Below are 72089 nucleotides of genomic sequence, written 5' to 3' on the forward strand. Positions count from 1 at the left end.
CGTTTCTCATGATGTACTCTGCACATGAGTTAAATAAGCAGGTGACAATATACAGCCTTGATGTACTCCTTTTCTTATTTGGAACCAGTCTGTTTTTCCATGTCCAGTTCTAACTGTTGCTTCCTGACCTGCAAACAGGTTTCTCAAGAGGCATGTCAGGTGGTCTGGTGTTCCCATCTCTTTCATGATTTTCCACAGTTTATTGTGATCCACACAGCCAAAGGCTTTGGCATAGTCAATAAAGCAGAAATAGATGTTTTTCTGGAACTCTCTTGCTTTTTTGATGATCCAGCAGATGTTGGCAATTTGATCTCTGGTTCCTCTGCCTTTTCTAAAACCAGCTTGAACATCTGGAAGTTCATGGTTCATGTATTGTTGAAGCCTGGCTTGGAGAATTTTAAGCATCACTTTACTAGCGTGTGAGATGAGTGCAATTGTGTGGTAGTTTGAGCATTCTTTGGGATTGCCTTTCTTTGGGATTAGAATGAAAACTGACCTTTTCCAGTCCTGTGGCCACTGCTGAGTTTTCCAAATTTGCTGGCATATTGAATGCAGCACTTTCACAGCATCATCTTTCAGGATTTGAAATAGCTCAACTGGAATTCCATCACCTCCACTAGCTTTGTTTGTAGTGATGCTTCCTAAGGCCCACTTGACTTCACATTCCAGGATGTCTGGCTCTAGGTGAGTGATCACAACATCGCTATTATCTGGGTCATGAAGATCCTTTTTGTACTGTTCTTCTGTGTATTCTTGCCACCTCTTCTTAATATCTTCTGCTTCTGTTAGATTCCTACCACTTCTGTCCTTTATTGAGCCCATGTTTGCATAAAATATTCCCTTGGTATCTCTAATTTTCTTGAAGAGATCTCTAGTCTTTCCCATTCTATTGTTTTCCTCTATTTCTTTGCATTGATCCCTGAGGAAGGCTTTCTTATCTCTCCTTGCTATTTTTTGGAACTCTGCATTTCTGCATTTGGAACTCTCCTTTTCTCCTTTGCTTTTCACTTCCCTTCTTTTCACAGCTATTTGTAAGGCCTCCTCAAATAGCCATTTTGCTTTTTTGCATTTCTTTTTCTTGAGGATGGTCTTGATTCCTGTCTCCTGTACAATGTCACGAACCTCCATCCATAGTTCATCAGGCACTCGTCTATCAGACCTAGTCCCTTAAATCTATTTCTCACTTCCACTGTATAGTCCTAAGGGATTTGATTTAGGTCATACCTGAATGGTCTAGTGGTTTTCTTCACTTTCTTCAATTTCAGTCTGAATTTGGCAATGAGTTCATGATATGATCCACAGTCAGCTCCCGGTCTTGGTTTTGCTGAATGTATAGAGCCTCTCCATCTTTGGCTGCAAAGAATATAATCAATCTGATTTCATTGTCGACCATCTGGTGATGTCCAAGTTACTAACCACATAATCTTATTTAACCTGCTGGTCTTGCTTTCTTCACCAATAATATGAAGATAATAAAAGTACTGACCTCATAAGGTTAGTGTGAGGATTAAATTATTTAGAAAAATATTTGCCCAACACAAACAAACCAACCAATAAAGCTAGCTGATTTTTATGATATCAATAAAACAAGAAAAATAAGCAAAAATGGGCAAAGAATATAAAACAGAAAGGGAAATGCAAAGGGCTAAACTACTATATAAAGATATTCTAAATGTATTAACAATAGAAATATGCAAATTAAGCAACTGCTACTTTACCACCATTCATGTGGCAAAAAATTAGAAAAACAGATAAAAACAAGTATTGGTATATCCTGTGTTGATAAAGGGAATTTTCATCAGGTGTTCGTGGGGAACGTAAACTGGTTCTCCCATGCCAGGAGGAATCAGACAGTCCTAGGTGATATTAAATATGTATATATCCAATGGCCCAACAGTCCAACCGCACACACATTCAGGCAGGCACACCTGAGGCTATTTACAGCAATAACGTTTGTGAGAGCAAAAAGCTGGAACCAAACGGGGTGTTCCTCTCTAGAGAAATGTTTAAGTTGTAAGGTGTACCCTTTATGGAATATTCCACAACAGAGAGAAACAATAAATTGTATCTTGCTTGTCTATTTGCTCAGGAAAAAATCCTAAATGTGAAATTGCTGGGATAAAAATATATACATCTTTTTAAAAAGATTTTCAGACACATTGGCAAAACTACAATTATTTGGCATGGAGTAAATGTTCCCAATTTCTGCAAAACCCCTCCATACCTGATTCTCATTTTTCTTCTCTACCTTTGCCAGTCAGATAAGTAAAAGGTAATGTTTCTTTGTTTTAATTTGCATTTTTTTACTCACAAGCAAAGTTAAACATGTCTCAAGGTTACTTGGTCATTTGAATTCTTTTGTGTATTTTTTATTATATGGTTAGCACAATTTTCTATTAGATTCTTCAACCTTCCACTGATACACGTGGTGGAAACTTTGTTCTTGACTCAGCTGATAACCCATGTCTTCACCTGCCACTTCCCATATTCCTTGCTGCCAGCCTATTGGGCCTTATCCAGGATGCAAAGGCAGATGATAACGTCCTTACTTCAGTTAGGAGTGGGTGGCCAACAGCAGCTGAAAAAAGAAAACCTTAGATATGGTTTTTGGAGAAGATTTCCTGTGCCCCCTAATGAAAAGAAATGCTTGTGATGAGACTTGTCATCTTCATTATTGTCACGTCTTCATCTTCAGCCATGATGAAGAAGAAAGTCTTGCCATTTAAAACGACGTGGATGAATCTGGAGGACATTATGCTCCGTGAAACAAGCCAGACACAGAAGACAGATGCTATATGGTATCAATCATATGTGGAACCTTAAAAAATTGAACTCATAAAAGCAGAGAGGACAATGATGGTTGTTGGAGGCTGGCGATGGGAAAAAGGAGAGATGATGGTCAAAACGGATTTTCCGTTATAAGATGAACAAATCCTGGGGGCCTAACGTGCAGCATGATGACTAAGTGAGTAATGCTGTATTGTATACTTGAACTCTGCTAAAAGAGTAGACCTTAAGTGTTTTCACCACACACACACAAAAAGAATTAAGTGAGCGTAACTGTAGAAGGTGATAGATGTGTTTTAATTAACTTGACTGTGGTGATCATTACGGAATGTGCGTGCTCAGTCGTGTCCGACTATGAGATCCTACGGACTACCACCTGTCAGATTTCTCTGTCCATGGAATTTTCCAGACAAGAATATTGGAGTGGGTTGCCATTTCCTACTCCAGGGGATCTTCCCAACCCAGGGATGGAACCTGTGTTTCCTTCATTGGCAGGCAGATTCTTTAGCACTGTGACACCTGGGAAGCCCATTCACAATGTATATGTGTATCAAAACATTGTTTTACAAGTTCAATATATATAACTTTCATTTGTCAATTATACTTCATAAAGCTGGCATAATTTTTTTTTTAATTTTAAACTTAAAAGTCTTAAATTCAATTTAAAAAAGGAGAGAAATGAAAACAGGGTAATAGATGAAGATTGATGGAAGTCAGGGTGGGTAACTTTAGCTATAGGAGTCTGGAAAGGTGATTCCATTTTTTTTTCTTTGCTTCTTTTTATTTATTTATTTTATTTCTAATTGGTAGATAAATGCTTTACACTATTGTGTGAACTCTGAACAGAGGCCTAAAAGTGTAAATAAAGAGTAAATATGTGGACTCTAACTCACCAACGGGGCTCCTCTGTCCATAGGATTCTCCAGGCAATAATACTGAAGTGGGCTGACATGCTTTTCACCAGGGGATTTCCAGTCCCAGTGATCAAACCTGCAACTCAACATCTCCTTCATTGGCAGGTAGGTTCTCTATTACCACCCCTAGCACCATCTGGGAAGCCCTAAAAAGAGTAGATATAAGATGATGAATCCTAGAATTTACCCTATGACATTATGCCTTTGGTCAACAATACTTTTTGAACACTTTCGAACTTGTTAAGAGGGTAGATCTTGTGTTAAGTGTTTTTACGACAGTAAAAAAATAATTTTTTTTAAAAAGAAATTCACAAAAGCAAGGCTAAAGCTAATAGACATACGTGAAAAACCTTCATCTTCTCTGATAGAGAAACACAAACTTAAACAACACAGTCTTCCTTGGTGGTCCAGTGGTTAAGACTCTGTGTTTCCAATGCAGGGGGTGCAGATTTGATTCCTGATCAGGAAACTGGTCCCACATGCCACTTGGTGTAGCTGGAAAATAAAAAAGAAAAGAAAAGAAATAATGAGAAACTACTTTTTAAAATGTATATTCATTTATTTTTATGTTATATACATGTACATCTGTATACAAATACTGTAAAACATTTATTGAAATAGAAACTAGAAACTGATCTACATATATATACACATATGTTTATATGTGTTTTTTTTAAACAAATTCTAGTCTCTTTTTTCACTTTATTTGTAGAAACTAATTTCATATCCATTATATTTGTAAAATTTTTAGAGTGTGATAACACTGAGTATTGGAACAATGGGAACAAATATTTCATGTGTGTCCCCAGTGCGGAGCATTTGGTTGAACCATTTTTTAGAACAGTTTGACAAAGTGTATTAAAGATGAAGTCTTCCCTGGTGACTCAGCAATAAGGAATTTGCATGCAATGCAAATTTATCCTGTTAAACAGGATTATTAACAGGAGATGTAGGGCCAATCCCTGGATCGAAAAGATCCCCTGGAGAAGGAAAAGTAACCCTCTCCAGTATTCTTGCCTGGGAAATCCCATGGACCTCTATAGCCTGGCGGGCTACAGTCCACGGTGTTGCAAAAGAGTTGGCCTTCCAACTAATAAAAATAAATGAAAAAAAAAAAAAAACCCAAAAAGAGTTGGCCATAACTTAACAGCTAAACAACAACAACAGTAAAATTTGAAGATGCTCATATCACACAACCTGACAACTCTAACCCATGGACAGAAAAAGACAGGAAACAAAGGAACAAAAATATTCTTGTAGTAAGGCTAGTATGTGAAAGAAATGGAAAACCAAACATCCATCAACAGGGGAATAAGAATAAATTGGTTATGTTCATACAATAAGATCCAGGACAGAGGTTTAAATAAATGAACTAGAAGTACACTTATCACCAGAATTAAGTCTCAAAGATATAACGTAGACTGAAAAGAAAGCAAGTTTCAGAAGGAGACAAAAGTGTGAGACCATTTGTATGAAATTTAAAATATGTAAAGCCAGACTTTAGAATACTAACGGAAACATTTTATGTAATAAAAAAAAAGTTAAAATCCTAAAAGAGAGGAACAAGCAATTAATGAAACTGGCTAGTTCCTGATGGAAAGGGAGAAGAGTCAAAGTTCAATCGATATTTACCATTTTGGCATTTTATTATTATTAAATTCATGTCCTGTTACTCTATGTTGTGGCTTCCCTGATAAGCTCAGTTGGTTAAGAATCCACCTGCAATGCAGGAGACACCGGTTCAATTCCTGGGTGGGGAAGATCCTCTGGAGAAGGGATAGGCTACCCACTCTAGTATCCTTGGGCTTCCCTTGTGGCTCAGCGGGTAAAGAATCCACCTGCAATGTGGGAGAAGGGAAAGGCTACCCTCTCCAGTATTCTGGCCTGGACTCCATGGGGTCACAAAGAGTTGGACACGACTGAGCGACTTTCACTGACACGTGTTCACTATATTATTCTGTTTTTGTACGTTTATTCTAAGTGTTTCACAAACTAGATTAATTGCAATCAGTAAGACCTATAACAAAATGATCAAAATGAAATCCTCAGCATCCCTATATTTCACACATGAAAATCTAACTAAGAGCGCCCTCTGCTGCTGTATGTGAGCTATGGCCAACAATTTACAGGAAAAATCAGCCCTGAAACCAGAAGGGTCTCCCTCACACTTCTTTCCACTCCAGCAAGAAGCAACTTGTGCACCAGAAGTATTAGGTTTGGGAACCAGAGAATACGGGAAAAAACAGAGTTTTTGGAGGTTATTCTCTAAGAGAGATTTTTCCCAAGCAAATGAGGTCAGCCAGTAACTTGAGGAAAGTTATCTGCAGGGCATACATCTGTTTAGGGACCTCTGTAAGGCAGTGTGTCTAAGGCAAGAGAATGCAGAGCAAGGGGTGGACCAGAAGGGGGACACTGACTGAATGAAGGTCAGGGCCAGGATCTGAGCAGCCAGTGATCTGAGAGAAATCTGATTCAATCTCTCTATTTGCAGTGAGGAGTTTGAGCTTTGAAGAGGAAGAGTGTCTCTTCCTGGGTCACTCCCCAGGGAAAGTGGAACCAGGCATATGGTGGGACTCTGTCCTCATGCATGAGCCCTAATCAACCTCCCTGATCCTGTCCCTGGAGGCTACACTCAAGCCCAATTCACGTGCACTCCTTCCCCCACCATCTTCACCATCACCCATCTCAGTGGCAGGAGGGGGTTGTAACAGAAGTGTTCTCCCAGGTTAGCTCAAAACTCAGAACCACCTAGAGTTTTGCACTAGAAGGACATTCTCCCCAGAGACAGGCAGCTGGACACGATGGCCTGCCAAAGATATTTGCCGTGGTGTACATTCCTATTGCTGCTATAACAAATCACTGCAAATTTAGAGGCTCACAACCACACAAATCTTATAGTCCTGGAGATCTGCTGCCTGAAATAGGGCTCCATTCAAGGCATCAGCAGGGCTGTATTCCTTCTGGAGGCGATGAGAAAATCCATTTCCTAGTCTTTTCTGACTTCAAGAGGCTGCCCACATTCCTTGGCTCGTGGCCCCACTTCTTTCAGCAAAGTCAGCAATCACATCAGTCTAACCTCTGCTTTATATCTCCTTCTCTGACTCTTCTGCCTCCTTGTTTCATTTATAAGGACCCTAATGATTACATTGGACCCACTCAGGTAACCCGGGGATGATCTCCCATCTCAACGTCAGTTGGTTAGCAAACTTAATTCCAGCTGCAACCTTAATTCTTACTCTTTACCATGTAATGTAATATACTCACAGTTTCTGGATCAAGATGTGGATATCTGGGAAGAAAGGGAGACTTATTCTGGCTGCCACACCCAGTCACAGCCAGTGCTGACTTGAAGAAAACCTGCACCCTTCAACTCATGTCTCCATGGCCCCTTAACCTTCCCTGATACTCCATCATCTCTCTCTTTCTCTCTCCCTCTGTCTCTCTTTCTTTTTTTTTTTTCAATTATTTTTATTAGTTGGAGGCTAATTACTTCGCAACATTGCAGTGAGTTTTGTCATACATTGACATGAATCAGCCATGGAGTTACATGTATTCCCCATCCCGATCCCCCCTCCCACCTCCCCCCCCCCCACCCGATTCCCCTGGGTCCTCCCAATGCACCAGGCCTGAGCACCTGTCTCATGCATCCCACCTGGGCTGGTGATCTGTTTCACCATAGATAATATACATACTGTTCTCTCGAAACATCCCACCCTCACCTTCTCTCAGAGTCCAAAAGTCTGTTCTGTACATCTGTGTCTCTTTTTCTGTTTTGCATATAGGGTTATCATTACCATCTTTCTAAATTCCATATATATGTGTTAGTATGCTGTAATGATCTTTATCTTTCTGGCTTACTTCACTCTGTATAATGGGCTCCAGTTTCATCCATCTCATTAGAACTGATTCAAATGAATTCTTTTTAATGGCTGAGTAATATTCCATGGTGTATATGTACCACAGCTTCCTTATCCATTCGTCTGCTGATGGGCATCTAGGTTGCTTCCATGTCCTGGCTATTATAAACAGTGCTTCAATGAACATTGGGGTGCACGTGTCTCTTTCAGATCTGGTTTCCTCAGTGTGTATGCCCAAGAGTGGTATTGCTGGGTCATATGGCAAAATAACAAATAAGCAAAAATAAAAAAAGCAAAAATAAACAAATGGAACCTAATGAAACTTAAAAGCTTTTGCACAACAAAGGAAACTATAAGTAAGGTGAAAAGACAGCCCTCAGATTGGGAGAAAATAATAGCAAATGAAGCAACAGACAAAGGATTGATCTCAAAAATATACAAGCAACTCCTGCAGCTCAATTCCAGAAAAATAAATGACCCAATCAAAAAATGGGCCAAAAAATTAAACAGACATTTCTCCAAAGAAGACATACAGATGGCTAACAAACACATGAAAAGATGCTCAACATCACTCATTATCAGAGAAATGCAAATCAAAACCACAATGAGGTACCATTACACGCCCGTCAGGATGGCTGCTATCCAAAAGTCTACAAGCAATAAATGCTGGAGAGGATGTGGAGAAAAGGGAACCCTCTTACACTGTTGGTGGGAATGCAAACTAGTACAGCCACTATGGAAAACAGTGTGGAGATTTCTTAAAAAACTGGAAATAGAACTCCCTCTGTCTCTTATACACACACACACACACACACACACACACACACACACACACGGTCTAATTTCAGAGAGACAAGAGTGCCAAGAGAGATGAATTAGCTCTGAGCCTGGGAAGCTTGGGGAAGCCACAGAGGAGATGGCCGTTATGCAGAACCTTGAGAATAGGTAGTGTTTTGATAACAGAAGAAAGAGGAAAGAGCACTTCAGGGAGAAGGGGTAGAATAAGTAAGGGCCAGGAGATGGGAACATCCTTGGAATGTCCAGAAATAACTGAACGTGTCCACTTCACATTCCCAAAGGTGGAAATGGAATCCGGTTATGAAAAGCCTAGAGTGCTGGCGTGAGTGGGTGCCCTGACTTCTAGCGTCTCTTTGTTTCCTCACTGCCACCTCTTATCCTGAAGCTGGCACAGGGCGGGTCTCAAGACAGGAGCTTCAGGAAGGGCTTCCTTCTCTGTCCCTTGTAGACAAGGCCCAGGACCCCCTGAGAACCCAAGAGCAGGAGTGATAACCGTGGTCTCTTTCTACCTGAGCAGGGTGTGGGTGGGCCAACTCTCCTGAGACCCTTCCCCTCTAACTGTGCCTCTCTCTGTGGTGGAGTTGGTCCCTTTCTTTGTCAGTTTACTTTTTCAGAACTGGCGGTGGGATGCTGCTTGGAGAAGGGCAGAAAGCAGGAAGGATCCAGGGTACATGGCCAGATTGGAGGATTTCTGGCCTCGGTTGCCACCTAGAATTTCAGGAATCATAAAAGGGATCAAAGAAGTTGCTTCATCCAGGTTTTTCCCCCAACACTACCATCCTATGGGGACCACCATGGTATCCTGGCCCTTTCACAAGCTTGCTCCACTCCTTCTCCTCTCAGGGCTCCCTGGGATATTGCCACCTCACTCCGCCTCTCCTTTCCCTGCTGACAAGCTCCAGACCAACCATTCCTCAGGCCTGTTCCTCCAGGAAGCTTTCCCAGATTATCCCCACACTCTCCAAAGTCTGAAGACTCCTCTGGGATCCCATTGACTTTTTAGGACTTAAAATTTTAGTTTGCAACACATTAATTAGCCAGCAACTTTGTTGTGGTCAAGTCCAAGAGAATGTTGGTTACGTGAAGAAAGTCAGTTAATCACTTTTCACGGATAAATCAGAATGATATTTCATGAGTGTGATGGAAGAGCCCGGCAGGCTACAGTCCATAGGGTCGCAAAGAGTCGGACACAACGGAAACAGCTTAGCACGCATGCATGCATGTGGCCAAAGAAGTTGAGATGAAACATTAGAAATGAGGGGGTCAAAGAACTGGGCGACTCCAGAAAAATTCAAATTGTCTGGGATGTTAGTAGGATGTGGGATAGGAAGCTACACTGGTCCAGGAACCAAAATCTTAAAAGGAAGATTCATTGCGGGGAGGTGAATGGATGAAGCAATGAGGAGCGGTAGCCAGAGGGTCTGAAAACTGCAGTGCCGACTCGGAACCAGCATGTCTGTGGGGCTGCGCCTCTGGTACCTCCCAGGGAAGAGGGGCTCCTGAGAACCTCGTGTTCTGTTTATGGTTTTCTATTTGGAGGACTTCCACTTTGGTATCTACTAATCCCCTCCTACTCTCTTTTGGTTTGTTTGGCTTTTACAGTTTGATCTCTAAATTAGATGTCTTGTTCCTTTACTTTCCATGTATCTCGTTTTGCAATAAAAGTTGCCAGGAGTGAAGAATTCTCTGAGAACCACATGGACTGCAACTCATACATTAGATGTGAATTGTTCCTGTTGTCAGTTTTCAAAGAGCCTGGGTTGAATGCCTAGTTTTCCTTTTGACCAAAAGATGTTGATATTTAGAAAACTGCTCTAAAAAAAAAAAAATATTTCCATGCAAATCAAAACCACAATGAAGTACCATCTCACGCTAGTCAAAATGGCTGCTATCAAAAAATCTACAAGCAATAAATGCTGGAGAGGGTGTGGAGAAAAGGGAACCCTCTTACACTGTTGGTGGGAATGCAAACTAGTACAGCCACTATGGAGAACAGTGTGGGGATTTCTTAAAAAACTGGAAATAGAACTGCCATATGACCCAGCAATACCACTCCTGAGCATATACACTGAGGGAACCAGATCTGAAAGAGACACATGCACCCCAATGTTCATTGAAGCACTGTTTATAATAGCCAGGACATGGAAGCAGCCTAGATACCCATCAGCAGACGAACGGATAAGGAAGCTGTGGTACATATACACCATGGAATATTACTCAGCCATTAAAAAGAATTCATTTGAATCAGTTCTAATGAGGTGGATGAAACTGGAGCCTATTATACAGAGTGAAGTAAGTCAGAAAGAAAACCACCAATACAGTATACTAACGCATATATATGGAATTTAGAAAGATGGTAACAGTGACCCTATATGCGAGACAGCAAGAGACACAGATGCAAAGAACAGTTTTTTGGACTCTATGGGAGAAGGTGAGGGTGGGATGATTTGAAAGAATAGCATCAAAACATGTATATGATCATATGTGAAACAGATCGCCAGTACAGGTTCGATGCATGAGGCAGGGTGCTCAATCAGGGCTGGTGCACTGGGATGACTCTGAGGGGTGGGATGGGGAGGGAGGTGACAGGGGGGTTCAGGATGGGGAACACATGTACACCCATGGCTGATTCATGGGAATGTATGGAAAAAACTACTACAATATTGTAAAGTAATTAGCCTCCAATTAAAATAATTAATTTTTTAAAAACCTCCAAATGGTTAAAAAAATGATTACAATTTAATTCTACTTAATACATGTTATTTTAGAAAATGGGTCTTGTGCATTTTCAACCTTAGGGTTTTATTGAGATTTTCTTGAGAGCTTAATATTGATCAATGTCCTATATTTAAGGCCCCATGGGAACTGAAAATAATAGTCATTCTTTGATCACTGTGAGCAAAGCCATAATAAAGCTTCTTTGTCCTAGTTCTCAAATCTTCTATGTTGTTGAGATTTATTTGAGAGAGGCATTTAAAATGTCTCCTACTATCATGGTTGTGTTTTTTCCTCATATTTTTGACAGATTTTGTTTTACTTGTCTCGGTGCAAAGTAGTATTGATATATAAAGGTTCATGACTATTCTAGCTTCTTGGTGAATGGTACCTTTATTTTCTACATAAAAGGCATTCTTTTTTCCACTTAATGATCTTGGCCTTGATTCCACTTTTTCTGATACTTACACAACTAAACTTTTTTTCTTTGGGTTAACATTTACCTCACATATATTTATCCTCCAGTTATTGTTTAACCTTGTGTCCATTTATTTACGATTCCTCTCTCATAGAAAGCATACAACTGTATTTTACTTTTTGACTCTGCTGTCTATTTTTATAGCATTTTCCTCTTGTTTATTGTATTTTTAAAAAATTTCCCCAGACTGACATTGACAAGTTCAGTTGAGTTTTAGGTTGCTCTTCCTATTTTTCTTCTAGTGGTTTCAAGGATCTCTATATAATTAGTATTTGATTCTACTGAGTAAAGCAGAAACTCTAAATGAAACTTAATAACACACATTCTTACATGTAAAAGAGATCTGGAGGGAGGCAGTCCAGAACTGAGATGGAGACTCCACCATCTCAGGAACATAGATTCTCACTCTCTTTCTGCTCCACTATTTGCCAAGTGCATTTTCCAGTCTCAACATCATAAAGTGGCTGCTGGAGCTCCCACCATTATGCCCACGTCCCCTGCAACAAGAAGGAAAAAGGGGGAAGGACCAAAAAAGGATGTCTCTCAGACTTTCCTGGTTGTCCAGTAGTTAAGACTTCACACTTAACAATAATTATTATTAAATTTAACCAAAAGTTATAATAGCAATGGCAACCCACTCCAGTATTCTCGCCTGGAAAATCCCATGGACAGAGGAGCCTGGTAGGCTGCAGTCCATGGGGTCGCTAAGAGTCAGACACGGCTGAGCGACTTCACTTTCACTTTCCACTTTCATGCATTGGAGAAGGAAATGGCAACCCACTCCAGTGTTCTTGCCTGGAGAATCCCAGGGACGGGGGAGCCTGGTGGGCTGCCGTCTATGGGGTCGCACAGAGTTGGAGACGACTGAAGCGACTTAGCAGCAGCAGCATCATGATAGCTTCCTTGCTTACCAACTATGAATACAAAACTACATTATCTTGTTTCCAGGATTTTTTCACCTGTTGAGAGTAAATTTTTTAGAAATGATATATGAGTGGCCCTGTTATTTTTACCTAATTTCTGTATGATATTTTTAAACTATAGAAATTCAATTTCTCAGTTCTTTCTCCTCGAAATCAAGTAGCCTCTGCTTTCTTGTCCATGGGCAATTAATCTTGTAGACAATAAATCTTATGCCATTCCAGCTGGCTTTCCTTTACATGGAATTTTTTCTGAAAACTTGTAAATTATTATCATTAGCCCTAAAATTCAGAATTCAGAAATTAATCTCTATTATTCCTACCTTCAGTAGGGGGTTTTGATTATAAGTATTAAGTAGCCACCAAGGACATACTATATAGCACAGGGAACTATACTCAATACCTGGTAATAACCTATAATGGAAGAGAATGTCAAATAAAAAGAGTATTTATATACATACATATATGCATACATAGGGCTTCCCTGGTGGCTCAGATGGTAAAGAATTTGCCTGCAGTTCAGGAGACCAAGGTGCAGTCCCCAGATCAGGAAGATCCCCTGGAGAAGAGCATGGCTACCCACTCCAGTATTCCTACCTGGAGAACTCCATGGACAGAGGAGCGATGGGTCACAAAGAGGCGGACAGTATTGAGTAACTAACACTTTCTTTCACATATATTTATGTGTGTATGGAGAAGGAAAAGGCAACCCACTCCAGAATTCTTGCCTGGAGAATCCCGTGGACAGAGGAGCCTGGTGGGCTACAGTCCATTGGGTCGCAAAGAGCCAGACACGACTGAGCAACTATGCACATATGTATGTTAACTGAATCACTTTGGTGTATCCAGAAACTACTAAAACATTGTAAATCAACTACATTTCAATTTAAAAAAATTTTAGAGTATTGAATGTGTCTTCTCAGGAGGGAGGTGGGAGGGGGGTTCAGGATGGGGAACACATGTACACCCATGTCAATGTATGGCAAAAACCACTACAGTACTGCAAAGTAATTAGCCTCCAATTAAAATGAATAAACTAAAAAAGATTAAAAATAAAATAAAATAAGCTTAAAAAATAGATGTATCTTCTCTTCTGAAGTTTTTCTACTCCTCCTTCATTAATGCCTCCTCCTCTTCATATGCTGACTTATTCTTTTCACCACCTCTTAAATATGTATGTGATCTCTTGGACCTATCCTTCATATCTCTTATCTTCATCTTCATAATTTCTATCTCCTTGTTTTGGTCTACACTATGGGAGCACACCTTGATTTCCCAGCCAGTAGTTTGTTTACAGCCATGCCTAACAGTATTTGGAACTTTCTTTTGGTAAGTGACTTCTTAATTTATAAGAACTTCTTTGTCTATGATCGATTTATGAATATGATATCATCTCAACATTTTCTGAAGAGAGTAATTAATAAGTTTTTTCATTTTTCTCTATTTCCTTCCTATCTAGTTATCTCATCAATTCTTCTTAGCCTTTCTGTTTATGATGTTAATTGTCCTCAGTTCAGTTTGTTCAGTCACTCAGTCAAATCCAACTCTTTGCAACCCCATGGACTGCAGCACACCAGGCTTCCCTGTCCATCACGAACTCCTGGAGCTTGCTCAAACTCATGTCCATTGAGTCGGTGATGCCATCCAACCATCTCATCCTCTGTCATCCCCTTCTCCTCCCGTCTTCAATCTTTCCCAGCATCAGGGTCTCTTTCAGTGAGTCAGTTCTTCGCATCAGGTGGCCAAAGTACCGGAGCTCAGCTTCAGTGTCAGTCCTTCCAATGACTATTCAGGCCTTATTTCCTTTAGGATGGACTGGTTCGATCTCCTTGTAGTCCAAGGGACTCTCAAGGGTCTTCTCCAACACCACAGTTCAAATGCATCAATTCTTCTGTGCTCAGCTTTCTTTATAGTCCACTCTCACATCCATACATTACTGCTGGAAAAACCATAGCCTTGTATAGACGGACCTTTGTTGCAAAGTAATGTCTCTGCCTTTTAATATGCTGTCTATGTTAGTCACAGCTTTTCTTCCAAGGAACAAGCGTCTTTTAATTTCATGGCTGCAGTCACCATTTGCAGTAATTTTTGAGCCCAAGAAAATAAAGTCCGTCACTGTTTCCATTGTTTCACCATCTATTTGCCATGAAGTGATAGGACCAGATGCCATGATCTTCGTTTTCTGAATGTTGAGTTTTAAGACAGTTTTTTCACTCTCCCCTTTCACTTTCAGCAAGAGTCTCTTCAGTTCCTCTTCACTTTCTGCCATAAGGGTGGTGTCACCTGCATACCTGAGGTTATTGATATTTCTCCCTACAATCCTGATTCCAGCTTGTGCTTCATCTAGCCCAGCATTTTGCATGATGTACTCTGCATATGAGTTAAATAAGCAGGGTGACAATATATAGCCTTGACATACTCTTTTTCCAATTTGGAACCAGTCTGTTTTTCCATCCAGTTCTAACTGTTGCTTCTTGACTCACATACAGATTTCTCAGGAAGCAGGTCAGGTGGTTTGGTATTCCCATTTCTTTAAGAAATTTCCAGTTTGTTGTGATCCACGCAGTCAAAGGCTTTCGTATAGTCAATGAAGCGGAAGTAGATGTTTTTCTGGAATTCTCTTGCTTTTTCTATGATCCAACAGATGTTGCCAATTTGATCTCTGGTTCCTCTGCATTTTCTAAGTCCAGCTTGAACATCTGAAAGTTCTCAGTTCACATACTGCTGAAACCTTGCTTGGAGAATTTTAAGTATTACTTTGCTAGCGTGAGTGCTAAAGATGAATATTCTTTGGCATTTGAATATTCTTTGGCATTGCCTTTCTTTGGGATTGGAATGAAAACTGACCCTTTCCAGTCCTGTGGACACTGCTGAGTTTTCCAAATTTGCTGGCATATTGAGTACAGCATTTTCACAGCATCATCTTTTAGGATTTGAATTTGATCAGCTGGAATTTCCTCACCTCCACTAGCTTTTTTGTAGTGATGCTTCCTAAGGCCCACTTGACTTCGGACTCCAGGATGTCTGGCTCTAGATGAGTGATCACACCATTGTGGTTATCTGGATCATGAACATCTTTTTTGTATAGTTCTTTTGTGTATTCTTGCCACCTCTTCTTAATATCTTGTGCTTCTGTTAGGTCCATACAACTTCTGTCCTTAATTGTGCTCATTTTTGCAAGAAATGTTCCCTTGGTATCTCTAATTTTCTTGAAGACATCTCTAGTCTTTCCTATTCTATTGTTTTCCTCTATTTCTTTGCATTGATCACCAAGGTAGGCTTTCTCATCTCTCCTTGCTATTCTTTGTAACTCTGCATTCAAATGGGTATATCTTTCCTTTTCTCATTTGCCTTTCGCTTCTCTTCTTTTCTCAGCTATTTGTAGGGCCTCCTCAGACAATCATTTTCCCTTTTTTGCATTTCTTTTTCTTGGGAATGGTCTTGATCACTGCCTCCTGTACAATGTCATGAACCTCCGTCCATAGTTCTTCAGGCACCCTGTCTATCAGATCTAATCCCTTGAATCTATTTATCACTTTCAAGGGATTTGATTTAGGTCATACATGAATGGTCCAATGGTTTTCCCTACTTTCTTCAATTTAAGTCTGAATTTGGCAATAAGGAGTTCATGATCTGAGCCACAGTCAGCTCCAGGTCTTGTTTTTGGTGACTGTATAGAGATTCTTTATCTTTGACTGCAAAGAATATAATCAGTTTGATTTCAGTATTGACCATCTGGCAATGTTTATGTGTAGAGTCTTCTCTTGTGTTGTTGGAAGAGGGTGTTTGCTGTGATCAGTGTGTTCTCTTGGCAAAACTCCGTTAGCCTTTGCCCTGCTTCATTTTGTACTCCAAGGCCAAACTTGCCTGTTACTCCAGGTATCTCTTGACTTCCTACTTTTGCATTCAAGTCCCCTACAATGAAAAGGAGACTTTTTTTGGTGTTGATTCTAGAAGGTCTTGTAGATCATTAGAGGACCATTCAACTTCAGCTTCTTCGCATTAGTGGTTGGGGCATAGACTTGGATTACTGTGGTATTGAATGATTTACCTTGGAAACGAACAGAGATCATTCTGTCTTTTTTGAGACTGCACCCAAGTACTGCATTTAGGACTTTTGTTGACTATGAGAGGTACTCCATTTCTTCTAAGGGATTCTTGCCCAAAGTAGTAGATGTAACGGTCATCTGAATTAAATTCGCCCCTTCTGGTCCATTTTAGTTCACTGATTCCTAAAATGTTGATGTTCACTCTTGCCATCTCCTGTGGACATCTGTAGTATCTTTTAAATTTGTATAGAATCATCAATGCTTTTTTTCTTTTTTTAGTTTATCTCGTTTTGATTCCTATGTAAGAAGGTTTTTTCCTACCCCCAAGATATTTTCCTAATCTCCTAAATGTTTATTTAACCTTTTTGTTTCTTTTTGGTTTTAGATTTTCAGGCTATATGGAATATATTTTATACATAAACAAGGTTAGAAACAACTTTCTTCTAGATGAAAAGTTAATTTTACTTATATATATGATATTATATATAAGAGATATTATTATATCCTTTATTACATGATTATTTCACCCACTGAATTCCAACTACCATTTTTCTATGTATTACTCTCTTATGCATCTGGCCTGGTAAAGTTACTCAGGGCTGGCGATTTTCTCCACAGAAGGCAGGATGGCTTTCTTTGCTGTGAGGAACTGAGACATTAGTAGTTCATGTTTTTCACTCACTGCTTCATGTTACTCAAATTATCATGAGAGGTAACCTGGGACAGAGGGCAGGTGGAGAACAAGAGGCCTCAGGGAATCCAGTGACTTTGGCACTTAGTCGCCATAACAACAGTGGTATTTTATAGATATCACAGTCACCTGGTTTCTTCTTGCCCTGTTAGAACTGAGACTTAAGGGAGTGTAGGGGGGCTTCCCTGATGCCCCAGCAGTAAAGACTCCTCCTGCAGTGCAGGCAGACACAGGAGACAGGGGTTCAAACCCTGGGTCAAGAGTTGGGAGACAGAGAGACAGACAGGTGAAGTGGTGAAGTTCTTCCCAACAACTTCATTTTTAATGAGCTCCATTACTGTATTTTTCTCATATAAAACTATGTGGTGGCTATAGCTGGAGCCTGGGTCCTCTGCAGGGAAACTATGGGGTGGGTCTTTGTAAGATGGTCAGTGAATTCCTGATAGGCAGACTCAATGAACACCATAATCTTTTGAGAGATCAGGGGTGAGATAACTGTTGGTCTTAGAAATGGCATCAAAAGTGGCCTTGGCGAAGTTGCCCAACGTGACAGGGCAGCCCCTGGCAGAGGTGCAGCGGTGATCAGTTCCAGCCATCACCAAGGAACTTCTTGGGCACAGGGGCTGAGATGATGCCAGTGTCCCTGGGGGCAGGGATGAGGTGCACCAGCACAGAATCACAGTGGCCAGTCACCTGGTCAATGTGGGACTTGCAGATCTTATTCCCCCAGTAGCCTCATGGCACAGGGACAATGAAGAGCTTGGCAAGAATGATGGCCCCACGAAAGGCAGTGGCTATCGTCTTAGAGCACTTGACACCAAAACCAATGTGACCATCGCAATCCCTGATGGAAACAAATGCCTTGAACCTGGTCCCTGGACAGCAAAAGCATCTGCTTTTGCACAGGCATAATCTTCAAAACTCATCCTTGAGGGATGCTCCCAGGAAAAAATCAATGATCTCAGATTCCTTGATGGGCAGAGAGACAAGATATATCTCCTCCAAGGATTTGATCTTCACATCCCTGACCATGCAGCCCAGTTTGGTGATGGGGAGCCACTTGTCCTTGGTCTTGCCTAGGCAAGACCGCACCCTCAGGCTCCACAGCCTCGGCCCTGGCCCAATCCCTGTCTCAGATACCGCAGCCAAAGCCTCCACTGAAGCCACTGAGGCCTCCCATTCCAGGGCCCTAGGGGCCTCTGGGCCCTCCCTCAGCGCCAGCGTCAGCCACCATTTGGTGTTTTTACAGAGAAGAAGCTTTCATGGCAACTTTGAGGGAGTCTCCCATTCCCTAAGGGCTTCTGAGTTGGCTCAATGATAAAGAATACCCCTGCCAAGCAGGAGACACAGGTTCGATCCCTGGACAGGTAGATCCCCTAGAGAAGGAAATGGCTACCTATTCCAGTATTCTCGCCTGGAGAATCCCATGGACAGAGGAGCCTGGTGGGCCACAGTCCACGGGGTCGCAAAGACCTGGGCATAACTTAATGACTGAGCACAGACATTCATTCCCTGGAGTCACAGAGAAAATTGATCTGAGGACCTCAGGAAGGGTCTGATTGGAAAACTTTCAAAGTTGCAACACCAACTGAACGTTCCACCCTCTAGTTCTCTCACACAGAAGTTAGACATAGGATCTTGCTGTGAGGGTATTGAGCAGACATAGTTAAGACCAAGAATTTTGAACCTTCAGATTCTCTTGAATCTCCTTGTCAAGTAAGGGCAGCTTACTGTTCACCAGTCTGGTCTTAACTCATGGATTTTTGAGGATTTTTTTCCTCTTGCAGAGGACTTCTTGACTTGTTGACTTCTTGACTTCTTGCAAACTCAGTAGTGCAGTTTTGGTTTTTTGTGTTTTTTTTTAAACTGATCTATGTAGGTTCTATGTTTTTTGTAGTGGAAGGAACTTTCAGAATATCTGCTCTATAGTCCTGTCCCTCATTCACCTCTAAGCTCACTCTAGGCCCCTACAAATACTCTGGAAAGGCTCTTGTCAAGACCGTAAGTCGCCTTTTGATTGATTAAACTTCACTTTGTCTTCCTTGACCCATCAAAGCATATGACACAGCTCATCATCACAGCCTCCTTGAGACACTGTGTCTCCGAGGCTTCCGGGCCACCTCACTCTTGGTTCTCCTACCTCCTCACGGGACAAGGTTGCCCTGTCTCCTTTGTCGATTCCTCCCATCTTTCTGATCTCATCCTCTTCTCTCTCTCTCTCTCTCTCTCTCTGCATGTTTATGATGATCTCATCCAATCTCTTAGCCTTAAATATTAGCCAGCCCAGAAATATTCTCTGAACTCCAGCCTTACTTATCAAACTGCGCACCTGAAAGCTCCATCAGAATGTCTAATGAGCCTTTCAAACTTAAAGTGGCCGGGATAGCACTCATGATTTCCGAAGCCATCCTTATCAACTGGGTACCCTCAGAGGTCTTCCTCAATTCAATCCATAGAAATTCCCATTCTTATAGTTGCTCAAAACTAGTATCATCCTGAACTGCTCTCTTGTGTGAGTGACAACTAATAATTTTCTGGCAAATTCTGTCAGATTTACCAAGAAAACACTATAGAATCTGAGCACCACCAACCATTTCCTTCAATACCACCTGGTACAAGCCAACATTCTCCCCTCCCCTGGATTATTGCAACATCTTTTTAACTGTGTGGTGGAGGAGACTAATGACCCCCCAATGTCGTCTTCGCCTTCTTCCTTGGTGGCAAAAACCTGGACAATACATGCAATAGGGAAACTATTTCCCAGCTGCCCTAGAAGCTAGGTGTGGCCACGTGGCTCAGTTCTGGTCACATAATCAGAAGTGTTGCACAGACTGCTGGGAAGACTTATGGAAGGAGAATGAGCTAGCCCTTCCTCATCTTCCCTCCTCCTGCTGCCTTCAGAGTGCTCCATGGCTGCAACTTCAGTGTTCCTTACAGAACATGAAATGTCTATGGAGGGTGGAAGCCAGGCACTCAGGACAGTGAAGCAAAAATATAGAAGAAACTGGAGTCCTTAATCACTTTGTGGGACTATCCTACTAGCCATAAACTGTGTGCCTCTGGATTTTTTTAATATAAAAAATAAGCCTATCTTGGGTTTTCTGTAACACAAAGCAATCATGGTTGATGAATGGGTCTCTCTGCTTCTACAGCCTATTCTCCACTCTGCAGCCAAAATGATCCTTTTCAGGTATAAGTTGGATCATGTAGAAAATAAATTTATGGTTACCAAATGGGAGAGTGGAGTGGCAGAGAAGCAGGAGGGGCTGTAAATTAGGAGTATGTGATTAACATATTCATGCTACTCTATACAAAATAGGTAAACCACAAGGACCTACTGTATACCACAGGAAACTATACTCAATATCTAATAATAACCTATAATGAAAAAGAATCTGAAAAAGAATATAATATGTATGTATTAATAGGTATAACTGAATCACTTTGGTGTACACATGAAACTAACACAACATTGTAAATAAACTATACTTCAATATTTTTTAAAAAATCAGATCATATCACTTCTGCACTCAAAATCCTCTTATGGCCTTCTTTGTCACTCAGAGTAAAACCAGAAGTCCTCACAGTGGTCAGTAAGACCCTAAATGACCTGCCCGCCCCCACTACTTCCCTGTATGCATCTCCCACTACTACCCTTCTTGCTCACTCGACTTCTGCCACCTGATTTCTTGCTGTTCCCCAACGTGCCAGGATGCTCTAGCCTCGCGGCCTCTGTCCACCCTCTCCGGCCACCTTCACTCGCTCACTTTCTGCAGCTCAGATGTCACTTACCCAAGAGGTCTTCCCTAACTACGCTGTACACGGCGTGGAGGTCTCCATTGCCAACCTGCATCACCGATATCATTGCCTCTCAGTATACTGTGTGTATTTGTTTGTATTCTGGGCATCCCTCCCCCTCTACAGGGATACAAACTCCACGACCACAAGCACCTTGTCTGTGTGACTGCTGCTCTATCCCTTTCAGGGCCCAACCTGGAAAATAAAAATATACCTGATGATTTTAAAGAGGGGATTTAAAGCGGGGAACCTACACAGCTGAGTAACAGCCTGAAAAACTAACCATAGAACAATGAAAGGGAGAGAAGAGTGAGGATTCAGGGGAGGGGAGGGTAGTGTCAGCGAATTTTGCCCCTGGGCTTCAGCCGTGGCTCCCGGGAGGAGGGGGGCAGCCTCAGGTGTCCCTCCGAGCACAGTGGAGTTGTTTAGGTCCTGAACCTGGAGGAGCCCTGCTGTATATGCCACATTCAGAGGCTCATTCCACATCACACACAAGGGGCCGGTGTGCCCAGACCCCGTTCTCTCTCACAGGCTCAGGCCTTCATTTCTTGATGCTCAGCCATCCCTTACTAACCCTCCTGGGGCTCCATTCTGACCCTCAACCTAAGCCAGCAAAAATGGCTTCATGGCCTCACTCTCTCGGCCGGTCCAGCCCCTGGCATCAGAGCAGGCAGGCATCTCCCTGAAACCTCAGACCATTTGCTCCTGGGGATAGAGGCTGGGTCACATCCCTCCGAAAAATAAGCCACCCCATCCAAACTTCAATTTCTCTTCCAGCCAGGTAAAACCCATTGCCTTTGGAAGGTTATCTGCTGACGCGCAGTCCTATCCTAATGCCCAGGGACCTTGGGAAGCCTTTCCAAGCTGCAGCCACCAGGGTCAACCATGGTCCTCACTCTATGAACCCAAAGGTGAAGAAGAAGGAGTTTCTCAGGACAGACATGTGTGTGCCGTGATGAATTTATTTCACGATGTCTTAAATGATGTAATTCATATTCTCAGAGGGGGAAAATATGTGTGTTATCTGATTCAAATTCAAAGTAATGAACCAGTTCAATCATCAGTATCATAAACAATAAATCATAGTCAGAGACATGCAAGGAGACTCCCTTTAAACTGGAATATTAGTGCTACTAAAAAATCAGTATGCAGAGAACAGCCTCTGCTAAGTCTGTCTGGGAAAGTATAGGACTTTTGATACTGGCATTCACCAAGGGATGGCAATCCTAATGAAACACTGCCATGATCAGGGGATATTGTATAAGGTGACTCAGAGAAAGCTCCTTTGCACACTTATTCCTCATCTGTTCTAAGGACAGACCTTTTCTTCTCTCTCTCTGAGTCTGTCACTCTGGAAGTCTCTTAACTTTCTCCCTCTCCAGCCTCTCCCTGTCCCTACTTGTCTCTCTCTTCCTATCTTGCTTCGCAAGTGTCTCTGTCTGTTTGTATCTCTGCCCATCCACCTACCAAACCCTGCACTTCCCTCTGCCCTGACTCATTCAAATGCCCCTTGCCATGAGCAGGTACTGCTGCTGCTAAGTCACTTCAGTCATGTCCGACTCTGTGCGACCCCTTGGAAGGCAGCCCACCAGGCTCTGCCATCCCTGGGATCCTCCAGGCAAGAACACTGGAGTGGGTTGCCATTTCCTTCTCCAATCTATGAAAGTGAAAAGCGAAAGTGAAGTCGCTCAGTTGTGTCCGACTCTTAGTGATCCCATGGACTGCAGCCCATCAGGCTCCTCCATCCATGGGAGTATTCAAGCAAGAGTACTGGAGTGGGGTGCCATTGCCTTCTCCCCAATGGGTACTACCAGTTCCAAAATCCTCACCCACAAACCTGAGAGTCTGACGTCAGGGCCTCAGCCGTAAGAGATAAAACCACCCTCAGTAACCTTGACAGGGTCAGACCAGGTGGCCAAAAGACCCGTCCTTCAGTGTCCTTTCTCCTTCTTCCTTCCCCTGACCCTAAATCCACTGATCCAGCTCCTGCTGCTGAGGGCACTGACTCTGCGCTTTGTCAAGCGTTCCCCAGGGTTCCTGCCAGCACCAGCTTGACATTTACTTTGGCACTGATGTTGCCCCACTTCATTCTCCCAAAGTCACAGTGAAAGTAGGCTGGGGAGGTGGGGTGGGGGCAGGGGCAGGAGTAGAGAGCAAACTTGTGCAAGAAGTTTGCAAGTCACCTGGGGACCCCATCTCCCCTTAATGGACAACCCAGAGGGCTCCAAGCCCTAAGCTTAGAACGCCTCTCAGGAGAATGGGATGGGGGGGGCGGGCAGCAGAGGGCTGGGAATCCACGCAAATGGACCTCCTGGCCCTCTCTGCAGGCTCCCCTGAGCTGTTTACATGCTTCCTTCAGGTCTCATCCTCTGTCCTGCTCCTTGAGGCACTCCTTTCCCCAAGACTAGCTCTGGGACGTTACAATTCAATTAAATTATTAAACTGAATTAAACGTACAACCGTGTGCAACAAGTTCACAAACAAAACAGACACACAATACACACATGCCACACACTCACTCACAGTGCACACACAGACACAACACTCCCAAACACGTAAGATGCACACACATTCTCAGACACATGCACACGTGTGCACACCAGCCGCCCCCCTGCAGTAAACCCACACACAGGCTGCAGCACCTCTCTCTCTGTCTGTCTTCCCTCATCCTGCCCTTGAGGACTCTGCAGTGTTTTGCTACTGCAAGCACTCTGCCCACGCCCGCTGTCAGACCATCACAGACCCTCATCGCTCCCTTCTGGCCTTCCCTCTCACATCACAGGCTAGAGTGTTCACTCCATTGAACTTTAATCAAGATGAGAGGGTGAGAACCCGGTCATACCTTTCTTGTAAACTCAAGAGCTCAGCATCTCCTCAAGGCCACTCAGCAAATAAGGGCAGAATGGGAATTCAAGTCCAGCCACTCTATCCTAGAAGCTGTGCTTTGCCACCTCATACACAGGGTCCTGACCTTCCGGTGGTAAACTAAAGCCACAGCTCATAGGCCATCCCGTCTACCTTCCTGCCTCCCTAATAGCTGACCTCCAGCTGCCCTGAAAGGACTGGCAGAAATCCGCCCCCACCTGGAGAACTCACACCCCTCCACCCAGGAGCTCTCCAATGTCACCGTCTCCTCCCCTTTGACGGCCAGGAGACCCCCTCCTCTCCACACAGGGTCAGCTCGGCAGCACTGGCCCCTGGGAGGCGCCGGCCAGAGAACAGGGAGGGGACTCATGGGGAGCCTGGGAGAGAGGGTGGCAGGGAGGCCCTGAGGCTCAACGTCAGAACCTTGTTGTGAACACACTTTGTCTACACTGCCTAGGGGGTCACCTCGCCCTGCAATGGGACCCTCCCTATTCTCCCCCGCCCTTCACTCGAGCATACACATGCACACACACACATACACACACTGGCACACTACCCCTAATGCCCCAGAGAGTAAGAAAACTTCACAACAAAAATAACTACAGCCTCAATTCCTGGACCAGGATGATCCCCTGGAGTAGGAAGTGGCAACCCACTCCAGCATTCTCATCTGGAAAACTCCAGGGACAGAGGAGCTGGAAGGGCTACAGTCATGGGGTTGCCAAGAGTTGGACACCGCTGAGAGACCGAGCACCCATCTTCTAGAAGAGTAAAACTTTCATCTAGGAGTAGATGGATTGTTGTTTGTGCTGTTTTGTTTTGTTGCTTAAAAATACATTCTGAGAACCTCTGACAGGCCTTTTATCAGAAAGTCGAGTTTCCCCTGGGCAACAAGACAGAAAGAACCAAACTCACCCCTGTGCAGAATGGTGCCTGTTACCTGCAGCACTGTCAGTTCAGTTCAGTCGCTCAGTCGTGTCCGACTCTGCGACCCCATGAATCGCAGCACACCAGGCCTCTCTGTCCATCACCAACTCCTGGAGTTTACTCAAACTCATGTCCATTGAGTCGGTGATGCCATCCAGCCATCTCATCCTCTGTCGTCCCCTTCTCCTCCTGCCCCCAATCCCTCCCAGCATCAGGGTCTTTTCCAATGAGTCAACTTTTTGCATGAGGTGGCCAAAGTACTGGAGTTTCAGCTTCAGCATCAGTCCTTCCAATGAACACCCAGGACTGATCTCCTTCAGGATGGACTGGTTGGATCTCCTTGCAGTCCAAGGGACTCTCAAGAGTCTTCTCCAACACTACAGTTCAAATGCATCAATTTTTCAGCACTCAGCTTTCTTCACAGTCCAGCTCTCACATCCATACATGACCACTGGAAAAACCATAGCCTTGACCAGATGGACCTTTGTTGACAAAGTAATGTCTCTGCTTTTTAATATGCTGTCTAGGTTGGTCATAACTTTCCTTCCAAGTAGTAAGCGTCTTTTAATTTCACGGCTGCAATCACCATCTGCAGTGATTTTGGAGCCCCCCAAAATAAAGTCAGCCACTGTTTCCACTGTTTCCCCATCTATTTGCCATGAAGTGATGGGACCAGATGCCATGATCTAGTTTTCTGAATGCTGAGCATTAAGCCAACTTTTTCACTCTCCTCTTTCACTTTCATCAAGAAGCTTTTTAGTTCCTCTTCACTTTCTGCCATAAGGGTGGTGTCATCTGCATATCTGAGGTTCTTGATCTTTCTCCTGGCAATCTTGATTTCAGCTTGTGCTTCTTCCAGCCCAGCGTTTCTCATGATGTACTCTGCATATAAGTTAAATAAGCAGCATAACAATATACAGCCTTGACGTACTCCTTTTCTTATTTGGAACCAGTCTGTTGCTCCATGTCCAGTTCTAACTGTTGCTTCCTGAGCTGCATACAGGTTTCTCAAGAGGCAGACCAGGTGGTCTGGTATTCCCATCTCTTTCAGAATTTTCCACAGTTTATTGTGATCCACACAGCCAAAGGCTTTGGCATAGTCAATAAAGCAGAAATAGATGTTTTTCTGGAACTCTCTTGCTTTTTCAATAATCCAGCGGATGTTGACAATTTGATCTCTGGTTCCTCTGCCTTTTCTAAAACCAGCTTGAACATCTGGAAGTTCATGGTTCACGTATTGCTGAAGCCTGGCTTGGAGAATTTTAAGCATTACTTTACTAGCGTGTGAGATGAGTACAATTGTGTGGTAATTTGAGCATTCTTTCAGATTGGAATGAAAACTGACCTTTTCCAGTCCTGTGGCCACTGCTGAGTTTTCCAAATTTGCTGGCATATTGAGTGCAGCACTTTCATAGCATCATCTTTCAGGATTTGAAGTAGCTCAACTGGAATTCCATCACCTCCACTAGCTTTGTTTGTAGTGATGCTTCCTAAGGCCCACTTGACTTCACATTCCAGGATGTCTGGCTCTAGGCGAGTAATCACACCATCGTGATTACCTGGTCGTGAAGATCTTTTTTGTACAGTTCTTCTGTGTATTCTTGCCACCTCTTCTTAATATCTACGCATCGACAAACAATTGTTTCCTGAATGAGTGAGGAGAAAATGTGAAAATAATTACGGGGCAGGGGGCTGAAAGCCAAGAGCCCAGGGCAGTGGGGAGCCAGGAAGAGAAGTGTTGTGGGAGGAAGAGAGGCTAGAGGAGGAGGTTAGTGGGAAATTGTGTCCCCCATAGCCCAAGAGCATACACTGTGGGTGATTCATCCTCAAAAAATTGTTTTTCATCCTGTGATGTCAACACAAACCTTCAGCAAGAGCCTGTCTCACACAATAGCTTCATGCTGGTGATGCTGAAGTGGGGGCTGGAACTCAGAGAAAGGGAACTAAGACTTGTGTTTGGGAAGATTGAAAGCCCACAGAATAGCTACCGAGAACAAGATGCCAATGAGACCAGCAGTTCTGCAGGAAAAGAAAATCATAGGGAGAGTGATTGTGAGACCAGAAGCCTCTGGGACTCCAGTGGTATTTAGGGGTGGGAGCTTGACTTCCATATGTTATTTTTCATGTCATAGAAGGAGATTACATTTAAAAAGTTTGGAGAATGAGAGACTCCCAGCCTTGACATGTGCATGCCTGCTAAATTGCTTCAGTCATGTCTGACTCTTTGTGACCTCATGGACTGTAGCCCACCAAGCTCCTCTGTCCGTGGGGATTCTCCAGGCAAGAATACTGGAGTGGGTTGCCATGCCCTCCTCCAGGGGAGCTTCCCAACCCAGAGATTGAACCTGGGTCTCCCACATTGCAGGCAGATTCCTTACCATCTAAGACACCAGGGAAGCCCTAGCCTTAAGATAGATGTATCTATAAATACCCAACCATAGCATGTATCCAGAAAACAGAATCACAAACTTATAGCAAATGGTAAAGCCAGAATCAAGACATAGCCTCTCCCCCTACCTCCTCCCCTCTCACTGCCAGTCTGACATATATGTGTGGAATGACACCCACCTAAGCCCCTTCGCTTGTAAGTATCTCTGAGTTACTATGGAAGCAAAATCCCTCCATGTACCCAGCTGGTTCCTTCCTTGTTGCCAACTCAGAAGAGGGAAAGACAGTGGAATTCTACCCAATACAGAATGAGAGGGAACCAGGGATCGTGGCCATTTGGGAGCATTTTAGGACACAGTGGCCTCCCAGGGTTCCTGGAGTCTCAGCAGGAAACAGGAACCCTTGTGTCCTTCATACTCCACTGGGCAGCTTTTTTTCCCACCCCATGAACTAACAGGAGAATAAAAATTCTGTTTGTCCAAGTCATTTCCATGAGTAAATTGGCAATTCATGTGTCTGGGCTTGCCTCTCTGATGCCTCCAGGGATTAAAGGGATGGGTCAGGAGGACTGGGAGTTGGCAAGGACCTAGATCCAGTTCAGGTACCATCCGTACTTTGGAACTGGCCCCAAGGGCCAAAAGTAGATCGAGGCAGAGAGGTAAGCTGGCAGCCCCCTTCCCTCCTGCTTAGGGTTCCATCTTATCACAGCCTCCCGTAAGAACCATCCCAGGCTCCAAATAACTCCCTCCACCTCACATTTATGCCACTCTTCATTTACAGGGGTCCCCAAAATCAATTCCACCAAGCTGATTTGTCCTGGTTTTGTTTCTCCCCTTCTGTATCCAAGATCCACAGTAAACAATCTCTAGATTGGCAGCCCTAAGTTCTACGCACCCTTCTTTCTAACTGCTTCATAGTTTCTTCCTTCGTACGTCCCCAGAAGGAAGAAACCTATGAAGTTCCCTCCCCCACAACTTCCCACGATCTAACGATGCGTCAGCCCTCCATCTCTTTAGGGTGAAGGAACTTAGCTTCCACTAAATATGTCCCTGACTTTGCTAGGTAAAACCAAGTCCAAGATACGCAATGACAAGGTGAAAAGAGGTTTGTCACCAATAGATTGGAATTTTTACATCAAAGTGGCCATTATCCTCTCCAAATAAGTTAGAGTGACGAAGCACTTACTCCAAAAGAGCATGCAGTGCTCGCTTCGGCAGCACGTACACTAAAATTGGAACGATGCAGGGAAGATTAGCATGGGCCCTGCACAAGGATGACACCCAAAAGAGCATGCAATGACCAATTTCATGTGTAATCTAAAAGAGTCTAACTCAGAGAAAAAGACTGCAGAGTGGTATTTACCATGGGCTGGGGGAAATGGGGTGATATTGGTCAAAGTGTACAATTTCCTAGTTATAAAAGTAACAAGTTTGAAAATTCAATGTCCAGCATGATGATTATGGCTAATAATACCATATCATATGCTTGACTGTTGCTAACAGAATGGATCTTAAATTTTCTTACCACAAAAAAAAAATGAAAAACTATGTGATAAGAGGGAGGTGGTGGTTAGTACTATGGCAGTAATTATTTTGCAATATATGTGTATCAAATCAACACACTGTACACCTCAAACCACCTGAAACTCACATAATGTTATTATATTTCAATAAATCCTGGGGGTTGAGGACTCGAACATTCATTGCTCTAAAAATCCTTGCAGAAGCTTCCCTTTTAAAATGACCTTTTGAAGCTCTTTTGCAAACCATGCAGATTAGAAAACATTATGTTGGTGCCATCAAGCCCTATTTTCATTTTTCTTTTCTTAATGTTTTAATTTTGTTTTTATTTATTTTAAAACTTCAGTTTTTTAAATATAAGCAATGCATAAGACATAAAATAGTTTTTTATTTTTTAATTGAAATATAGTTGATTTACAATGTTGTATTAATTATTACTCTACAGCAACGTAATTCAGTTACACATATATGTGCGAGTTAAGTCGTTCAGTCATGTCTGACTCTTTGCAACTCTATGAACTGTAGCTCTCCAGGGTCCTCTGTCCATGGGATTCTCCAGGCAAGAATACTGGAGTGGGTTGCCATGCCCTCCTCCAGGGAATCTTCCTGACCCAGGGATCAAACTCATACCTCTTACATCTCCTGCATTTGCAGACAGGTTCTTTACCAGTAGCGCCACCTGGGAAGCTCTATACACACACACACACACACACACACACACACACATGTGTACATTCTTTTTTTAATATTCTTTTCCATTATGATTATCATAAGGTATTGAATATAGCTGTCTGTGTTATACGTAGGACCTTGTTTTTTATCCATTCTATGTAAGTTTACTTCTATCAAGCCTTATTTTCAAACTAAATCTCTCTCCTCATGTATCTCACCATTGGAGCTTGATGTCATTTGACTATTTTCAAACATCAACTCAAACTTCATAGGACTGCGATGTGTCACCTGAGAGTACTCAATGTCTGGGACATTTATTCTCTCAGGCATTTTTCTGGTAAGTCAACTTCTCTGCCTTCTGGTCATACCAGCTTGCATCTATTCAGGGAAACCAATCGTTACTGTGGGCCTTGGCAGAAGGACCAGTGAAGTTAGAGTAGTCAGGGGGAGATGACTCATGTAAAGACAGTTTATACATGTGTCTTGGAGATGAGAGGTGCTAGCAGCTCCTGGAGGAATCCGGGTCATTTCTTTTCACTGAGTTCTGTGCTATCTATCTCCTACTCTCTGGGACAAGGCTCTCACCCAGGTGCTAGAGAAAGAACATGAAGGCGTGAGGACAGTCAGACATACAATCATTAGGACCTTCCACTGCAGGTTCAGGGAGGACAGCCTCTCAAGCTACCCAATACAAAGGGTAGAAGTATGTTTATTAACCATCTCAGGAGAAAACAAATAACCCTTTCTGGAGTAACCCCTACCTCTTCCATCCTGTGCCTTCCCACTCTGTCCCCATGTGCTGGCGCTAATTGTTTCAGTAGTGTCCATCTCTTGGCGACCCCATGGACTGTAGCCCACCAAGCTCCTCTGTCCTTGGGATTCTCCAGATAAGAATACTGGAGTGGTTGCCATATCCTCCTCCAGGGGATCTTCCCAACCCAGGGATCAAACTCACGTCTCTTAAATCTCCTGCATTATCAGAGGGGTTCTTTACCACTAGAGCCACCTGGGAAGCCCACTTGAAATCAACATTAAATTTAGGTCACTTTTAAAAAATCAATGAGAAGGTCTTTACCACTCAGATCCCTGCCTTCATTCTCATGAGTACACCCACTTCAATCCCTGGGTCTCAAACAAGAGAAAGGCAGGGAGGGCTGAAGCTGAAGAGGCGTTTCCTGCTGTAAATTCTGAGACAGGAATCCTGCGGGCCAGTTTCCACTTGAAAAGAGCCGGGTGGGGATAGCAGGACCCGCCCGCACTGTGTTTTCAATGATACACCATGAAGAATGAGAAGACCCACTTCTGTGTACACATCCTGCAAACACACCTATACACACCTGCCTGCATACACATGCACACACACACACACACACACAATGCCCCACCTGGATCCCTGTCCTCCCCATCAAGATCCCCCATGCCTGTCTAGGCCAGTCACCCTCTTACTCACTTACAGGGAAACCCCCGGGCACTCAGCACCATCCCCACATCTGGCCAGCTCCCGAGTCCTGTCTTTACAGACCCTGGAGTGTTTACCCAACACACCCCCTTTCCTCCACTCCCACTGATCCTACTCTATTCTGCCTCTCTTTTAGAGGCTTCCTATTACAGTTTAGATTAATCTCAACATTGTTTACATAAAGCTCAGTACCAGTCCCACCCTATAAACTTCTTGAAGGAAGAATCTTATCAAATTAATTTCTCTTACCCCAGTGCCTAACAGGGCTTTCTTGGGGCTCAGACATTAAAGAATTCGCCTGCAATGTGGGAGACCTGGGTTCGATCCCTGGATTGGGAAGATCCCCTGGAGGAAGGCATGGCAACCCACTCCAGTCTTCTTGCCTGAAGAATCCCCATGGACAGAGGAGCCTGGCGGACTACAGTCCGTGGGGTGGCAAAGTGCCAGACATGACTGAGCGACTACACAGCACAGTGCCTGACAACTGAACGGAGAGCCAGAGAGGATAGTGTAAGGTGGGGTGGAACAGAAAATGTTGGCTGGGGCCTCCAGCAGATATGAAGTATTCCAGAACCAGGCCACGGAACTGTCCCCTCTCAACTCCCTCCAGTCACACGCCTTGCCTGTACTGGGAGGAAGAAAGCAGATGAGGTTTATACTAAACTTCATAGTAAATTTCAAAAATGGACTCTTAAATAATCACATGACTAGAAAGTCATGGTATCTGCCCAGAGTGTGGTTAAAGAATAGGAGAAGATGATTCAACAAAGCTCATGTGGGAGCAAGAAACAGCTTAACAACTGTTTCCAAAAGTCAAATCAGCCCACAAAAGACCAAGATTTGCCACATGTTGACTCTCAAGGACTGAAGCAGGGATCTTCTGAGGCATCTAGTAAATATTCAGTACCATTGCTTTCTGGTCATATGTCCCCACGAGGCAAAGGTGAAGGGTCAAGGGCATCAAGGATGTGAAATGGCATCACAGGTGCCTGGTGGAGAGCAGTCATGTCAATCACAGCAGTCAGGGTAAGATGGCCCTCATAGAGACAGCCTATCTCTATGTCTTGATTCCAATGGGCCAGATCCCAATGAGTCCCAACTTCCTCTCTTCGGAGTCTCTGTTATGCCTCCCACTACCAGGCAAGGTCTGCACAAGTGGGCAGAAGAATGGGAAAAAGAAGTTCAGAAAAGCCTGGTGGGTGAAGGATACACAACTGGGCAAATAAATGGCTATTCATCAGCTCCTATAGGACTTCACAGAGAACAGCCCTTCCGCAGGACACAGCAGAGAGGAGGAGGCGTCATCTTAACAGTTCCTCCCCTAACACACAAAGTGGATTCATTCCTTTCCCTTGCAGTTAATAACTTTGAACCTGGGGCCTATCACAGAATAGTGGGGGACAATAGTACAGCACACATGCCCATATCTCCCAAATCCCCTTTTCTGTGAATAATTTGCTTGTTAACTCCTGGAGTCAGGAGTGAGGCAACTAGAGAAATGGGTGGATAGTAAGTAGTGATGGTGATATTTGGAAAGACTCTGCTCTGGCTGGAGAAGGAAATGGCAACCCACTCTGGTATTCTTTTTTTTTTCCCCACTCTGGTATTCTTGACTAGAGAATCCCGTGGACAGAGGAGCCTGGTGGGCTGCTGTCCGTAGGGTTGCACAGAGTCGGACACGACTGCAGCGACTTAGCATGCATGCATGCATTGGAGAAGGAAATGGCAACCCGCTCCAGTATTCTTGCCTAGAGAATCCCAGGGACAGAGAAGCCTGGTGGGCTGCCGTCTATGGGGTCGTGCAGGATCGGACACGACTGAAGTGACTTAGCAGCAGCAGAGGCTGCTGCTCTGTGGCTACTCTGGTATTGGTTTTGGAAACCCAGCCTCTTCTTTTGTGAAAAGTGTTAGTCACTCAGTCGTGTCCAACTCTGTGACCCCGTGGATTGTAGCCCACCGGGCTCCTCTGTTCATGGGATTCTTCAGGCAAGAAGACTGGAGTGGGTTGCCAAGCCCTTCTCCAGGGGATCTTCCAGACCCAGGGATCTAACCTTGTGCAAGTTACAGAGTTTGAAATGGTTGACTCTAACACTCTGCTGCTGGAGACCATTTGGGTCCTAGAGTCAGAGCTCCTCCCCTTGTCCACAAACCACCATCCACTCATACACTACACTCACACACACACACTCATTTATACACACACACTCACATACTCAAACCCTCAGACATGCAACCCTTATCCACACCCTCACTCTCCTCATCCAGTCAACAACCCAGTCTACACTACCTCTGAATATTTATCAGCATATACCCTTTTCTCCTCCCACTGACCCTAAAGCACATCAGACCTTCATTCTATCTCTTCTGGATATCTCCCGTTAGAAGCCAGATAAATGTCATATTGTTTAACTCATATTTAATCCCAAACTTGACTGTGGATCCTTTGAGGATAGGGATCTGCCAGATTCTTCTCTCCAGCAAAACATTCTTCCAATGAGAGTACGTGGGGCCCATATCTATCCCTCCTGTCCCACCTCCCACTCCCAACCCCCTCCACCCCTCAGTGCCAGGAATCTCTTTCTGGACCCTCCTGATCAGAGAACCAACTGGCTCAGCCCCTACAATTGCTGCTCACTTTATTTCCACCTCATACTGAACCCCATGTGACGCTAGTGGTATAGAACCCACCTGCCAATGCAGGAGACATACGAGACACAAGTTCAGTCCTTGGGTCGGGAAGATCCCCTGGAGGAGAGCATGGCAAGCCACTCCAGTATTCTTGCCTGGAAAATCCCTTGGACAGAGGAGCCTGGTGGACTGCAGTCCGTAGGGTCGCACAGAGTTGGACACGACTGAAGCGATGCATGCATGTACACTGAGCCTGCTGTCTCCTGCAGACCTATCTGACCCTCTTTCCTGCATACCAGCCCCTACAAGAAGCAGCCATTCAGGTGGACCAGGGCTGTTCTCCACCCAGCCAGCCATGGTGACTTCACCGTCCTTCTGACACTTCACAGAGCCCATCCTCCCCATCCTAGAGAACCTCAGGCAGGCCACACTCGATAGGGCACCATGAAGCCCACAGGCATCATCCCTGACCCAGACTGGAAAGGATGGGGAAGATTCAGAGAACTCTAGGAAAAGCTTCAGGTAGGAAGAGATTCCTGGTTTGAGACTTTAGGATGAGTACATTTAGACATCTATTAAATCCACCAAGGGCTCTCGGGTTTAGAGAACAATGTGAGGAAATTTAACAACTTAGTGGAAAACCTTGATTTACTGAGCAACATTAAAAAAAAAAATCTGCCTCGAAAGCATAAAGCCTGAATGAGGGTTTAAAAAGTGAAAAAACTGAAATTGTGACTGGGCCAGATCATGAAAGGCTATGTTGGCTCGGCTAAATAGCAAGGGTTTATCCTAAAGGGAAGTTGAGAGGCTTTGGAAGATTTTAAGCAAGAAGTGACAAGACCAAATTTGCATTTTAAAAACTATTCTGGCAGCATTTGGAGGAAGGACCAGATCATCAGAAAACAAACCCAATGTGAGACTGTTCTTTATCAGGGTGAGATGCAGCAAGGGCTTGGACTGAAAGGGTAGCACTAAAATAAACAAATAAAAGGGTGGCATTAAAAATAAGGACAGGGAAAGAATCCAGAGGACCCTGCAGGGAAACCCCAAGATTTCTGACTTGGTCGTTTGAAAATGTGCTCACATCATTAGGCCAAATGAGAAACACAACAGGAGGAACAGTTATGGGTGTGGGAGGTGAGAATGATAGAGGGAGTGGAGATGATACTAAATCTGAGACACCTGTGCAACGTTCAGCGGGGAGCCACCAGGAAGGTGTACAGACATGTCAGAAGAGCTACCTGGGAAAGAGATGGAAACAGTCAGTAGAAAAGATGGTTGAAATTATGCAAAGACCTTGAACATGGAAAGGAGCTGAGGGTTCATGGAAGGTTTGAGGAGGAAAGCACCGCGTGAGATAGCTAATTGGGTAAATGGGGAGCATATTTACTGGAGAAATGTTGTAGGACTGATAGACAAGGATAGGAGCCCAGTGTAGGTTTGTAGTAATAAATATAAACTAGGACCAGCCCGCATGTGATTTTTCCTAACACTGTTCAACTGAAGAAGTATAGATACCAAATAGGCAGGTTGGGATTCTTAGAACTGCATATGTGCTTAAGGACTCTCTGCCAGACTCTTTTCCATTTAAATGAACATATGAACACAACTATATTTAAAATATTTAAAATGGATAACCAACAAAGATCTATTGTATAGCACATGGAACTCTGCTCAATGTTTTGTGCCAGCCTGGATGAGAGGGGGACCTGGGGGAGAATGGATACATGTGTTTTGTTGAGTTCCTTTGCTGTTCACTTGAAACTACCTCAACATTGTTAATTGGCTATTCCCCAATACAAAATAAAAAGTTTAAAGCTTGGGGGGAAAATGAACATATGAACAATTCTACACAAACTGCATTATTATTCAAATTATTAGTTAAATGTCCATAATAAACCACACTGGATTCGCACATATTCTCTGCAGGCCCATGAACAACATTCACCTACTTCCCAGGTAGGTAGAAGCTTCACTTTCTAAGTGTTTCAGCCTTGCTGGGGGTCTTCTCATGGCTCTCTAACAATTTGTATGAAATTCTTACCACTATTAAAAAATGAATCAAATGTTTTCAACATTTGAATCCTCCGAAAGAAGATTAATATGTAGTGAAAAACTAACAAAGAATCATTTGTTGTGCAGGTGACTCAAACCATGATCCAAAAATCTAAAAATTCAGGAAATGAGATTATTGCTTAACACTGAACTAGTCATGGAGTGGTGTTTCTGAATTTTCTATCCCTTTTGATTTCTGGAAGGCATGGATTCTGGCAAAGAAGTTTTCCCCAAATCCTGCTTTGACTTTTTCTTCTCCATGGGGGGCAGGGAGTGGGGGTCATACCTGACAGCTAAGAGCAGCTTTGTCACAAGAAGTTTCACTACCTTTTTCCTCCTTTTTTTCTCTTTTGAATAATCAGACACAGATAGAAAGGCCAGCTCCTAGTGCTATGTTTTTAAAAGACCCAGGTGACCTATCTCTAAAAAAGAAATTGTTTCAAGGAATAAACATTCTGATATATTGATCTTGTTGACCCAGTATTTTCCAGAGGTCCCCAGAAGTTGGCAGGGAATGTGATTAAATGTCTCTCACCCAGGGAGTTCAAGGTGGACTGTTTCTGAAGACCATTTATTTCCAACAGTTCCAGAGAGCAACACACAAAAAATTACAGATTAGCAATCACTTAACTTTAATATTAAGCTATAATACAAGTGCAAGCATTGACATTGCTAGGATGTAATAAACACACCATGCTTCAAACCATACATTTAAAAATAACATAAATAACATAAGAAAAATAATTCTTCTCGGAATGTATTCACAGGTTTTAACTGTTTCTCAACTATCTCTGCTTCTAACACCATGTCACTTCTATTCTGAAGGATATTTTTAAATAGTATTTTATTATTTTTTACTTCTTATTAAAATTGCCAGTGACCATTCTCAAATTTGCAAGTTATGAATAATAAATCTGAAATTGTTGGCATCTTTATTTAACTCTTTTCTGTAGACCATGTATGTGTGTTTAGGTAAGGAATGGATCTATTTAAAGAGAAACACTCCACAGACAAGAGCGTGGGCCATCTCAGAAGGCGAGAGGCCCTGAAATACTGCATGGTTAGTTTTTTTTAATTGTAGGATAATTGCTTTACAATGTTGTGTTACTTTCTGCTGTACAACAGTATGAATCAGTTATTGGACCAGAATATTTTAAGTGAGAAAAATACTCTTTACAATTGCTGAACTAACCTGGTAAACTCAGAAAATTCTGCCAAATAGAATACTCTATCCTAATTTTTTCTTTTGAAATGTGTAAATATTTTCACAGATAACTGTATTCTAACCTGTTGACAAATATTTTTAGAAGGCAAAAAGAACTGACAAGTAATCTTTAGTTTATGGTTCTCAGAATGTTTCACCAGATTGAGATTCTACTCAATTTCATCTAATTCCAGAAAAGAATATCAATTTGTTTGTTTCAATATAAGAGTTCTACCAAAACATTCTTTCCACAAAGTTGAGATATTCTAAATTCTCAAAATTAAACCTTGTAAACTATTTGCTAGTCATTTGATTTGTTTGATTTTCATTTGCTTTTGTGGAAATAAATTTCAATGTCTCCACAAGCAAACTGTATTTTCCATTATTGCAGTTTACTAAAGACTTCAAATGCTGAGGTTTTGGCATATCATTCAATGAATATTTTGATTAAAGGTTTCCAATGAGTTTTAAACAAAATGCACTCACAATTCACAGGTTACTGTTTATGAATATATACCTATAATAATCAACTTATTTTTAAAAACTTAATACAATTGTAGAACATTTAGGTTGATGACATCAACTTCCTCATAAATTATCTTAGCTCATACATATATAATATATATAATACGTTGCATAATATAATACATACATATCTATGCTCATACATATAAATTTTATATATGTATGTTTATGTATGTATATTTATTATGTATATATGTACATTGGTTGTTTAGTCACGAAGTCATTTCCAACTCTTTTGTGACCCCATAGACTGTAGCCTGCCAGGCTCCTCTGTCCATGTCCCAGGCAAGAATACTGGAGTGGGTTGCCATTTCCTTCTCCAGGGGATTTTTCCTGTCCCAGGGATTGAACCCATGTTTCCTACATTAAAGGCAGATTCTTTACTGCTGAGTCACCAGGGAAGCCTATACGTATGTCTACACATGTATAAGTTTGTAATTATATGTATATTAGTAAATTTAATATATATATTTGTTAATTTTTACAGTTATAACTCTGTTTGGATTGGTAAAATATTGTCACTTATTTTGCCTCAGTTATAAATTATATATGCACCACAGGTACTTTTCTGCTTCATAGTTTTGGGGTTTTTTTAATATATATTTTACCATAACATTATGATCCTCCAAAAACTTTACTCATTTTGTCACCACAAAAACACATGATTTCCTCTTCAAACATAAACTGCTTAGCTAAATTTATAATAGCATTCACAATAATGTCTAATGAACTTCCAAAAGCTTCATTTTGATTCCATAAATTGAATGAGAACAAAACTGAGTTATTGGAATTAATTTTCTACTTGAAATATCCAATAACACTGATACAAACTAGATTTTATTTATTTATTTATTTTTGGTTGCACTGGGTCTTCATTGCTTCATGAGAGCTTTTTCCAGTTGTGACAAGTGGGGGTTACTCTCTAGTTGCAGTGCTTGGGCTTTTCATTGCAGTGGCTTCTCTTGTTGCAGAGCACGAGCTTCAGTAGTTATGGCATACTGCCTTAGTTGCCCCGAGGCATGTGGAATCTTCCCAGAGCAGGGATCGGACCTGGGTTCCTGCACTGGCAGGGGGATTCTTATCCACTGGACCACCAGGGACGTCTCAAACAGGTATCTTTTAAATGTTTGCAAAGTTCCTTTGTTAATGGAACCAATAGCTTAACAGCTATAAGTTTGCTTTTCACACATGCTCAACAAAATTCAAAATGCAAAATTAGTTTAGAACAGACATTTGATCTGAATGAAAAGTCATGTTTCCACAGAGTAATACAAATATGTGCTTTCTGCAGCTGCAGATGTAAATCGCCTCAAAACACAGTCTTCTTGAATAACTACAAACCTGAAGATTACAGTGCTTCTTTGGTAGGCTTGTATTTTCTTGCTTTCATGTGGTCAGTTATATGACAAATGTGTCTTAGTTTCTGTAGGCTGTTAAAACAAAAATGCCACAAATTGAGTGGCTTATAAACAACAGAAATTTTTATATCTCAATTCTGGAGGCTGAGACATCCAAGATCAAGACACCAGCAAGGTCAAGTTCTGGTGAGGGCCCCCTTCCTGGTCCATTGGTGACTTCTCACTATATCCTCACATAGTAGAAGGGGCATCCATGAGGTCTACCCAAGAATTTTACAGGGACACAAACATCCAAACCATAGCACTGTGGTCCCCATAATGGATAGTGAATGTCAACAAACATTTGGTAGATGGTACACCTTTTCTTGTCCTTCAACAACTTTCTCTAGGAAATGAATATCAGTTAATTTCTCATTTAAATGCTTTCCTCTCTGCAAACACCCTCTGTATTTTTTGCAGTTTTCTAACTATTGAGGGTTTCAGTGACTAAGTCAAAGCTCTCTTTTAAATGTCACATTGCACTTGAAAAATACATGGGTTACTTTCAAATATCTTTTGATATTGATTTCTAACATCATTCCACAGTGATGAGAGAACCGATTCTGTATGATTTCAATACCTTTAGACCATGAAATTTTTTACCTTGTCATGTCCCTGAATATGTTCCAATGACTCCTAGTTTATAGTTTATGGGAACTTGAATAGAATTTGTATCCCACTGTTGTGTGAAAATTACATAAATCTTAAATATGTTGAATTGGCCCATAGTGCCTTTCAGGTCTACTATATCCTTCTACTTTTTCTGTGTATTCATTCTATTAATTTTTGAGAGTTTGATAAAAAATTTGATAAAAACTCTCCAACTAAAAATCTTAATTTATCTACTTAAAAAATTAACTATAATATATAGTGGAACTATATACAACTTTGTTCTATACTTTCCAAGTCTCCTGTAAATAGTTATCATGCTTTTATAATTTAAAAAATAAAAAAGAAAGGGAAAAAACTAATAATATTGCAGAAATTTTGTATGTTGACATAAGGTTATTAAAACTTATCATGTTGATCAATTAATAATGTGTGTGTGTTGAATCACTATATTGTATACCTGAAGCTAATATAATATTATATGTCAACTATACTTCAATCAAAAATAAAATAAGTAAATAAAAAAGAGAGAGAAAAAATAAATGAATATCATACTTCCCTGGCAGCCCAGTTTTTAAGACTCCTGGCTTCCTCTGCATGGGGAGTGGGTTTGGTCCCTGGTTGAGAAACTGAGATCCCAAATGCCACATAACCAAAAAAAAAAGGGGGGAAATGAATATTAAGTACTTCATTTTTGTTTGTTGTTTTAATTCATTGTTGTCAAAAGTGTTCAAAATTTAAAAAGCAATGCCAAACAAAAGAAGGTAATGAGATCTGTACCAAAAAATTAATGACGAAATCACTTTGCTAAGAAAATCAGGCTATTTACTGTGAATCTATCACAAAACTGATCAGCCTCTGTCTCTCACAAATATCTCATGTAACATCCAAGTTTCCTGCTAACTCTTGTCAACCTATGCCCTGGTTTTTATTGCACTTCACAAGTCACTTCACAAGCCATTATACAATTGGTTGACACCCTAAATGGCCAGCAGGAAGTATTGTGTCAAATATTTCTCCTACCACTGTCCAAGACCTGAAGGAAATAACTGCCCCTCACTGTTCCAAGTAAGTGCATTATTTTTTTTTATCAAGAAGTGCCCTGCCTGCAGGCCCTGAAAAGGGAAGTGTTAGTCAAATTGCATCTGTAAAAGGTAAGAAGAAGGAAAGGTTATCACTAGCTGTCTTTCAGATTTATTCACACTTCAAAGTGAGAATATGGGTTTCTCACACTTCTCAACAAAAACACAACAAATACACAGCGAAGATCTATCAAACTATCTCAGTTTACTGTAATGTGACTATGACTAATCATATTAATATCTTATTAAAATATGAAAATTCCAGATCAGATGTTAACCTAGACTGAAGACTAGGAAAAAATAATCCTAGACTGGGACTGTCCTAGGCAAAGAAGACATATGGCCACCTTACTCAGTACCCACTGTAAGCATTTTATACTCTCTGCTTCCACCACAGAAAATACAAAATTTCACGGTAATAATCCAATCCCTCAATAAAAGAAAAAACTATTCAACTAATGGATATTTGCTAAGAATATACCTAAACCAAGTAAGGTGTCCAAGCAGAATTGCACTAATAAAGCTTAAATGCTTTTTTTTTTATCAGTTTTATTGATTAGACTTCGCCACTGAAGGATATCATTGTATTGGTCTCTAGACGAAGAGGCTCAAGGTCCCTCTTCACTCTTTTTCAAGGAGAGGCAATAAATTCTTGGAGGCCAGAGCAGACTGCAGACCCTCACTGAACCATGTTTTCTAGTTGGCGGAGGGGCAGTGTAGGATAAATATTTGTGTACAGTGAAAATTTCTCTCTGGTTCATTTTCCTTTGACACTGATGACTGTGGATTTCATCTCTCCTGAGTAGAAAATTTCAAAATTTAAATTTGGGCTTAACAAATGTCACCATTTAGGATTCTAAATCAAATAAAATGTATTTCCCATAGGGTCCAATTAAGCTTCCTAAAGTTCTGCATTTTGCCTTGAGGCCAAAGAGTCAGTCAAATGACTGAATCAATCCAACAAAAAAATGAATGTTGAGTGGTTTTTGTACACCTGACGTGTTCCAGATGCCAGAATTCAACATTGAATAAGAAGTCTTTGTCTTGTTGGAAGAAGCAAGAGTAGAGAAGCTCAGAAAAGTAAATCTCTTAGTAGCTTTCAAATCAGTAAATGTTATGAAATGATATTATAGGGTCCAGAATATTTTATTTTAAAATAAAATAAACTAAATAAAGTTTAGTTCTAAAGTTTATTTGAACTCTGCCTAATCAAACCTTAAAGAATAGTGATATCTCTTTCCCAGAGAAAGTGATATTTGGTGAAAGATGTAAAAAGCGTTGGGGATCCAATACGGAGATTGGAAGTGAAGAGGAAGAGAACATTTCAGAAAAAAATGACCAGCATGTGATATTTAAAATGGATAACCGGTCTGACAGGCTGAGGGGTTGGACTGATGGCGCGTCAGGGCGGTGGCTCCTCGGGAGCTGCCATTCTAGGCGGCTTCTGCGCTGGGCGGCCAGCGGCGGGCTCGGCCAGGGGAGAAGTGCGGCGCGGACGCCGGAGGACGTTTTTCCCAAGGCGGGGGGCGGGTGTTCGGCCAGGCCCGGGGCGACGGCGGGAGCTGCGGAGTCGCGGGGCGTCGGCGGCGAGATGCGCCATGGCGCGGGCGGCACAGTGCTTGTGAAACTGAACACAACAAAAGTATGGAGATGGGAAACCAACACCCTTCTATTAGTAGGCTTCAGGAAATTCAAAAGGAGGTAAAAAGCATAGAACAGCAAGTACTTGGTTTCAGTGGTCTGTCAGATGAGAAGAATTACAAGAAACTGGAGAGGATTCTCACAAAACAGCTTTTCGAAATAGACTCTGTAGATACTGAAGGGAAAGGAGATATTCAGCAAGCCAGGAAGAGGGCGGCACAAGACAGAGCGTCTTCTCAAAGAGTTGGATCAGAATGCAAACCACCCACACCGGCTCGAAATACAGAACATTTTTCAAGAAGCGCAGGCCCTGGTGAAAGAGAAGGTTGTGCCATTTTATAGTGGAGGCAACTGTGTAACTGATGAATTTGAAGAAGGCATCCAGGATGTCATTTTGAGGCTGACACACGTCAAGACCGGAGGCAAGGTCTCCCTGCGGAAAGCACGGTATCACACCTTAACCAAAATCTGTGCCGTGCAGGAGATTATCGAGAACTGCATGAAGAAGCAGCCTTCCCTGCCGCTCTCTGAAGACGCGCACCCCTCTGTTGCCAAGATCAACTCTGTGATGTGTGAAGTGAACAAGACCAGAGGCACACTGATTGCCCTTCTGATGGGCGTGAACAGCAAGGAGACGTGCAGGCACTTGTCCTGTGTGCTCTCGGGGCTGATGGCCGACCTGGATGCTCTCGATGTGTGCGGCCACACGGAAATCAGAAACTATCGGAAGGAGGTCGTGGAAGACATCAACCAGTTACTGAGATACTTGGACTTAGAAGAGGAAGCAGACACCACGTATGCATTTGACCTAGGACAGAACCATTCCATTCTGAAAATCGAAAAGGTCCTCAAGAGAATGAGAGAAATCAAAACTGAACTTCTCCAAGCACAGAATCCTTCTGAATTGTACCTGAGCGCCAAAACAGAACTACAGGGTTTGATCGGGCAGTTGGACGAGGTGAGTCTTGAAAAAAACCCCTGCATCCGGGAAGCCCGGAGAAGAGCAGTGATTGAAGTGCAGACCCTGATCACCTACATTGATTTGAAGGAAGCCCTGGAGAAAAGAAAGCTGTTGGCTTGTGAGGAGCACCCTTCACACAGGGCGGTCTGGGACGTGCTGGGGAACCTGTCGGAGATCCAGGGCGAAGTGCTCTCCTTCGATGGCAATCGAACCGACAAGAACTACATCCGCCTGGAAGAGCTGCTCACCAAGCAGCTGCTCGCCCTGGACGCGGTAGACCCGCAGGGCGAGGAGAAGTGTAAGGCCGCCCGGAAACAGGCTGTGAAGCTGGCGCAGAACATCCTCAGCTATTTGGACCTAAAGTCCGACGAGTGGGAGTACTGAAGAGCCAGAGAGCCTGTGGCTCCTGATTCTTGTTTTGCACTTTATGCACACGTCTGTGTATCTGTAGAGAGTTTTCAGTTCGTTGAGCCTAAATGTGATTTATACATGCATATATCAATCTCAGTATTCAATGATTTAAGCAAATTATATTCAGTATCTGCTGCTTTTGATGTTGCAAAACAAATATTACAGCATACTAACTTTTGCATTTGGATCACTATCCTTATGTTGTGGTGTGGTTTTTTGGGTTTTTTAAAAAATCAGAAAATGAAATGGGGCAGCTTTTAAACCTTTTTTTTTTTTTTAGTTTTTAAAACATTTTTAATGGTTGTTCAAGCGTTAAAATACAGCTATTTCAGAATCTAGAAATATGTGATAAATACTAAGACAATTATGAGGAAGGGGGAAATTTTTGGTTAAATAGAAGTAAGGTCCAAGCACAAACGCAGTACAATGATATGTTTTGTTATTATGCTAAATAAAGCAGGAAGATTTTTTTCATTCATAAAACCCAGTGGTCCCACCCAATTTAATAGGGTGGGAGTGTTTTTTCTAGATGGTTGGTTCTTTGGTAAACATGCTTTGGTTTGAAATACAGTGTATGTTCCCCTGTACCCTGTCCTATTTTTGTGAGCAATAAAGGAAAATTATGAAAATTAAAAAATAAAATAAAATGGATAACCAACAAGGACCTACTGTATAGCCCAGGGATCTCTGCTCAATGTATGTGGCAGCCTGGATGGGAGGGGAGTTAGGGGAAGAATGAATACATGCATATGTATGACTAAGTCTCTTTGCTATTCACCTGAAACTATCACATCATTGTTAATCAGCTACAGTCCAATACAAAATAAAGTTTTTCTTTAAAAAAAAAATAGCATGTGCAAAATCCCAGGAGTAAGTGAGACAAGGTATGCTCAAGGAACTGAAAAAAAATCTACAGGGCTAGGACACAGACTGAGAGTGAGAAGGGGTTAAAAAAAAAAAGCCGAAGAGGTGGTAGGAAGAAGCCAGATCACACTGCACTATGTAACAGGACTTTGTTCTATATTGATTTTATGTAAAATAGTGTGTATTGCTTAATCCCAAGCTCCTAATTTATCCTTCCCCACCCTTTTTGCTTTGGTAACCATAATTTGTTCTTTATGCCTGTGAGTTTGTTTCTGTTTTATAAATAAGTTCATTTGTACCATTTTTTTAAGATTCCACATATAAGTAATATCATATATTTGTCTTTCTCTTTCTGATTTATTTCACTTAGTATGATAATTTCTATGTCCATCCATGTTGCTGCAAATGGCATTATTTCATTCTTTTTATGGCTGAGTAATATTCCGTTATATATACACACCACATCTTCTTTATCTATTCATCTGTTCATGGACACATATGTTGCTTCCATGTCTTTGCTATTATAAATAGCACCAATACAAACATTTAGGTGCATGTATCTTTTCCAATTAGAGTTTTCTCTGGATGTATCCTCAAGAGTGGGATTGCTAGATCATATGGTAGCTCTATTTTTGGTTTTGTAAGAAACCTCCATACTATTTTCATAGCAGCTGCATTAATTTACATTCCCATCAACAACTCTCTTTTCTCTACACTCTCTCTAGCATTTATTTGCAGAATTTTTGATGATGGCCATTCTGACCCATGTGAAGTGATACTTCACTGTAGTTTTGATTTCCATTTCTCCAATAATTAGTGATGTTGAGCATATTCTCATGTTGGCCATCTGTATGTCCTGTTGGCCATCTGTACGTCCTCTTTGGGGAAATATCTTTTAGATCTTCTGTCCATTTTTTAATTGTATTGTCTGTTTGCTTTTTATGTTGAGCTGTATGAGCTATTTGTAAATTTTGGAAATTAAATCCTTATGGTTCACATTATTTGCAAATATTTTCTCCCAGTCTGTAGGTTTTCTAATTGCTGTTTTTTTGTTTTGTTTTGTTTTTAATGCCAGGAGAAAGTTCAGGAGAGAATGAAGATAATCAACAGAGCAAGATCCCCGAGAAGGCAGAAGATGGGAATTCGGAACATAGATGGAGTCAGTCGTAGACAAGAGACGTAAAAACTCTCTCACACAATCACTGTAGAAGAGGAGAAAAAGGTGGGGTGTAAGTATATGTAAGATTGCAAGTATTACCAGGACATATAGGGAATATATGTCCAAAGTCTTCTATTTTCTCTGTGAAGCTGATGGGGTTACCTGCTGTGGGAGAGACATGATGCGATGGGATAGGTTTAATTGAGATTACACACCAGAAGTTTAAATATATTGTCTTTATAATTTTGTATCTTTTCCTCTATAGATCTGCTCAATGTACCTGGAATAGGACCAGAAAAAGTAAATAACTGGGTTCATCAAGGGTCAAAATTTTGTCAAATTTGCAAAAGTGGAGTCAGTGAGGACAACATATTGGCAGAAGGGTTGTCAAAGTTGGGGACTATGCAACTTAAGCTGGAAATGGAAGCAAGTAAAGGCTGGAGTGGGCACATATAAAAAAGAAAGAATTATAAGGTCAAGGAAATGAGTTTTGAAAAAGAGATATAAAGAAAATATCACAATAATAGAGTTAAAAGAAAAGGAGATCGTGGTCAGAGAGTGGGTGTTTTCAGAAGTGGAGTAGCTCTGAGTGAAGACCAGGTCCCTGTCGGGCATGGGAGTTGGGATAAAAGTCATGCTGAGCTCAAGAAACTGGAAACCCACGTTCCAGGTGGGTCACACACATGAACCTTGAGGTTGTCCAGAAACTTGAAAGAAAAGAGAAGACAGAACATCCAAGGGCCAGTCTTCCATGAAGGAGGCGGGGTGACTGAGAGTTCTGTCACTGAAATAATGAGGACGGGTAGACAGATGACCCGGGACTCCTCAGATGAGGAGTTGTAAATGACAGGTCTGGATGCTGCTATGAGTCCAAAGTGATCAACATGGTAGCGTCCTCCACTGTTAATCTAAGGAGCACAGCTATGGGAATGAGTGGGCCACACTTCAGAGAGAAAGGGAGATGGCTGGGAGAGCTGTGATTTTCCTATTGGGATTGCTTCTTTTTTTCAATTTTATTTATAAACTATAGTTGATTTACAATAATTTGTTAGTTTCAATCGTACAGCTTCAGATTCTTTTCCATTATAGGATATTAGTTTCTTTTTCAATTTAGTTAAATTAATTCTATTTTTATATCTATTCACATTCCCCTCTCTTCTTTTTCTCAGGGTATTTGGTTGGCCATTTCCTAACCACTAAACCTGAATTTGTTTTTGCTAGGTATTCATCTCTCAAAAAAGCGCTAAACACCAGGAATCCTTTAAAAACTCCATTGACTTCAATCCAGGGAGAAATGAATAATGTTCATATAATATTCTTTCCAAACAATCGTAATTTGTTTTGGTTTTCTTTTTGACCCCAAAATTATAAAGAACATTGTTCTTTTACCCCGATAGTTAGTTTTAGGTTTTTTTTTTTTTTAATTATTATCAGTTCCCTTTCATTTTTAATTTCTAACTTGTATTTTACTGTATTAAGAGAATGTGACCCTTATAATCTCTTTTTGGATAATTAATTCAGATTTTCTTTGGTACATAGTATTTAATCAATTTTGTAAAGTCCTATGGGTGTTGAAAAAAGAGTTTATTCTCTTTCCATTGGGTATAGCATTCAAAGCAAACTTGTCTATTGTGTTATTCAAGTCTTCCATATATAAAATTATATTCGGTCCACATGAATCATCACTTCCTGAGACTTCCTAAAGAGATCATGGCTTTGTCAAATAGTCTTCATATTTTTAATAGTGTCTGTTTTGTTTCAATGCAAATTCAGTGCATGATTGTTGGTAACTACTTTATCCTTTTGGTGAATTTTACCTTTTTTCTATTTAAGCTATCTAAATAGCACTTGATATTCCTCTAATATTTTGGTCTTGAATTCTATTTTGCCATATATTAATATTGCCATCTCTTTTACCTAACATTTCTCTCACTATCCCTTTATTTTCAACTTTTGTGATCTGTCTCTTACAAAAGAAATCAGTGATTTCAGTTCACTTTCTAACCCTGCCATTTCTTTACTTGGTTTTCTTATTCTTGATTTCCTTTTTTTCCTTGCCTTCTCAACTGTCACTAGGTGGATCAAACTTTTTGCTGTTGTGCCTCTTTTCCCTTTCCCAGTATGGAAGATTCTAAATCAGCTAAAATTCAGTTCGGCTACATAAAACAGAAATTCCAAAATAAGCAGCTTAAAGACATGACTGCTTTTTTCCCAAGCAAAAGAAGTCTAGAGACTAAAGTCAGTACACATCAGTTATATCAAGACTGGAAAGGAGGCTCCACTGTCTTCAGGAATCCAGCCATCTTTCCTCTTTTTGCTCCATGGTTCTTAGAACATAACTACCATTTCTCAAGGTCATAAAGCAGCTGCTTGGGTATTAGCCTTGTGGACGATTTCTAAGCAGTAGGAAGAAAACAGGCACAAAGGGCAAAGGGCAGGTGAATCAGCTCCTTTTGAGAAGCCTTTCCTGACACATTCACACAGCACTCCACTTACATTTACTAATGGGACCACTACTTACTGCCAGAGTGGCTAGAAAACTTCATCAGAATTCTCCGTCTATGGAAGAAACCAAGAATGGATACTGAGTAGGGCAGTAACACACTGCCACAACTCCATACTATACTCATTCTGTTGATAAATATATTTCTAACAAACCTATTTCAGTATTTTTATATCAATATCAACAATAATATCCATGACTTTCCCCTGCAAAAAATTAGACCTGTGTCATGTATAATTTTATGTATAATTTACCCCTCTTTCCTATTTGGTCTACAAAATTTTGGTAAGATTATAATTTTATTTCAGATATTGTTAATTTGTATTGTTATAATGTATAATAATGGGCTTCCCAAGTGGTGCAGTGGTAAAGAATCCCCTTGCCAAGCAAGAGACACAGGTTTGACCCCTGGGTCAGGAAGATCCTCTGGAGAAGAAAATGGCAAGCTACTCCAGTATTCTTGCCTGGAAAATCCCATGGACGGAGGCACCTGGCAGGCTACAGTCTATGGGGTTGCAAAGAGTCAGACATGACTGAGTGACTCACTTTCACTTTCTGTTTTCTTCTCTTTCTCTTTTCAATGAATATATATTCTCCTGGACATATCCTCTATATCTCTTAACATTAGTCCCGTTATTTCTGTTGTCTTTTTTGCTTTATATTACAAAAAAAAAAAAATCCCTTTTTTTCCAAATTACTGATTTGGCTTTCGTCATGTGTTTTCAGTTACTTAGCCCTCCTATTCATTGTTTTACTTTTAAAATCATCTTTTAAAATTATAAATCTTTCTTGTTTAGAAATTTGCCTTTCTTCATTGAAATCTGCCCTAGTTTTATGAATTTAATATCCACTCAAGGTTTCCTAAATAATAATAATTTTTGTGTGAAATGAAAAAACATTTGCTTCATCATGAATTGAAGTGAAAGTGTTAGTCACTCAATCGTGTCTGACTCTTTGCAACCCCATGGACTATAGCTATCCTCTGTCCATGGGATTCTCCAGGCAAGGATACTGGAGCGGGTTGCCATTCCCTTCTCCAGGGAATCTTCCTGACCCAGGGATTGAACCGGGGTCTCCTTCATTGCAAGCAGATTCTTTACCGTCTGAGTCACCAGGGAAGTCCCCTTGTTAGTTACTCTATATTTTTATCTTGATTCTTTTTTTTCAAACTGTTCTTTTTCTGCAAATATTTGGTAATTCTTTGTTTTAAATGAGGCACCTTTAGTTCTTTCTCTCCTACCACTTTATCATGCTATAAATAGCTGGCACAGGTTTCCATCATAGATGGCTTTCCTTCTCCTGGAAGGCCTAAAGGAGCAAACATGATGAGGATGTTGACAGAAGGTTTCTTATTAAGATATATAGATGTTATGGAAATGGGGTCAACAGGTAAGCCGGTGTCCCCCCGAAGAACAATTTTACCTTTCTTCTCTCCTCTGTGACCATCTGAAGCCCCAGAGTCACGAGAGGCCCTGGTTCACTCCTCTCTCTGTTTGCTCATTCCAGAGCAAATCCTTCAGTCAGTCACTCTGTAAACATGAGGTGTGGCGGGGGGATGACTAGCCTGGCTATTCCAGGAACAGTCATTGCTTATTTATCTTTATGATTATCCCCTCGGTCAGTTTCTCCTCAAGTTTATTAATTCCTGGCTTCAAGGTTCTCCAGGATTCCTGGGGGAAGAGCAAGTCTCATTTCTGGCGGTAGCCCTGTCCTGCTTTTATTTCTTCTTGAGTTTCCCAACACCTGTCCCAAAAGTTTTCTTTTAGCTTTTTAACTGGAAATGTATTTGGTGTTAATTCATTCAACAAATACTAAATTGAGAGATTTTTCTGGACCCTGGAGATACAGCAGTGAAGTTTCCAGACTGAAGGAAGCTAAAGAGATATGAAGACCAAATATCATGCATGATCCTAGATTCAATTCTGGAAAGTCCAGGCACAACAGAAGAGATTTCTGTTGTTGTTGCTGATTTTCTTTTGTTATTGATTTTTCTGCTACAAGGGATATGATTGGGACAACTGACATTATTTGAATATTGAATAGATGGTAGTATTGTATCAGTGTGAAGTTTCTGATTTTGATGGGTATACTATGCTTATCTCAATTAATGTCTTTGTTTTTAGGAAATATACACTATCTATTTAAAGGTAATTGGGTGTCATATCACAAATGACTGAAAATAATAAAAATAAGTAAGAGAATAATAAGGCAAATGTGGTAAATTATTAACAATTGGGAAATCTGGGTGAAGGGTATATACAATTTTTCTTGCTTATTTGTGTGACTTTTATTGAAGTTTGAAAGCATTTCAGAATAAAAAGTTGATCTTTTTAAGGAATATGGCAAAGGTTGATTAAGATATTACCATTCAGGCTTCTCTGGTGGTCTAGTGCTTAAGGATCCACCTTATAATGCAGGGTTATTCAGTCCCTGGTCTGGGAAGATCCCACATGCCACGGAGCAACGAAACTCTTGTGCCACAACTACTGAAGCCCATGTTGCCTAGAGCCCATGTTGTCCAACAAGAGAAGCCACCGCAGTGAGGAGCCTGCACACTGCAACTAGCGAGTAGACCCCACTCGCTGCAACTAGAGAAAGTCCTCTCAACAACCAAGACCCAGGACAGCCAAAAGAAAAAAAATAATAAATTAATTAATTTTAAAAATAGATACTACCTACATATAGGTACTACCTATGTATAGATGCTACCTATATATAGATACTTATATATCTGATAGTGGAGAACAAAGCTCATGTCTATACAAAAGAAGCTTTCTACCACTGGATCCCAGAGTTAAATACAGTTGCCCATCTACTTACAGATAGTGTTGGAGGCCCCCGCAGCATGGGAGGAAGACTGCAGAACAGATGCACTCCAAGGGCAGGTTGGGTCCCAAGGGAAGGAGAACAGGTGCTCAGCCCACCACACCTGTCGAATTTGTTCTTCCAAACTCCCCACTCATTTTGAGTCAGTTCTACTTAGGAGTGAAGACAGGCCATGAGTGTTTTGCTTGGAGTTTTAACATGGAAAGAGCCATTCTGAATAGAAGAAAGCTGATCAGTCTTCGACAACATATGATAAAACAAAAGGTTAGCAAGGAAAGTATTTTAAAGGAACATATCCCTTGAGCCAGCAATTCAACTTCTAAGAGTCTATCCTTCAAAAATATTCACACATGTACACAAGGAATTCCACTTAAGTATTATTAATATAGGGGGAAATTGGAAACGGCCTCCAAAAATCTATCAACAGAGAAGTGGCTGAAGTAAAGAAAGTATATTCATTCTTTGAAATAGGAGGGTGCCACTTTTCACAATGAGGTAAGGCTGTATATACTAATAAAATAAGAGCAATGCACAAGATGAGAAGTCAGCATTAAGTCATTGAGCTGTAAATAAAATACAGTCCTATTCCTAATTTTTGTCTATACATATGTTTATACATTGGTGATAAAAAATTTGGAAAGAGGTACATATACACTATGGAATATTACTCAGCCATTAAAAAGAATTTGTTTGAATCAGTTCTAATGAGATGGATGAAACTGGAATTCATTATACAGAGTGAAGTAAGCCAGAAAGATAAAGAACAATACAGTATACTAACGCATATATATGGAATTTTAAAAGATGGTAACGATAACCCTATATGCAAAACAGAAAAAGAGACACAGATATACAGAACAGACTTTTGGACTCTGTGGGAGAGGACGAGGGTGGGATGTTCTGAGAGAATAGCATTGAAACAAGTATACTAACAAGGGTAAAGCAGATCACCAGCCCAGGTTGGATGCATGACAAGTGCTCAGGGCTGGTGCACTGGGAAGACCCGGAGGGATGGGATGGGGAGGGAGGCGGGAGGGGGGATCGGGATGGGGAACACATGTAAATCCATGGCTGATTCATGTCAATGTATGGTAAAAACCACTACAGTACTGTAAAGTAATTAGCCTCCAACTAATAAAAATAAATGAAAAAAAAAGTTTCGAAAGACACATAGAAAATAAAATGACTTTTTACAGAGAGAATTTCAATAGCAAATAGGAAATTTCACCTTTCCATATTTTCTGAATTTTTATATGAGCTTTCAATTATTTCATTTAATAATTAAAATGAAAATTATACTCCATTAAGGTAAGATATGCATATACAGTTATTACAGTATAGTGTCCATTGAAAAAAGCAGTCTATGTATAATATGACAAAGTTCTTTTGAAAGTGCCTGTGTCCTATGTGTGTAACTGAATTTTGAATGGGACCTTTATGTCTTTGTTTTGGCAAAAGCCCCCAAAACTAAAAAAAATAGTAATAATAAGTACCAAGTACCCTCACTTCTGGGCTTCCCTGGTAGCTCAGCGGTAAAGAACCCACCTGCAATTCAGGAGACATAGGTTCAATCCCTGGGTTGGGAAGATCTCCTGGAAGTTGGCATGGCAACCCACTCCAGTATTCTTGCCTGGAGAATCCCATGGACAGAGGAGCCTGGAGGCCTACAGTCCATGGGGTCGCACGCAAAGAGTCAGACACAACCAAAGCAACTTAGCACTCACAAGCACCCTCACTTCTAAAGCAAGGTGTTACACCACCTGTGCAGAGCATAGACAGTTCAAAGGACTCTGTCATCCCCCATCTCCAGATTCTATGAGAGTTACCTCAGAATTCATCCCCATCACTGGGAATTCCTATAGAGAGGAATGTCAGTGTGCTGAGGAGGAAGAATTTGCTTCTTCCCTTCATGCTAAACTGGATGAGAGAGGCTTCCAGAGAAACATGCAGGGAGTATGACATGTGTCCTCTGGATTTGAAGGAATGGGGAGTGATATCAATCTTTCTCCTGAAAATTCCAAAAGAAGAAGCTATCCTGTCACACTGCTCTACAAATGAAATCAAAATGGTTCTGTTGGTCACAGCCCACATGTCCTGACACTGGCAGGGCAAATTTTCCTGTGGGTCAGAGATCGAGTGCACTTGGGAGGAAGGTTTACTAGGTCTCCCTGAGAGAGACTACCAGTAGGACTTCCCACAAATCAACACAGGAGAGAGGGGGTCAGGGATATATAGCAGGGGGCATTGGCAATCATCCCAAAAATGTATGCTTCCAGGCCAGAATAGTCCATAAGGGAAGGGAAAGATTTTAAATGGATAAAAGTTTGGAGTTTTTATATCATGTATATTCATGCTAAGTTGCTTCAGTTATGTCTGACTCTGCAGCTGCAGCCTGCCGAGCTGCTCTGTCCACAGAATTTTCCAGGCGTGAATACTGGAGTGAGTTACCATGCTCTCCTCCAGGGCATCTTCCCAATGTAGGGATAGAACCTGCATCTCTTATGTCTCCTGCATTGGCAGTCAGGTTCTTTACCACTAGCGCAACCTGAGAAGGCCTTGATACCATACCTGACTTCTTATTTATTGACAGTGTTTGGAAAAGGTATTAAAAACCATTTGTAGTTTCTTCTGGGGGTGGAAAAAAATGGTTTTATAGAGAAGGTTTTCAAAGGTGGTGATGAGAAAAATATTGTTTCCCTTTTTTCCTCCTACCAAGTCCAGCTCATTCAGTAAACAGTTTACGTATATTAACAGTGGCAATGATCCCACTCATCACAGTGGCTCCTAGGAAGGTCATCAATGACTCTACCTAGTTATCCTTGGTCCAGAGGGAGCTCAGCCTCATCACAGATCACAATGTACCACCTGCCTAGGGAGGCTTTGGAAGAGCCCAGGATTGTTGTAGAGTTTTCTATAGGATAAATGGACTGTGTGGGTCCACATTCAAGAACTGGTTCAGCACTGAGTACTGACAGGCAGCTCCCAGGTCCTCGACATGCAACCCTGAGGACTGTGACCCCTCATCTTCTCCAACTCCACTCAACCCCTCCTTCTCTCCTCCAGCCCTGTCTTGTCTGGTCTCTGGGAGAGGGAAATCATAGCTCAGCAAGCATGCAACTGTATCTTTCTGTCTTGAAATTAAGCTGAGATTTAAATCTTTGTATCTGCTCCAGTGTTGACTGGGGGAAAGAGAGAAATAGAAACAGTCCTTGAGACCCTGGAACAGAACTGCAGGAACTGAAGCCCTGCTATATCCATATGCATATATATCCCCCCAAAAGCCAGTAAAGGTTAACAACAGCTACCTCTCAATGGTGACATTCCAAGTGATTTTTTTTCATTCTTTTTTGACTGTTTTATATAGTTTTTTATTTTTCTAAAATTATCTTATGTATATGTATAAAAATATATGTTGTAATGTAATGGCCTATATGGGAAAAGAATCTTTAAAAAGTGTGGATATATGTATGTGTATAACTGATTCACTCTGCCATACACCTGCAACTAGCACAACATCGTACATCAACTACACTCCAAGAAAAAATTTTAAATACTAACACCACATAGGAGTGGAAGCACAGAGATCCAGCATAAAAAAAGAAACATATCTGAATGTGTAAGCATGAAAAAATTAACAGTGTTCATCTGCAGGCTCCTTTCCATCAGCATTTAAATATAGTCAAGCCTCTCTTAACTTAGAGAAAACGCACCCTCAGCACCAAATCTCTGCCAACAAAGATCTCTCACCACTCAGACCAAACTCCTTTGAAGTGTCTATACTCCCTGTCCTCACCTCTTCATTTCCCATGGAACCCTTTATCAACTCACCAGAAGAACCAGCCTCTAATTTCCCTTCCTGGCTGCATATCAGAGGTCAGATGTTCTTCTCACGGTAACGACCGTGGTCACAGATGAGGAGGTGTCCAGAGAGGTCAGCCTGTCTACTGATCACCAAAGAAGACACTCCCCTTACCGGGTACATAGGGAATTCAGTATCCTTTCAGTCAAGACTAAGAACTATTTTCTTACTTGGATGACGCATGATTGAGACTGTTATTCTTTGCTGTTGGAAAACCTATGAGGAGAAAAAGTCAAGCCACGAGGTCCAAAGGAGGGAGAAAAAGAATCAAACATTAAGACTATGAATTAATCCCCTAATAGTTGGGCTAGAGCTAGAAGTGGTGGTGGTCTAGTCGCTAAGTCGTGTCCAACTCTTGCAACCCCATGGACTGTAGCCTGCCAGGCTCCTCAGTCCATGGGTTTCTCTAGTCAAGAATACTGTAGTGGGTTGCCATTTCCTTCTCCAGGGGATCTTCCCAACCCAGGAATCGAACCTAGGTCATACATTAAAACATATGCATCTCTTAAGGAAAATAAGCCAAAATATCCCTATATCCAAATTAGGAATAAGAGAGATTGAAATTGAGAGAGGCTGAGAGAGGAAGTACATGGGAGAGGTTAGAGTGTGGACTCTGGAGAGCCCACTTATTAACCTGGCTAAGTTGCATAACAGCTTTTGCTTTAATTTCCTAATTTATAAAAACATGATTAGATAAGGAAAGTAATTTCAATCTCCCAGTGCAGTATCTAATACACAGTCACATTATTTTGTCATCACTCTACTCCCAGCCTGAAATCTTCCCTGAATTTCATATCTGTACTTTGAACTGCCTTAATGACATACTGGATAACACCCAACCAGCTCAATATGACATTCTAGGAATCAAATTCATTATTTCAATCCACCCTCCAGCCTGTGCTTCCTCCAGTGTTCAATAAATATTTTTAATAATAGATTTGTTCTCATCATTTTTTAATCCCTATTTTCAAATATTTTAAGTGAACTTGTATAAGGAAAGATGATCAATACTTTTATTTGTTAAAAAGGAAACCACTCAGCAAAATCAAATTTATAAGAGAAATATCAAAGAAGGATTCAAGGATTTTTTTCTGTGGAAATGCTACAGTAGAATCAAGATAAATGGATGAAGGAGTAAATAGAAAGATGAGGAATAAGATAAAAAGTGTGGAGGAATCAGGGTAAAATGTTTAAAAGTGACAGAGCAGGAAGAGGGGAGCACCTGCTTAAAAGAGAGATTTCTCTACAAGGAAAGAATAAAATAATTGTGGACAGGGGGAGAACTACCAGAAGAGGAATAAATTCAAAATGTTGCAGAAAAATGTGGAAATAAAATCAAGGTAGGAACAATGCTTTATCCTCTGAGATTTGAGAGCAATGGAAAGGGTATTGAGAGCGAAGGTAGGGGAAGAAGGTGGAAGAGTGAAAACAGATGATACTATGTATGTATGTTTAGTGTGTGTGCTCAGTCATTTCCAGTTCTTTGTGACCTCATAGACAGTAGCCTGCCAGGCTCCTCTGTTCATGGAATTTTCCAGACAAGAATCCTGGAGTGGGTTGCCATTTCCTTCTCCATGGGATCTTCCTGATCCAGGGTTCAAACCCATGTTTTTTGCATCTCCTGCATTGGCAGGTGGATCCTTTACCACTGAGCCACCTAGAAAGGCGTGTGTAAATTATACTTAGGAAATTGGAAAACATTTTTTCCCAATATTTGGATATCAAATGAATAATGAAATGACCTCAGAGAAATACAGATGAAGCCTCTGAACCAAATGTCAAAGAATTTGATGAACCTTGGAGACTAACCAGGAAGTCAGTGGGTAAACAACAATTCAAACACAAAATGAACTCCAAGTTCTAACCAGAGCCCCAGGTGCTTGGCTTAAGTTGGATCTGGAAATGTGTTCACTTCTTGTCAGATGACTTCCTGCTTCCAAAAAACCAGACTCTGCTTAAAGAAAAAAAAAAAAATCAATGTATCTGTCTTGTTTATATTAGATGAAATAGGGAAAAATAGGTTTTTCCAGTGGTCATGTACGGATGTGAGTTGGACTGTAAAGAAAGCTGAGTGCCGAAGAACTGATGCTTTTGAACTGTGGTGTTGGAGAAGACTCTTAAAGAGCCCCTTGGGCTGCAAGGAGATCCAACCAGTCCTTCCTAAAGGAGATTAGTCCTTCCAATGAACACCCAGGACTGATTTCCTTTAGGAAAAACCATAGCCTTGACTAGACAGAACTTTGTTGCCAAAGTAATGTCTCTGCTTTTTACTATAATCTCTAAAATTTAGAGATGAAGAATTTCCTTGCAGCTCCATGTTTACTGGGTGGTGGAAACAGGATTCCTTCTTTCTCTTTACATCCACTCTCTCATTTAATTCTCACAGCCACTCTTAACAGCAAGTTGGGTTATCCTTCTCTTATAGGTGAAGACACAGACTCAGAAGCCAAATTACTGTTTGAAGTCCTAGAAGAGGGGAGCTAACATATTGTTTCTGTCAGGAAAGTTAAAGGTGGCCAAACAACACTGCCCTGCTGGCTGCCCTGTGGCCCAAAGGTAGCAGCTTTCAGTTAAAGCTGGGAAGCACAAGAAAGTTCCAGAAAAAGGTTCAGTTGTAGAAGAGATTCTTGGGGACAAAATGTAGTTTCAGGAGTGGGGGAAGGAGGAAGTTGAAAGTCTGGGGAAAGAGGAGTTAGGGATTGTCATTGAAAACAAAATCTCCCACTAACCCAGAAAATCCTTCCACAAAAGTTGAAGAAGAAGAAACACTTGTATTATTGAATAAGCATTAAACCAGAATGTGGCACACAATACAGGCAATTCATTAGAGACGGCAAAGATGGAAAAGAAATCACCTTATGTAAAGACAAGTACAAACAACTTTCATACATGGTCTCCAGATAAATAACCATAAGTGATTCATCCTAATTTACCTGTTAATTGGGTTGATCATGCACATTAGCTAATTGCCTTTATCTAAAGGAAAAATACCCTTCTCTCATCTTTATGACGGGAGATAGTTTTGCTGTTGGAACCAGGCATCTTAATTAGACTTAGAGCCTCCACCAGACCGGGAGATAAGGGGCTCTGGTCCTTGATTACATTTCAAAGAGATGGCTCCCAGGCCCTGAGAAAGATGTTCCTTGATTATAAAGCCTACAGGAAGCTTTTTTTTTTTTTTTTTAAGATTTACATCTCAAAGGAGCAGGGAAAGGATTTGCAATTTCAAGTTTTCTGAAGTAAACGCTCTAAGGAATGGGAGGAGGGATAAGACTGAGGGGAGAGAAAATTTCCCTCAAAGAGGCAGGGGATCGGGGATGAGTTGTGGAGTTTACTCCTCGAGCTGCTGCTGTGAACCGTGGCTTCTGAGCAATACTTCAGTCCAGAGTTGTTTTGTACCCTGTCAGCCTGTCTCTCCCAGGAGTTCGAGGAGGGCCTGCCAACGGTATTACAGGTTTGGGTACAAGCTGCCCAAGCAGGTGAGTTCACAGGGGACCTAACAGGTACCATTTATATACACAGTGAGCTCTGGTCATTGTCAGCTACCCCAGAAACCCAAGAGAAAAGGGGGGGGGGGGAACCACAGGACTCAGTTTTAAGCATCACCACCCTTCCAAGGAAGGTGTTATCATCACCCCCTTCAAGCACCGAGGTGTATGTTTCTCTGTCATCATAACAGGGAAGTGTGTCCATTAAACCCACATTCTCTTCTATCTAGTGTTGTCCTCCTGGGGACAGGGAAGCAACACCTAGCTCTCAGTGCAATGATTCATTTGTCCTGTGATGGACACGAATAAGCATGCAGAGCAGGACATGCGTCCTTCGAGTCTCAGCAGAATACCCTTAAGGAAGCCCTGAGATGGTGTGTGTTCTGGATCTATGTCACATAAAGCAAAGTTTCCCTGCCTGGGTTACCCAGATTTCTAGGGGTCCATGGAGGTGGTGATGTAGGGCCTGTATTTGCTGTCTTTCAAATACTCTCATAATAATTATACACATAACTAATAAGGATACACAGGAAAAAATGTAAAATATCACTCCCTTTATTTTAAGTTATATAAAATCAACATGCCAACTCTAATTAGCTTTTGTCAATTCGGTTAAAAGTGTCTTACACGAATATTGGAACTGATTATTACTTATAAAATGGGATGCTTACTAAGACAGAACTTAAGATTTCTGAGTGGATTTACATTATTCTGGTGCATGTTCATAAGTTGCTTCAGTAGTGTCCGACTCTGTGCAAATGTATGGACGGTAGCCCAGCAGGCTCCTTTGTCCATGGGATTCTCCAGGCAAGATACTGGAGTGGGTTGACATTGCTTTCTTCAGGGGATCTTCCCTCCCGACCCAGGAATGGAACCCGAGCCTCTTACTTCTCCTGCTTTGGGAGGTGGGTTCTTTACCTCTAGCGCCACCTGGGAAGCCCCATTATTCTGGTTGCTGCTGCTGCTGCTGCTGCTAAGTCACATCAGTTGTGTCCAACCCTGTGCAACCCCACAGATGGCAGCCCACCAGGCCCCCGTCCCTGGGATTCTCCAGGCAAGAATACTGGAGTGGGTTGCCATTTCCTTCTCCAGTGCATGAAAGTGACAAGTGAACAATTAAAAAGTTATTTTAATAGTACAGTTGGAAGGTGGGTGGGCATCCACTCTCCTGGGGAAATGGTATAATCAGATATCTTATATATGGCCAGACAAGGCAGTTTATTTAAGATCCTCAGCAATTAGAGCAGATCGCTGGGGTGAAAGTGGATATATATGCATAGAGTGCAACAAGGCTTCTAAGAGGAAAAGGTCAAGGCACGGAGCCCTTTCCTCCTGGGATTAAACAGCAACTATACTCTCCCTTCTTGTTATCCCAATAACAAGATATTCCAATTGTGTCTATTGATAGAAAATGATCCCAGGGGCCCCCAAAAGGGATTTCACTATATAATCCCCCAAAAGGAATTTCACTAAAACTATATATGTTTTAGTTTTGTCAACTAAAACAATGCACAATGTGAGAGTTGTGAATTAAGTTTTATTGGGGGCAAAATTAGGACTGTAGCCCAGGAGACAGTATTTCAGATAGCTCTGAGAAACTGCTCCAAAGAGGTGTGTGTGGCGGGGCGGGGGGGGCGGTGGTCAATATATATGTGATTTTGGAGGAGGGGAGTACATGCAGTCAAGCACACACTTTTTGCAGAAGGTTTCTGCTAGCCTCCTAGAAGTTATTGCTAGTCAAAAGGAGCAGATGTCACCATGAAGGATTCTAGTACTTTTCTAGCTATGAGGAGATATAAGAATTGGGCTCACAAAATCCTCTCCTGAAAATATCTAACTATCTGAAGGCCTGTCCTGCCAGTTTTTCCCAGAGCACAGAGTACCTCATTCCCCATTTCCATTCTGAACTCCTTTCAGGGGTGTTGAAGGCCAGCAGCTGCAGCAGCACATGATTTAATCCTTGTAGAGGTAGATGTGTGTGCATGCGTGCTACGTCTCGTCAGTCATGTCCAACTCTCTGTGACAGCAGTGGACAGCAGCCTACCATGTTCATCTGTTCACGGGGTTCTCCAGGCAAGAACACTGGAGTGGGTTGCAACGCCCTCCTCCAGGGGATCTTCCCTACCCAGGGATTGAACCTGTGTCTCTTATGTCTCCTGCATTGACTGGTGAGTTCTTCACCACTTGCACTATCTGGGAAGCCCAGAGGTAGATGGTAAGTGCCAATTAGTGAGGCCCAAGGTGGGATTTTGGAGAAGCTGGCTATAGTCCAGCATGCAGCTTGTGACCATAAAAGCCACTTAATCCAAAACCTCTGGCCTAATGCCAGGCTTTGGGAACAAGGACAGGACATGGCGTCAACAGAAAGACCATGATTTTGTGCCTGATCAGGCCTGGCACTGCTGTTGTGTTGGCTCATCATCATTTACCACACTGTCTGTCAAATTACAGATGGTGTGTTCTTGCCTGAAGTTAAGACTAAGAAGATTAGAACTTCCCAGGTAGCCAGGAGGAAGGAGAGCAGTGCCAAAGGCCACAGATTTTAAGAAAATCAGCAGAGGGAACACAGTCCTAAGTTCTGAAGCCAGAGGCCCAAAAAAGGTGGGGGCATCTAAGAATTATGTAGGTGACGAAGGACCCTAGTCTCATTCAATTAGCAGCCCAGGAGACTTATCACCAAAGAAGCAGTAATGGTAGGACCAAGCAGATTTCTGAATCTATTTGGATTATGAAAGAGGAACAGCATACAACAGTGAAAAGAGCCAGGACTAATAATCAGCCAACTCAACTTTGTAATTTATTTGCTGGATGACCTGGAAGGGTTATTCTAGGCAAAAGGAGCAGTTAGACAAAGTTGTGGTTGGGAAAGTGCACTGAGCTGTCAGAGGAACCATTAAGTGGTGCATGGGAATATGGAAAGAAATTTCCAGAAAAGGACTAAAATTATGTTAAATTTTTGTTGTAAAACAAAATACAGATACAGAAAATTTTCTATACAGGAGCTACAAAGCATTACTGTTAATATTATATTACTAATTAATAATTAGTAATAAATGAGGGAATAGATCATATCCATGATGAAAAGACTCAATATTGTAAAGATGTCTATTTTTTCCAAATTATCAATAGATTCATTGTTATCCCAACAAAAATCCCACTAAGTTTGTTTTTCTTTCCTGGAAAGTAAAAAGAATCCTAGTTCTTAAGAACACAAGATGGTGGAATAGCCCCATAATTACTTATCTACATTATCCTATACTATATATCAATAGTCTGAAAATAACAATGTTGAGACTGCCAACTTATTACCTATGCATGCTCCTCATTCTTCAGTTCAGTCACTCAGTCGTGTCCAACTCTTTGTGACCCCATGGACTGCAGCACACCAGGCTTCCCTGTTTATCACCAACTCCTGAAGCTTGCTCAAACTCATGTCCATCAAGTCAGTGATGCCATCCAACCATCTCATCCACTGTCATCCCCTTCTCCTCCTGCCTTCAATCCTGCCCAGCATCAGGGCCTTTTCCAATGAGTCACTTCTTCACATCAGGTGGCCAAAGTATCGAAGCTTTACCTTCAGCATCAGTCCTTCCAATGAATATTCAGGACTGATTTCCTTTGGGATGGACTGGTTTGATCTCCTTCAGTCCAAGGGACTCTCAAGAGTCTTCTCCAACACCACAGTTCAAAAGCATCAATTCTTTGGGGCTCAGCTTTCTTTATGGTCCAACACTCACACCCATACATGACTACTGGAAAAACAACAGCTTTGACAATACTGACCTTTGTCAGCAAAGTAATGTCTCTGCTTTTTAATATGCTGTCTAGGTTTGTCATAACTTTTCTTCCAAGGAGCAAGCATCTTTTAATTTCATGGCTGCAGCTACCATCTGCAGTGATTTTGGAGCCCTCCAAAATAAAATCTATCACTGTTTCCATTATTTCCCCACCTATTTGCCATGAAGTGATGGGACTGGATGCCATGATCTTCATTTTCTGAATGTTGAGTTTTATGCCAGCATTTTCACTCTCTTCTTTAACTTTCATTAAGAAGCTCTTCAGTTCCTCTTCACTTTCTGCCATAAGGATGGTGTCATCTGCATATCTGAGGTTATTGATACTTCTCCCTGCAATCTTGATTCCAGCTTGTGCTTCATCCAGCCCAGCATTTCTCATGATGTACTCTGCATAATGTACTCTGTATAAGGCTTCCCTCATAGCTCAGTCGGTAAACGATCTGCCAGCAATGCAGGAAACCTGGGTTCGGTTCCTGGGTTGGGAAGATCTCCTGGAGAAGGAAATGGCAACCCACTCCAGTATTCTTGCCTGGAGAATCCCACGGGCAGAGAAGCCTGGCAGGCTACAGCCCATGGGGTCGCAAGAGTCAGACACGACTTTGCAACTAAACCACCCACTTTGCATATAAGTTAAATAAGCAAGGTGACAGTGTACAGCCTTGATGTACCCCTTTCCCAGTTTGGAACCAGTCTATTGTTTCATGTCTCATTCTTATAACACTATATCTTAATTTGTTGAGTGTATAACTATTTCATGCTATACCTCTGGGGCTCAGGAATCTTGCAAGTGCTTGTGGGATCTAGTTCCTTGATGAGGGATAGAACTTGGGTCCCTTACATTGGCAGCACGGAGTCTTAATCACTGGACCACCAGGGAAGTCCCTAGCTCATTTTTTAAAAAAAGATTGTAAGATTTGATAAGTTCTGTAGATATGTTTTCTTGGCATGTTTTCCTTGTCTGTAGGAATGCTATTCTGGTATTTTTCCTTTTTTATAAAAAAATAGTTTTTATAATATTTAACTTTAATACCTTTCTTTTGCTCATTTTTACATAAAATTGGTATTCTTGAACTTTCAGAAGAAAATGTGGTTCAGGGTGGCTTTTCTAACTTCACCATTTCTCTCTTCTGCTCTTTTCACATGTGTTAAAACATAAACGTGGTGGCTTCCTTTGTCAGATTTCCCATTCTGTTCCCTTACCTCACCCTCACCTTTTCTTCCCTGTATTTTTCTTTTCTTTTTTTTCTTTTTTTTTTTTTTTTGGCCACTCTTGTCCCTATCCCGCTTGATTTTTATTCCACTCTCACCAGTTTCTCCTCCCTGGAAGGGAGTTCTGATAGTTTTATATCAACAAGGGGTTGACTGTCCTGGCCAACCAGCCCCTTCAGACTCCCACAGGCCCCTGGCACCCAGGGTGAGGGCACCCATCCTCTAATGGAGTGAGGAAAACCTCACTCCATTAATGATGCCTTCCAGGGAATACCTGTTGGATATTTAGGGGATTTTCTGCTCTCGGGTTTGCAAGGTTTCCTATCACTTGCTTCTGCTCTCCCCCTTCTAGACATTAATAACACACTCTCATGTCAGAGGTGACTTGCCCTCATCCCCTTGCATCCTGGAGTTTGTGAAGATATTGTAACCTAATTTTCTTATAAGTATTGTTCATGACTTGGGGATTTTGCTATTTAGTTACTCTGTATTTAAGTGGGAATTCAGAAAAATTCTAAATCTATGCTACAACTACCCCATTTTCTCTGAATCTCCTAAAAAGGAACTAGTGTTTTTTTAAGCCTTAATGCCATGCTAGAGTTTAGAATTGATCCTGCAGGTAATTGACTGACAAAGATTTTTAAAGTGAAAGCTGGCATAACATATACTTTTTCAAAACTCATTCTGACAGAACCATGGGGGACAGAGATTGGAGGCCATCTTGGTTATTGTACATAGTTATAGCAGCCTGAATTTAGAAGGTGGCTATAATGATAGATGGAATTTAGAGAATTAATGTATCAGTTCCCCTAACATATATGACATGAATATTGTTTGGACATGTTCTTTCTTAGGGAATATATACCTTTTTATTTTCAGGCACCTCTAAAAACAACAACAAAAATTTTTTAATTGAAGAAAAATGTACTCCTTTACACATTGTGTAAAGTGTTAGCTGCTTGGTCATGCCTGACTCTTTGCAACCCTATGGACTGTAGTCCACCAGGCTCCTCTGTCCATGGAATTCTCCAGGAAAGAAGACTGAAGTAGGCTACCATTCCCTTCTCCAGGGGATCTTCCCGACCCAGGGATCGAAGCTGGATCTCCCACATTTGCAGGCAGATTCTTTACCATCTGAGCCACAATATGTAAATACTAACAAATGAAAGTCCCCTAGCCACAATTAAGTTGCCCATCTAGACTTATCTCATCACATCCTTTCTATAGACTGAGGTGATAGCTCCTCATGACCACGACCACCAATTCCTTCTAACCCCCACTGTCAACTCCCAAAGCAGGGATCACCTGCCACCTCCTCCTAAGTCAGCTGTATCCTCTGCCTGGTCCGTGAAGCCTCCTCACTACTCCCGTGGGTCTTTCCTTCTTGCACCAGGAGCCCATATTCAGCACACCAGAGACCACCTCTGAAGTAACCCCCATTTCATCTCCTCTCCACACTGCTCACCTGCAAGCTCCCTGGAAGCCCAGGACAGTTCACTGGGGCATCCTCCACGGTGTTCAAAGAACAGCCTGGCTTCTTCCCCCAGAGGACCAGACTGCAGAGCTCTCAGGTCATAACCCCACCCTCTTGCACATCAGGCCTCACCCGGTGCTGGGTGAGAACCACCTGGAGAGGAGGACACGCTGCCCCACGATCCCAGATCCTCCAGGACCTCAGTGCCTCGGTCATTCTCTCAGAGACATTGGGGGGACAGCCGCCTTCATCTGGCACGTAGTCTTGGTCTCAGGCTCACTGACCTGTCCGTCGGTCTCCCTCTCAAAGATATTCTAGACCTAGGCAACTCCTGGGACTTGGTCAAATAAAAAACAGAGCCTGGGAACAGCCAGAACAGTGAGTCAAGACTGCTGTTCTCAAAGAGAAGAGCTGCCATATATACACTGTGCTTAGTCACTCAGTCGTGTCTGACTCTTGGCAACCCCAAGAACTATAGCCTGCCAGGCTCCTCTGTCCATGGGATTCTCCAGGCAAGAATACTGGAGTGGGTTGCCATGCCCTCCTCCAGGGGATCTCCTCACCCCAGGGATTGAATCCAGGTCTCCTGCATTGCAGGCAGATTCTTTACGGTTGCAGTCACCTGGGAAGCCCAAGAATACTGGAGTGGGCAGCCTATCCCTTCTCCAGGGGATCTTCCCAACCCAGGACTCGAACCGGGGTCTCCTGCATTGCAGGCGGATTCTTTACCAGCTGAGAGACCATGAGTAAAACTGATAACTAGTGGGAAGCTGTCGTATAACCAAGGAAGCTCAGCTAGGTGCTCTGTGCTGACCTAGAGGGGTGGGATGGAGGTGGGGACTCAAGAGGGAAGGGATATATGGATACATAGAGCTGATTCACTTTGTTTTACGGCAGAAAATAACACAACATTGTAAAGCAATTATACTCCAAATAAAAAAAAAGAAAGGTTGCTGCTCTGGACTCAGCGCTGCCTGCTTCCTTGTCTCTAGACACTTGGAAGCAAGCAGCTTTGGGGGGAGACTTTGGTGTTCCAGCAAGTTTAGAGAGGGACAGGAAACCTGATGGGGCAGGAGCACTTCTCCTTTGTCCATGGAAGAACTGATAAGAGATTTGTTTCTTTCCAAAGTTCATTCATTTGACAAACACACACCGAGCACCTTCCATGCACAGGGAATTATAAAATTACAAAAACGAAACAGCCAAGGGGCTGGACTGGGCTGGATGAAGGTCAGCCTGGTTTAAAGGCGGGGTGGCCTGAGATGACCTCAGAAGGGAAAGGCGGGTTGCCAGGGCAGCAGCAGGCTGCTTCCACAGTGCCCTCTGCTGTCCGGAGTTTGCTGCAACTGTCCAGACAGCTGACCACGCCTGGACTTGCCTCCTCCAAGCACTTCTGTCCTCGTTCGTTCACGGGAGGGCAGCCTCCAACAGAAAACACACAAAACTGGGAGGAAGCAGTTCTTAATCCAGGGTTTCTCGCAGGCAGAAGTGTCCTAGGTCTGGGGGAAACAGGGGAAGGAGGGGTTGTAAACACTGTCAGTCCAAAGCAGGGACTTAGCATCCTCCCTGGAAAGGAAACTTTCCACTCAGGCCTGGTTTCAGTCCCAATGTCAGGCAGGCTTGCATCAGCCAGAAAGCACTGGGAGAGCTGGCAAGGGGCAGCCCACATGCTGGGACTCCAGAACTGGCAAGGACCGGAGAAGGTTCTAATGAAACCCATTTGCTTTACACAGGAGGAGGGCAGAGGCCAAGGGAGGGGCAGTGACTTTCCAGAGAGACCCAGTGAGGCTGCGGCAAAGCTGGGAGAAGAATCCATCTCGGCTCTTCGGCAGAGATGTTCCCTGGGAATGACATTCACAGATCAAAGGTGAACCAGACACACGGCAGGAGGCTTCCTGTAGAGGTGATGTTGTATAACCAGGGGCCAGAATTGCACAGCTTACAAGCATCCACAGTGGCGAAAGTAAAAAACATTCTAAGACAAAGGGAAGGGAGGTAGGACCAGGTGACTGCTTAATGAACATGGAAACCCAGGCTGGGGCCCTAGTGAAGCCCCCCCAGCCCGTGCATGCCTGCGTGCTAAGTCGCTTCAGTAGTGTCCGACTCTTTGTGACCCTATGAACTGTAGCCCACCAGGCTCCTCTGTCCTTGGAATTCTCCAGGCATGAATACTAGAGTAAGCTGTCATTTCCTTCTCCAGGGGAATCTTTCCAACCCAGGAATCGAACCCACGTCTCTTCTGTCTCCTGCATTGGCAGACGGGTTCTTTACCACTAGCGCCACTTGGGGAGCCCTAGAGAAGCCCCCATCCACACCCAAAGCATGTCCCCAGTTCTCCCAGAAACCGTCCTACCATGTAGGTCTGTTTTCACCACTATTTCTCACCTCAATGCTCTTCTTGATTGGGGCTAGTTTGCTTGGCATCCCCCATACCCCCAATTCTCCTTGAAAACTCAGTCCTTAAAGGAGCCCTGGATATAAAAACTGTCCTCTTTTCCTAACTGTAAACTCAGAAATGCTAAATAAGAGTTTTGTGCTGGAAGAAAGAGGGAAGAGAGCCAGGCCCGGCAGCCAGGATGTCCCTGTGAGATGTTCTGGAGAAATTCCCTGCCACACCATCATATTCTAGCCCCTGACATCCCCCAGGCTCGTGTGTGGAAAAACACCCTTTGTGTAATTGGTTTAGCACAGCAGAACTAGTCTAGAATGTTCAGCATGATTTTACTTAAGGAAAATAAACAGAGAATTTAAAAATGAAAAACCAGAATTCAAACAACCCAGCTAACGGAATCTTGACTCTCCCAGGGAGCGCTCACGACCAGGGTTCACAGCAGCCCGCCTCACAAGACGGCTGCTGGGGCTTCAGAAACAACTGGCGGGAATCTGCAGGTGCCCTATCTGGCCTGTGTTCATTCTAGAAAACTTTCTTCCATGCCACCACCCAGGAATATATCAGTGATAAAGCCAAGCGCTGCCTCCAATAAACTCGTGTAGCAAGAAAGCCAAAAATCCGGGGTGGGTGGTGGGAGGGGGTGAGATGGAAGAGAGGCAGAGAGTGTGTGCCAGGCAAGGGCCTGAGGGTCGACCATTGCTCAAGGAATTACCTCAGCCTTCAGGGGGGCCCTCCTCCTTCTTCCCAAAGCCTCCTTATACAAGTCAAATTACATCATTCTCATTATATAATAATTTATATCAAAAATAACTGGCTACAGGGAACTCTTCTAGTAGCCCAGTAGCTAAGACTCTGTGCTTCCAATGGAGGGGGCCTGAGTGCCATACCTGGTCAGGGAACTAGCGTCCACATGCCACAACTAAGAGTTGGGCATGCTGCCAGCAAAGCCAGATAAATAAAAGTGAAAGCGAAAGTCGCTCAGTGGTGCCTGACTTTTTGTGACCCCATGGACTAGTTCTTGGAATTCTCCAGGCCAGAATACTGGAGTGCGTAGCCTTTCCCTTCTCCAGGGGATCTTCCCAACCCAAGGATCGAACCCAGGTCTCCCACATTGCAGGTGGATTCTTTACCGGCTGAGCCACAAGGGAAAATATTTTAAAAAATAAAAAATAACTGACTACTGACCTCCTGCCTTCCAAAATAATGGCCTTATTTATCCAGATGTACATCTTTTTGTGGATTAGAGAATAATGCAGTGAGCTTTGGGTGATGTTAAAAGAAAGGAACTTTGGCTCGTATCAAAAGAAAACTAGAAGAGTCAGAGGCAAATCTGACCATTTAAAATAAAATACTTTTATTTTGCCTGGTTTACAAGGAATTCCTCTAGAAGAGTTGGGTTCTCTGAGTAAGACGCACAGTCAGTAAAGGAAAATGCAAAATAACTGTTGGTCTGTTCCCTATTTCATTGGTAGGAAAACAGCAGTTCCCCGCATGATTATCACAGTTACAAGGATTAGTATATGGTCTGCAGTCATTGGTATTATAAAGCTAGAGATAAATTTCTTCTCACTAGTGAGTCAGCAATTCGTAGAATACAGGATCAGGAGAGAGGGGCGGTGCTTGGCAGTGCTGTGGTTTGTCGTGGTTTATCACAGGATACAAAGATTGTTTTCTGACTGAGGTATGTGATGTGCACATTTGGTCAAAGACGGCTCCCTTGACTGGAGCTAGTTTTGCGTTCTCAGTGGAGAAAGGTGGGGTTCCCTTGGGTGCAAGAGACAGAGAGAACGAAACCACTTATACCAGTCAGTGAGCAGAATAGTGCATGTGGTAGTGGTTCAGTAAACATTTATCAAGGGCACAGATGAAGAAGAAAGTTCAGCAGATGGACAGAGGGTGCCAGGGAAAGAGCATGGTTGGGGAAAGTGAAGGTCCAAGGAAGGATCCAGAGATGGCGTAAAGCTTTCTTGGCATGGGGTGATTAATAGTCACTGTTAGTGTTTTTGTGCTAGAATTTAACCCCAAATTTTCAGCCAAGACAAAAACCTTATGTTGTTGGTGCTCAGAGAAATTTAGAGAAAGGGATTGTGTTCCATATTTGGGGGGGATTCAGGTCTCAAAGAGGTCTTCCCTAGTGACTCAGACAGTCAAGAATCTGCCTGCAATGCAGGAGACCCCCTGGGTTGGGAAGATTCCCCTAGAGGAAGGCATGGCAACCCACTCCAGTATTCTTGCCTAGAGAACCCCATGGACAGAGGAGCTTGGCGGGCTACAGTCTATAACATAGCACAGAGTTGGATATGACTGAAGTGACTTAGCACACACACAGGTCTCAAAGAAGAGCTTAAGGGATTAAGACAAATGACACTGACAGTGCAGCAGGAAGAGGAAATTGTAGGGATCAAAAGAGCAGAAGCTCCTGGGAATCCACACAGATATTGACAATACAGGTGAATTTCTCCCGATGGAAGATGGGTCAAGTCTATTTATTGCGTATTAAAAATAAATATTAGAGAAATGTAGAGCTGGAGTCTTGGTCCCCTGTCCCCACACTGAGAAAGCTGGACTATAAATGCATGAAACAGAGAACGTATTGAACAGCAGAAATCACACGTCTGAAGTATATGTCAAAGCCTGATCCCATGAAGGCTCCTCTGTCCATGGGGTTATCCAGGCAAGAATACTGGAGTGGGTCGCCATTTCCCTCTCTCTGCTGGTCTGGTGAATATGGATGGAATGAATTCTCCCTAAGACTCTTCTCAGCTAAGTGTCTGAGGAGGTTAAATGTTTCTCCTTACCCAATGGGCCTCTTCCTTGTCATTAACTCAAAACAGGAATAGGAAAGAGGTTAGAATTCTACCCAGGAGAGCACCAGGGGACCAGAGGGAGCCAGGACTTGTGGCCAACTGAGGACTTTTCAGGACAGCAGCCACCCCAGAGTTCCTAGAATCTCCACAGAGAGCAAGACAAGCTGCCTCCTGTAAACCTCAGGCAACCCTTTACCTCAGCCTCCATCCCACAACACCCCAGGCATTCACATGAGCTATAAAAACATAAAAATCCTATTCATCCAAGTCATCTCCATGAGGAAATTGGCTCTCCATGCAGCTGGGCACCTCTGGGGATTAAGGAGGTTAGTCAGAAGTACTGGAGCCTGGAGAAGACCCAGACCCTACTCAGCTGGCACTGGGTACTTTAAAATGGTTGCAGTTGTCCAAAGGCAGAGAACGGCATGCAACCCAGATGAACCCCCTTTCCTTCTGTTTAAAACTCCACTCTGATGATTTACCTTGGATTTCTACCAACTGCCCACCTCAGTTCATATGCCCCGGGTCTGGATCCAAGCCTTACACTAACAAGTCCTCAGCACTGAAAGCCCACACTTCCATCTCCCCTCTTTGGCCTCCTTGTCCAGGAAATCTCCCTAGATTAATTGCCTCCCTGTAAGTTCTGATGACTCCTCAGCCCTCCATCCTGTCAGAATAAAGGAATTTAGAATGTACTAAGTGTTCCAAAGACCTGGTTAAGCCAAGTTCCAATTTGATGGGAATAAAAAGAGGAGAACTTGTCTCAAGTAAATCAGAATTTCATCATCTTCAGACTTGTCAACTTGGGAAGCCACACTCAACCCAAGCAAATTTCTGTTGTTCTAGAACTGTCTCCCCTTTTGAATTGACTTTCAGAGTGAGTTCAGGAGCCAGACAAAAAGGGAACTTTGTGATGAATTAACCAGACTGAGCTTCAACCCAAAGCTCCCTCCACCTTGTTCCTCACCATTGGCTCGTGATGATTAGTTGATCATTTCCAAATATTAACTCTCCTTTCAGAGGCATATGATGTGTCACTCTGAAATTGTTCACAGCTTGGAACATTGACCCTGAGGACATTTTTCTGGCAAGCTTATATAAATTTCAACCAGTTTACCTTCTGGTCCTCCTTGGTGCACTTGACAGAGGTGACTGGTCAACTTCTACCAGCTCAGGGAAACTACTTGATGCCAGGGTGCCAGGGGCGCTTGAGAGAAAGACCAGTGAAGTCAAAGTGGTCAGGGTGAGATGACCAGGGAAAGGTACCTTCAATCTATGTCTTAGATGCAGGAAGCTCCCATCCTGTTTTTATTTATTTATTTGACTGCCCTGGGTCTTAGTCACGGCACACGGGATCTTCGATCTTTGCTGTGGCATGTAAGATCTGGGTCCCTGACCAGGTATCGAACACAGGCCTCCTGTATTGGGAGCGAGGATTCTTAGCCATTGGACCACCAGGGAAGTCCCTCCCATCCTCTTAGAAGAAGGGACATCTCCTCCCTCTGGATTCCGCATTCCCACCCTCCTTATATTGAGGATAGTGGAAGAGATGACCCAGGACAGGAGGTGGGTCAGGTTAGCACTCCGACAATCACAAGGATGTTCGGCCAAGCATCCAGCAGTCACCCCCTGAAATAAGGAGAGAGCAGTGGCTGTCTTCAGCGTGCCATCCCAGCCCCGGCTCCGCCCCATGCCTCCATTCCTGCTCCATTTTGAGTAACAGCCTAGGCTTGGTAATGGGTCCTCAAGGACCTGTTTTAAATGAATGAAAAACATCTTGTTTTAAGTTAATGAAAAAGTCTTTACCATACAGACCTCTGACCCCTCACTACCACTCCCAGGAGTCCCTGACCCTCTAATTCCTAAGGCCCAGAAGGAGGGAGTCAGAGGGGCAGGATGGTGCAGAGGCTGTTGGCAGTGCTGACCCCAGAACCCCAGGGGCTGGCTTCCTCCTGGAAAAGACTTGTGCAAACAGCGAGAATTCTTCCTGTTGGTTGTGTAATGATCTGCCCAAGATGACTTTTGGATTAAGAAGAGAGTATCTTTCCCACATACCTCCCACTCAGACACACACACCCTCACATACCACATATATACGTCCACATACCCCACATTCCACATACTCTCACGACATACACCACAGACACACACATAAACACAGCACACACACATTGCATACAAACAGACTTACCACACACACCACGTACATACCACACACCATACACATACACCATATACATACCCACAGATACATACACCACACACACATTATACACAGACACACAACACACACACGTGACATATACACACAAACACACCACACACACCACATACATACCACGTACCACATACACATACCA

General features: G+C 42.4%; 1 protein-coding gene, 1 non-coding gene and 1 pseudogene across 2 annotated transcripts; 2 read left to right on the forward strand and 1 right to left on the reverse strand.

The window, feature by feature from the left end:
• Positions 1-17567: 17567 nt before the first annotated feature.
• Positions 17568-18443, reverse strand: LOC136167926 (small ribosomal subunit protein uS5 pseudogene; annotated as a pseudogene).
• Positions 18444-28388: 9945 nt separating this feature from the next.
• LOC136168041 (U6 spliceosomal RNA) lies at positions 28389-28495 on the forward strand. Its single transcript, XR_010663205.1, has one exon. It is a non-coding gene; the product is annotated as a U6 spliceosomal RNA (small nuclear RNA).
• A 13384-nt stretch (positions 28496-41879) lies between these two features.
• On the forward strand, positions 41880-43976 carry LOC136167927 (BAG family molecular chaperone regulator 5-like). The gene is given in 2 exon segments (XM_065935491.1): positions 41880-42200; positions 42202-43976. Coding segments are annotated over 2 exon segments (1341 nt in total). The 5' UTR covers positions 41880-41982; the 3' UTR covers positions 43325-43976.
• Positions 43977-72089: the final 28113 nt, after the last annotated feature.

Source organism: Muntiacus reevesi, chromosome 4 (assembly GCF_963930625.1).
Source record: "Muntiacus reevesi chromosome 4, mMunRee1.1, whole genome shotgun sequence".
Lineage (NCBI taxonomy): Eukaryota > Metazoa > Chordata > Mammalia > Artiodactyla > Cervidae > Muntiacus > Muntiacus reevesi.